Source organism: Capra hircus, chromosome 8, assembly GCF_001704415.2.
Source record: "Capra hircus breed San Clemente chromosome 8, ASM170441v1, whole genome shotgun sequence".
In the NCBI taxonomy this organism is placed as follows: Eukaryota; Metazoa; Chordata; class Mammalia; order Artiodactyla; family Bovidae; genus Capra; species Capra hircus.
The window spans coordinates 62,071,064-62,137,643 of record NC_030815.1 but is presented as its reverse complement, the minus strand read 5'-3'; the positions used below and the strand labels follow the sequence as shown (position 1 = coordinate 62,137,643).

General features: G+C 46.9%; 2 protein-coding genes across 2 annotated transcripts; one reads left to right on the top strand and one right to left on the bottom strand.

Moving 5' to 3' along the window:
- Positions 18,464-34,313, top strand: IGFBPL1 (insulin like growth factor binding protein like 1). The gene is made up of 5 exons (XM_018052833.1): positions 18,464-18,911; positions 28,373-28,482; positions 29,137-29,253; positions 31,178-31,336; positions 32,672-34,313. The coding sequence occupies exons 1-4, from the start codon at positions 18,464-18,466 to the stop codon at positions 31,325-31,327; spliced, it is 825 nt and encodes a 274-aa protein (XP_017908322.1). The 3' UTR covers positions 31,328-31,336; positions 32,672-34,313.
- ALDH1B1 (aldehyde dehydrogenase 1 family member B1) lies at positions 41,661-43,263 on the bottom strand. The gene is given in 3 exon segments (XM_005709669.3): positions 41,661-42,745; positions 42,748-42,804; positions 42,807-43,263. Coding segments are annotated over 3 exon segments (1,377 nt in total). The 5' UTR covers positions 43,042-43,263.

Below are 66,580 nucleotides of genomic sequence, written 5' to 3'. Positions count from 1 at the left end.
AGATACTGAAACTTTGTTCAGCAGTTGAGGCCTCTTTAGCTAGCTGTAAAAATTATTACAGGCAATAAAGTAGGACTCTGCCTACATTGCCTCAAGGCAATAAGCTAGGAAATTAGGGCCACTGCCTTCAAGATTCTCTCTAGAAACAATACCATTTGCTGGGAGGAGGGGCTAGAGACAAATTCAAAACAGAACCCTAGTCCTGTAGCAGAACCAGGGCTAGCTGTCCACCAGGAATTCCTACTCTCTTTCCATAAAGTGAAGCTGCTGCTGGCAAGGACCTGCCCAACCAAGGGGCACATTTCCCAGCCCACCGCAGCATCTAGGAACAAACATGGGACCAAGGCTACCAATGGAATGTGAGCAGAAGTGATGTGCATTACTTCCGGGCTAAGACAGTTAAGAAGCAAGTATGTTTTTCTACCCTCTCCTTCCCCACCTGCTGGTTTAGGATTCAAAGGCCTGAAAGGAATGGGAGGGAAGGAGCCTAGGTCCCTGGATCACCATGTAGAGGAAACTGTCCTCTATACCAGGGGTCCCCAATGCCTGAGTCACAGACCGGTACTGGGCCATGGCCTGTTAGGACCCGGGCCACACAGCAGGAGGTGAGCAACAGGCAGGCAAGCAAAGCGTCACCTGTATTTACAGGCGCTCCCCATCACCTGCATTACTGCCTGAGCCCCATCTCCTGTCAGATCAGCAGGGGTATCTGATTCTCATTGTAGTGCAACCCTACTGTGAACTGGACATGTGAGGGATCTAGGTTGTGCACTCCTTGTGAGACCTGAATACCTAGTGATCTGAGGAGGAGCTGAGGTGGTAACGTTAGCACTGGGGAGTGGCTGCAAATACAGGTTATCATTAGATAGGCTTGACTGCACAGAGACCATAATAAATCAATTGCTTGCAGACTCATATCAAAACCTATCAGACAGAGGCAAGTGACAAGTTGCAACTGGTGGCAGGCTTTAAGTCAGAATCTGACTTATTTTAGTCTGTGCATGGCCCACTCATTATTTTATTTACCACTCCCATCCATGCCTCTTTCCTGCACTGAACACTTGTCTCAGCCACAGTTTTGGTAAGCCTGCAAGCTGCTGCTGCTGCTGCTGCTGCTAAGTCGCTTCAGTCGTGTCCGACTCTGTGCGACCCCATAGACAGCAGCTCACCAGGCTCCCCCATCCCTGGGATTCTCCAGGCAAGAACACTGGAGTGGGTTGCCATTTCCTTCTCCAATGCATGAAAGTGAAAAGTGAAAGTGAAGTCGCTCAGTCGTGTCCAACTCTTCGTGACCCCATGGACTGTAACCTACCAGGCTCCTCTGTCCATGGGATTTTCCAGGCAAGAGTACTGGAGTGGGGTGCCATTGCCTTCTCCGAAGCCTGAAAGCTAACCCTAGCCAAAATGAGAAAAAAACAAATGTTGCTAGAGAGCTTGGGGAAAGACCCAATGATGAGACAGCAGAAGCCTCTAAGACTGCAAACAAAAAGAAAACTGCATTTAATAGAAAATATCAAGAGTCCAATCTAAATTATGGGTGTGTTGCAACAGGTGATTCACATTCTTCAACCCTGGTTTGTATAATATGTGGTGACTGGCTGCACAACAAAGCCCTGAAACCTTCAAAACCTCTTCTCCACATGGAGACCGAGCACCCTACATTAAAAGACAAGACTTTGGAGTTTTTTTAAAGAAAAAAAAAAAAAAACATGAACATGAAGAACAGAAACAATTATTGAAGGCCACCACTTCGTCCAATGTGTCTGCACTGAGAGCATCATTCTTAGTGGCTAACCGCGTTGGTAAAGCTAAGAAGCACTTTACTCTTGCTAAAGAGTTCATCGTGCCTGCTGCTAAGGACATTTGTCATGAACTTTTAGGAGAGGCTGCAGTTCAAATGGTGGCACACGTTCCTCTTTCATAACTGGCACCATAACTAGATGAATTGATGAAACAGCAGGGGATGTTGAGGCTCAATTGTTAGAAAGGATTAATGAGTCCCTGTGGCATGCCGTGCTGACACTGACGAGCCTACCAATGTTGACGTCAAGGCAACAGTGCTTGTTTTGAGGGTGTGCTTGAGGATAGATTATGTGCACTTCTGTTGCTGACCAACACCACAGCTGCAGAACTATGCAAGCCTTTGAATGATTCAGTTCAGTTCAGTCCAGTCGCTCAGTCATGTCCGACTCTTTGTGACCCCATGGACTGCAGCACGCCAGGCCTCCCTGTCCATCACCAACTGCCAGAGTTTACTCAAACTCATGTCCATTGAGTTGGTGATGCCATCCAACCACCTCATCCTCTGTCGTCCCCTTCTCCTCCCGCCTTCAATCTTTTCCAGGGTCAGGGTCTTTTCCAGTGAGTCAGTACTTCACATCAGGTGGCCAAGTATTCGAGTTTCAGCTTCAGCATGAGTCCTTCCAATGAATATTCAGGACCGATTTCCTTTAGGATTGACTGGTTGGATCACCTTGCAGTCCAAGGGACTCTCAAGAGTCTTCTCCAACACCACAGTTCAAAAGCATCAATTCTTCAGCACTGAGGTTTCTTTATAGTCCAACTCTCACATCCATGCATGACTACTGGAAAAACCATAGCCTTGACGAGACAGACCTTTGTCAGCAAAGTAATGTCTCGGCTTTTTAATATGCTGTCTAGGTTGGTCATAACTTTTCTTCCAAGAAACAAGCATCTTTTAATTTTATGGCAGCAGTCACCATCTGCAGTGATTTTGGAGCCCCCAAAACTAAAGTCTGTCACTGTTTTCACTATTTCTCTATTTGCCATGAGGTGATGGGACCAGACGCCATGATCTTAGTTTTCTTAATGTTGAGTTTTAAGCCAACTTTTTCACTCTCCTCTTTCACTTTCATCAAGAGGCTCTTTAGTTCTTCTTCACTTTCTGCCATAAGGGTGGTGTCATCTGCATATCTGAGGTTATCGATATTTCTTCCAGCAATCTTGATTTCAGCTGTGCTTCTTCCAGCCCAGCGTTTCTCATGATGTAGTCTGCATATAAGTTAAATAAGCAGGGTGACAATATATAGCTTTGACATACTCCTTTTCCTATTTGGAAACAGTCTGTTGTTCCATGTCCAGTTCTAACGGTTGCTTCCTGATCTGAATACAGATTTCTCAAGAGGCAGGTCAGGTGGGTTGGTATTCCCATCTCTTTCAGAATTTTCCACAGTTTGTGGTGATCCACACAGTCAAAGGCTTTGGCATAGTCAATAAAGTATAAGTAGATGTTTTTCTGGAACTCTCTTGCTTTTTTGATGATCCAACAGAAGTTGACAATTTGACCTCTGGTTCCTCTGCCTTTTCTAAAACCAGCTTGAACGTCTGAAAGCTCACGGTTCATATACTGTTGAAGCCTGGCTTGGAGAATTTTGAGCATTATTTGAATGATTACATATCAGGAAAACTGAATAGGTCATTTTGTGCTGTTACATGCACAGATGAAGTGGCTGCCATGACCGGATGACTTTCTGGTTTCACTTCTCAGGTCAAAGAATTCCCTTCTGAATATGAATCTATGCATTGTGTTAATCATAGAGAAATACTGGCTAGCTGAAAAAAGTCACCTGAATTTAACAGTGCTTTGCAGGATGTGATTAAAATTATCAACCACATTAAAGTACATGCCCTTAACTCAGATCTCTTCATGCAGCTCTATGAGGAGATAGACGCAAAGCATCCATTTGAACCCAAAGAATCTCATCTGATAAGAGAAGACTTATAAAGAGAGATGATTTGTCTTTCTAAAAGTAGGTTGCTGGCCAGAGTTTTTGAGTTGTGAGAGCAGTTATAGAGATTTCTTTTAGAAAAACAGTCACCATTGGCAGCATATTTCAGTGACGCAGAATGAGTCAATAAACCTGTTCAACCTGTTCGAGGAACTCAGTCCATCATTTCAGGAGAGAACAACAACTGTGTTCAGTTGGCAGATAAAGTAGCTACATTCAAAGCCAAACTGGAATTATGAGGGTGATGAGCGAACATCAGGATTGTTGACATGTTTCAAACATTAGCAGAGATTTTGAAAGAGACTGAGCCAGGGTCTTCTTTCTCCAGGCTGATGCGTGATCACCTATCTCAACTTTCAAAAGATTTTAAACATTACTTCTCCACCACAAAAGACCCCCAAACTGGGAGGGAATGGATCCATGACCCATTTGTGAATAAGGCAGCTGAATCGACCTTGTTCATGCTACAAGAGGATCAATGGCTTGAGACGGCAAATGACAGTGGCCTTAAAAGTATGTTTGAGACAACTTGAAATCTCCATATATTCTGGATTAAAGTCGAGGAGGAATGTCCTGAGATTGCTGCAAAAGCACTGGAGAGCCTGCTTCCGTTTTCAATACCTCGTCTTTGTGAAGCAGGCTTTTCTGCAGTGACAGCAATGAAAATGAGATTATGGAGTAGACTGGACATAAGCGTCACACTTCGGGTGTCACTGTCTCCCATCACCCCCAGATAGAATAATATGGTTGCCGGAAAACAAGCACAGGGCTCCCACCAATTCTGCATTATGATGAGTTATGTAAATATTTCATTATATATCACAAAGTTATAATAGAAATAAAGTGCCCACCCCAAAACCATTACCTTCCACAGTCCATGGAAAAACTGTCTCCCATGAAACCAGTCCCTGGTACAAAAAGGCTGGGGACTACTGCTCTACACCTGTCCATGAGCAAGAAATAAAGGTCTATTATAATAAATCAGTCGAGTGCTGGCCTATTTGTTACAGCAGCTAGTGTTGCCCTAGCTAACACAGCACAGAATGCGGAGGACTTGTAAACATCATGTGGTCCAAGTTCTTGATTTTAAGGATAAGAAGACGTGGGCTTAAGGAAGGGAAGTACACTAACAGGACTGGCCAAGCCTGAGAAAGTCTGCTATGCCCACAGAACTGTGCCAATGGTGTGAGCATTCATGCTGGTGCTGTGAGATTCTGTGCCCCAGAGCACTGCTCATTGACCTAAGGCTGAGCACCGGACCTAAGAACAGCCAGTCATCAATCACATCAATCTGTCATCTATGATGGACATCCTGTCCAGCAGGTCATCACTTTCAGGAGTCTGACCTTGAGACACAAAACAAGAGCCTAGCACTGGTCAGTGGGACCAAGAACCAAATGACACCCAGAGAGATGCAGGAAGCTAACAAGTGATCAGATTCTGATCACGGCAGATCATGACTCTTGCTCCTAAGAAGTATTAAGATCTCCTAGCATGGCCTATAGATTTTAAATGGCCACCCTGTTTCCATGATGACTTTCCAGAGCCAAATGGGAACTAGGCCCGAGGTGTCCTTGTGGTCCACTCACCACATCCATTGGCTCCCAGGCCAGTTAATGGGACCTTCACACTCTTATCACCCACAAATTGTGGCTCCTCCCCTTCTCTCACCTCACTCATTCTGCCTCCTGGCTCTTATCCATCCCTTTACTTTTGTCAGAGGGCTCATTCCTGTTTTCCCTTCTGCCAGCTTGGATATCCAGTTGAGTTGCCTTGAATTAAAGGGGTTTCCAGTTACTCCCCTGCAGGAGGTAGGACCCAACCAGGGAAGATGATGGAACTGAAGTACTCTTGGGCAAGGTTCCTTCCCTTCCTGCCAAGTGGTCTCTCTTTATCGTGTCTCTCTCCTTTCTGGCCTTTTCTTTAATCTTTCTTCTCTCTGGCTTAGTCCCCTTTGCTTCTTAGGGTTTCTCAGGGCTCTCTTGGGGCTTCAACTCACCACCATCCTGATTCTAGTTCCTGGTATCCCTTCATCCTCCATCCCTGGCTCCTTTTCTAGTTCCTGGTATCCTTTCATCCTCGATCCCTGGCTCCTTCCCCAGACCTGCTAAGAGAAAAGCTCCTCCCCCGTTCATCTTCCGTTCAGTGCGTCACAGCCAGTCTATGCTTTCCTGTCTTTGGCTCAGTCCTACACCCCTCGTATCAGTTTCCTAGGGCCCCCCACAGCAGAAATCGAAAACCCAGAACTCTTATTTTCTCACAGTTCCAGAAGGCGGAAATCCCAGATCAAAGTTTCAGCAGATGTGCTTTCTCCTGAGGCCTCTCCTTGGCTTGCAGAGAGCTGCCCTCTCCCTCTGTCCTTGCGTGGCCTTTCCTCTGTGTGCCTGCATCTAGCATCTCTATGTCTTTAGCTCCTTTTCTTAAGGAAACACCAGTCAGATTGCATCAGGCCCACCTCTTAAATGTCCCGTCTCCCAATAAAGTCACATTCTACAAAGCTGGATGCTAGGGCTTCAACATATGAATTTGGGGCAGGGGGACAATTCAGTCATAAACAGCCTGGTCTAATCCGTTCTGATGGAGCAGAAGGGGGTCCTGGAAGCACTGAATAGGCACCATAACTGACAATTCAGACCACCTGTGTTTACCCACTTGCTCCGTCTACTCATGCCTAGAATGACACCTCCGACCTCTGCTATCACCAGTGCTTGTTTATCAGGTCCCACCTTAAGCATGAGCTTCCCAGGTGGCTCAGTGGTAAAGAATCTGCCTTCAATGCAGGAGATGTGAGCTCGATCCCTGGGTCGGGAAGATCTTCTGGAGAAGGAAATGGCAACCCACTCCAGTATTCTTGCTTGGAGAATTCCATGGACAGAGGAGCCTGGTGGGCTACAGTAAATGGGGTCACTCAAGAGTTGGACATGACTGAGTGATTAAACCTCAAACATAATATCTGGCATAATATTCTGATGACTATGGCGTAATCTTGTTTCTCTTGGCTTGGTCGACGTCTCTTTTATGGCATGTATTTATGTCATCTTTATTTGTCCATTTAGCACATATTTATGGAGAAGCAGCCTGGGGCAATGGTTCAGAGTGTGGACTTTGAGGACAACTCAACAATTTACCAGCTGTAATTTTGGCCACGTTACATTGTAATCCCCTCTGATCCCCAGTATTATCTGAGATAAGCTGCCCCTACTCTATGACAGATGAGGTTGAAGTGAACTAACATGAGATGCTCAGGAGGGTGCCTGACATGCAACAAGTCCTCAGTGAACATGAGTGATTAGAGGGTGTGCCCAGACTGGGATGTGGAGCACATGGTCATGTCCAAGATCTCAGATCCTCAATTAGATCACAGTGGCTTGGAAGCTACGACTTGATCCAATTCAACATGACATCTGGGATATAGGGGAGGCCTCATAAATGCTTGTTTCCTGAAACTGGGTCATTTGTAGTGATATGGATGGACGTAGAGTCTGTCATCGAAGAAGGCAATGGCACCCCACTCCAGTACTGTTGCCTGGAAATTCCCATGGACAGGGGAGCCTGGTAGGCTGCAGTCCATGGGGTCGCTACTAGTCCGACATGACTGAGGGACATCACTTTCACTTCACTTTCATGCATTGGAAAAGGAAATGGCAACCCACTCCAGTGTTCTTGCCTAGAGAATCCCAGGGGCTGGGGAGCCTGGTGGGCTGCCATCTATGAGGTCACACAGAGTCGGACACGACTGAAGCGACTTAGCAGCAGCAGCAGCAGAGTCTGTCATACAGAGTGAAATAAGTCAGGAAGAAAAAAACAAGTATCATATGTTAATACTCATATGTGGAGCCTAGAAAAATGGTGCAGATGGGCCTATCTGCAGGACAGGAATAGAGACCCAGACATAAAGGACGTGGGGACACAGGGGAGAAGGGGGGGTGGAGGGACAAATTGGGAGAGTAGCGCTGACACACATACACTACTCCATACAGAACGGATAACTGGCGGGAGCTGCCGTGTAGCACAGGGAGCTCAGCTCAGTGCTGTGTGATGACCTAGGGGGTGGGGACGGCACTGGCGCCCCGCTCCAGTGCTCTTGCCTGGGAAATGCCATGGGCGGAGGAGGCTGGTGGGCTGCCGTCCATGAGGTCACTGAAGGTCGGACACGACTGAGCGACTTCACTTTCACTTTTCACTTTCATGCACTGGAGAAGGAAATGGCAACCCACTCCAGTGTTCTTGCCTGGAGAATCCCAGGGACGGGAGCCTTGTGAGCTGCCGTCTATGGGGTTGCACAGAGTCGGACACAACTGAAGCGACTTAGCAGCAGCAACAGCAGAGGGGTGGGGTGGGGGGATGGGAGGGAGGTGTGGGAGGGACATGTAGCTGATTCACTTTGCTTTACAGCAGAAACTAACACATCATAAAGCAATTGTGTGCATGTCAAGTCGCTTTTAATTGTGTCCAACTCTGTGTGATCCTATGAACTGTATCCCACCAGGCTCCTCTGTCCATGGGATTCTCCAGGCAAGAATACCGGAGTGGGTTGCCATGCCCTCCTCCAGGGGATCTTCCTGACCAAGGGATTGAACCAGTGTCTCTTATGTCTCCTGCATTGGCAGGCGGGTTCTTTACCACTAGCGTCACATGCTAACATACTTCTCTTTATCAAATTTATATGAGGATATATTTTCCAAAAATAATGGATCTTCCCGACCCAGGGATCAAACCTCTTATCTCTTCAGTCTCCTGCATTGGCAGCTGGGTTCTTTACCACTAGCGCCACCTGGGAAGCCCTGTAAAGCAATTACACTCCAATCAAATAAAAAAAAAGTTGAAAGAAATTCCTCTGTTAGAAAATCCAATAAATAAATAAATGCTTGTTCTCAAAATTTTAAATGATAAAAGAAAAATAAAAAGACAGAAATACAAGGATCAGTAAAACGTAACTCTCTTACTGGTCGCCTGGAAGCAAAAAAAAAAAAAAACCTATAAATGTGTTTCCTGTGAAACCAGGCCCTCCTTTTCCCAGAAGAAGCAGTCCTTAGTGCATCCATGCCATACCATTCAGAGAAAGGAATTGCAAAGCTCTTTATCAGGCACATGCAGATGCTATCTCTTCTGGGAGTGCCACCTGCTAGGTGCTTCCTGGCTCCATTGCCCAGGCTTCAAATGGATATTTTACATTCTTGGATTCGCATGGTGGTATCCTTCACAATTCTATAACTGCTCTCTCCACAGCATCATGGGAGAGTCATTACTGAATTGCCACCAACTGTCCTGGGGAGTTGGGAATGCAACCACAATAAAGCGGGAGGAAAGCTTCAGCATAATTTCATCCTCAGTAATAAGGACCCATTTCTAAGCAACCACCACGCTCCAGACATGACCCCTTTGAACCTAGAGATAACCCTCTGTGATATATATTTCACCCGCCCCTCCCACTATACTTTCTCATTTTAGTGTTGAATGTAAATGGAGAACTCGACAAATGTCTGTGGAACATTTCAACATTTGATTTATCTCCACCATTCTAACCTCTGCAAGACTTTGGACAATTGCTTCTTTAAAGAAGAAAAATTACTTATTTGGCTGCACTGGTTTCAGTTGTGACACGTGGGACCTCTGATGTTCAGTTGAGCCGTGTGGCATCTTTCAGTTACAGCATGTGGGATCTGGTTTCCCGAGTAGGGATAGAATCCAGGTCCCTGCACCGGGAGCATGGAGTCTTAGCCACTGGACCACCAGGGAAGTCCCTGAACATTGCTCACTCTATCCAACGGACACGAATTTCTTTTTGAAACTTTGGAGCATTTGAATACTTTTGATGAGTTCATCCAGGTTATTGACAAAACACATTGGGAGCCGCCCCACTACACCCCTCTTTCCAGGAGCTGTGTTTAATAGCGCTGCAGTTGGCAGAACGTGAGGAAAGAAATGACCAACTACACCAGAACCCAGGTGAGGAAGACACACTTTGCCTGAGGCCTGTGTCTGGGAGGGTCCAGAGCTCTGGACACAACAGAAGGAAACTCAGCAGGGCATCACAAAGGCCATGCTTGTTTCCAGAGTGTTGCAAGGTTATCACAGGACAGCATTTATTTATAAACATATGGCTTAATTACTTAATTTGAAAACAAAGAATCTAAAGATATCTGGAAGACCTAGCCCAATTTCTTCCTCAAGCAATATCAATGGCTTTCTGGAACGGGTATGATCCTTGACTAGGGACAGTATTTCTCAAAACTTCGGGAAAGAATGAAACTATCTTATACTCGGGTCCTATTCTTTGGAAGGAATGATGCTAAAGCTGAAGCTCCAGTACTTTGGCCACCTCATGCGAAGAGTTGACTCACTGGAAAAGACTCTGATGCTGGGAGGGATTGTGGGCAGGAGGAGAAGGGGACGACAGAGGATGAGATGGCTGGATGGCATGACTGACTCGATGGACGTGAGTCTGAGTGAACTCCGGGAGATGGTGATGGACAGGGAGGCCTGGCGTGCTGCGATTCATGGGGTCGCAAAGAGTCGGACATGACTGAGCGACTGAACTGAACTGATCCCTTCTCTGGCTCCCCCTGCTGGCAGAAGAAAGACAAACTCCTTGGCTGAGCTAAATCTACTGACCTTTGTGACGTAGCTCTAATTTATATTCTCAGACTAGACTCAACTCTGGAAAAGTCCGCAAGACAGGACTGATCTCTCCAGTGCCACCCAACGCCTCTCCTCTGCCCTTACCCATCTATCCAGGTTACAGAATTTACAAAGTAGCCTGTGTACTAGGAAGTATGTTGGTCCCTGATGGTAGATGCCCTAGAGATGCACTCTGCCCTCTTCCCAGGTCGGCCAAGATCCTGGCCTGAGGACAGTGTCCTCCCTGGGGAGGGTTTCAGTGCTTTGCTGTTGATCACAGGTGGAGTGCAGACAAAGGGAAGCGACTGCTGCAGCAGGAGGCAGGCTGGACAAGCTGCTGGGATGGGACTGCCCGGGCACAGAGAGGAGCAGCAGATTAGACCCCAGAGTGGGGAGCTCATTTTAATCGTAGGCCAACCATGCCCAAGCAAGGGGGACCTGGCCTGGAACACCCACCTGAAAGACTCTGTGACTTTGAGCAAGTCCTTTCCTACTCTGGGCTGCAGTCACCCTCTCTGTAAAGTGAGGATATTAGAGGTGGTCTCTAAAGGCCCTTGTTTCCTACCTGACCCAGCTCAGGTGTCCCCTCTGTGACACTTTCTCTGATCAACTCACTGACCCTACTGCTTCAGGAAGACTCGCATATTGGAGCACTTGGTGATCATCTGTATTTATTTCTGTTCTCCCCTCCAAACCAAAGGTGCCTTATCCCAGCATTCTGGCTCATTTGAATTATTCAGTTCAGTTCAGTCGCTCAGTCGTGTCCGACTCTTTGCGACCCCATGAATTACAGCACACCAGGCCTCCCTGTCCATCACCAACTCCCAGAGTTCACTCAGACTCATGGCCATCGAGTCAGTGATGCCATCCAGCCATCTCATCCTCTGTCATCCCCTTCTCCTCCTGCCCCCAATCCCTCCCAGCATCAGAGTCTTTTCCAATGAGTCAACTCTTCGCATGAGGTGGCCAAAGTACTGGAGTTTCAACTTTAGCATCATTCCTTTCAAAGAACATCCAGGACTGATCTCCTTTAGAATGGACTGGTTGGATCTCCTTACAGTTCAAGGGACTCTTCAAGAGTCTTCTCCAACACCACAGTTCAAAAGCATCAATTCTTCGGTGCTCAGCTTTCTTCACAGTCCAACTCTCACATCCATACATGACTACTGGAAAAACCATAGCCTTAACTAGAAGGCCCTTTTTTTGGCAAAGTAATGTCTCTGCTTTTGAATATGCTATCTAGTGTGGTCATAACTTTCCTTCCAAGGAGTAAGCGTCTTTTAATTTCATGGCTGCAGTCACCATCTGCAGTGATTTTGGAGCCCAAAAAAATGAAGTCTGACACTGTTTCCACTATTTCCCATGAAGTGATGGGACCAGATGCCATGATCTTAGTTTTCTGAGTGTTGAACTTTAAGCCAATGTTTTCACTCTCCTCTTTCACTTTCATCAAGAGGCTTTTTAGTTCCTCTTCACTTTCTGCCATAAGAGTGGTGTCATCTGCATATCTGAGGTTATTGATATTTCTCCCAGCAATCTTGATTTCAGCTTGTGCTTCTTCCAGTCCAGTGTTTCTCATGATGTACTCTGCATATAAGTTAAATAAGCAGGGTGACAATATACAGCCTTGATGTACTCCTTTTCCTGTTTGGAACCAGCCTGCTGTTCCATGTCCAGTTCTAACTGTTGCTTCCTGACCTGCATACAGGTTTTCTCAAGAGGCAGGTCAGGTGGCCTGGTATTCCCACCTCTTTCAGAATTTCCCACAGTTTATTGTGATCCACACAGTCAAAGGCTTTGACATAGTCAGTAAAGCAGATATAGATTTTTTCTGGAAGCCTCTTGCTTTTTCAATGATCCAGCGGATGTTGGCAATTTGATCTCAGGTTCCTCTGCCTTTTCTAAAACCAGCTTGAACATCTGGAAGTTCACGGTTCACATATTGCTGAAGCCTGGCTTGGAGAATTTTGAGCATTACTTTACTAGCATGTGAGATGAGTGCAATTGTGTGGTAGTTTGAGCATTCTTTGGCATTGCCTTTCTTTGGGATTGGAATGAAAACTCACCTTTTCCAGTCCTGTGGCCACTGCTGAATTTTCCAAATTTGCTGGCATATTGAGTGCAGCACTTTCACAGCATCATCTTTCAGGATTTGAAATAGCTCAAATGGAATTCCATCATCTCCACTAGCTTTGTTTGTAGTGATGCTTTCTAAGTCCCACTTGACTTCACATTCCAGGATGTCTGGCTCTAGGTGAGTGATCACACCATCATGATATCTGGGTCATGAAGATCTTTTTGTACAGTTCTTTTGTGTATTCTTGCCACCTCTTCTTAATATCTTCTGCTTCTGTTTGGGCCATACCATTTCTGTCCTTTATCGAGCCCATCTTTGCATGAAATGTTCCCTTGGTATCTCTAATTTTCTTGAAGAGATCTCTAGTCTTTCCCATTCTGTTTTTTTCCTTTATGTCTTTGCATTGATCACTGAGGAAGGCTTTCTTATCTCTTCTTGCTATTCTTTGGAACTCTGCATTCCTTTTCTCCTTTGCTTTTCGCTTCTCTTCTTTTCACAGCTATTTCTAAGGCCTCCTCAAATAGCCATTTTGCTTTTTTGCATTTCTTTTCCATGAGGATGGTCTTGATCCCTGTCTCCTATACAATGTCACGAACCTCCGTCCATACATCATCAGGCACTCTATCAGATCTAGTCCCTTAAATCTATTTCTCACTTCCACTGTATAATCATAAGGGATTTGATTTAGGTCATACTTGAATGGTCTAGTGGTTTTCCCTACTTTCTTCAATTTAAGTCTGAATTTGGCAATAAGGAGTTCATGATCTGAGCCACAGTCAGCTCCTGGCCTTGTTTTTGCTGACACTATAGAGCTTCTCCCTCTGTGGCTGCAAAGAATATAATCAGTCTGTTTTCGGTGTTGACCATCTGGTAATGTCCATGTGTAGAGTCTTCTCTTGTGTTGTTGGAAGAGGGTGTTTGCTATGACCAGTGCATTTTCTTGGCAAAATTCTATTAGCCTTTGCCCTGCTTCATTCTGTATTCCAAGGCCAAATTTGCCTGTTACTCCAGGTGTTTCTTGACTTCCTACTTTTGCATTCCAGTCTCCTATAATGAAAAGGACATCTTTTGTGGGTGTTAGTTCTAAAAGGTCTTGTAGGTCTTCATAGAACCATTCAACTTCAGCTTCTTCAGCATTCCTGGTTGGGGCATAGACTTGGATTACTGTGATATTGAATGGTTTGCCTTGGAAACGAACAGAGATCATTCTGTCGTTTTTGAGATTGCATCCAAGTACTGCATTTCGGATTCTTTTGTTGACCGTGATGGCTACTCCATTTCTTCTAAGGGATTCCGGCTCACAGTAGTAGATATAATGGTCATCTGAGTTAAATCCACCCATTCCAGTCCATTTTAGTTCGTGGATTCCTAGAATGTTGACGTTCACTCTTGCCATCTCCTGTTTGACCACTTCCAATTTGCCTTGATTCATGGACCTGACATTCCAGGTTCCTATGCAATATTGCTCTTTACAGCATCAGACCTTGCTTCTATCACCAGTCACATCCACAGCTGGGTATTGTTTTTGCTTTGGTTCCATCCCTTCATTCTTTCTGGAGTTATTTCTCCACTGATCTCCAGTAGCACATTTGAATTATTAGGTAATACTACATACTAAATATACATTTGAATTATTCAGTTCAGTTCAGTTCAGTCGCTCAGTCGTGTCCGACTCTTTGCGACCCCATGAATCGCAGCACGCCAGGCCTCCCTGTCCATCACCATCTCCCGGAGTTCACTCAAACTCATGTCCATTGAGTCGCTGATGCCATCCAGGCATCTCATCCTCTGTCGTCCCCTCTTCCTCCTGCCCCCAATCCCTCCCAGCATCAGAGACTTTTCCAATGAGTCAACTCTTCGCATGAGGTGGCCAAAGTACTGGAGTTTCAGCTTTAGCATCATTCCTTCCAAAGAAATCCCAGGGCTGATTTCCTTCAGAATGGACTGGTTGGATCTCCTTGCAGTCCAAGGGACTCTCAAGAGTCTTCTCCAACACCACAGTTCAAAAGCATCAATTCTTCGGCGCTCAGCCTTCTTCACAGGTAATACTAAACTAAAGACTGAACTAAAGACTGAGGAACATTTCTAGGTCTGTAATCCCTGAATTGTCCACAAGGTGGCAGTCTGCACAGGTGGCTGCTATACAGACCTTGCATGTTGTTTGAAGCCCTGGGAGATGTTGAAGGAAAAAGAGAGAGCAGGGAAGGAGGACTCTCCTAAAAGACTTTTCCTCTGGCTCCTCAGTAGGTATATGCTGTGCTCTCCCCTCCACCTTTAAAGTGTCCATCTCAGTCAGCCATGCAGGCCTGAGCTACAGCGGCCAAGCCTGGATTTCACGTTTCCAGGCTTCTCAGCTGGCTGGGCAAGGCTGGTGATCCGGCCCTCACTGCCCTCTCCAGCCTCCTCCGTCAGCAGCTGCACCCCTCCGCCACCCCACCCAGCTCTGCAAACTGCCTGAGCTCTCTTCTGCTCCTGATTCTGCCTGTTCTCTCTGATCTCATGCCTTCAGACACACTGTGCCTTCTCTTCGCTGTCCTCCCAGGCAGCACCTACTGGTTCTTCCAGACCCAGACGGCTGTTGGTGAGGATGTGGACAAAAAGAAACCCATATGCACTGTTGGTGAGAGTGTAACTTGGTGCAGCCACTGTAGAAAACAATATGGAGTTTCCTCAAAAAACTAAAAATAGAACTACAATATGACCTAGCAATTCCACTCCTGGGAATATATCAAAACCCCCAAAAACACTAATTCAAAAAGATACAGCCACCCCAATGTTCACAGCAGCACTGTTTAGAATTGCCAAGACATGGAAGCAACTTGTGTCCATCAACAGATAAATGGATAAGGAAGAAGCAGTATAAAGATGTGTGTGTATGTAATATATAGAAGTATATATATATATATATATATATAGCGCCTATATATATATATATATAGGCTTCCCAGGTGGCACTAGCGGTAAAGAACCCGTCTACCCATGCAGGAGACTTAAACACTCAGGTTCCATCCCTGGGTTGGGAAGATTCCCTGGAGGAGGGCATGGCAATTCACTCTAGTATTCTTGCCTGGAGAATCCCATGGATGGAGGAGTCTGGCGGGCTACAGTCCATAGGGTTGCAAATAGTTGGACATGACTGAAACGACTTGGCACATATGCACACACACACGTGTGTGTGTGTGTGTGTGTAACAGAATATTATGCAGCCATAAAAAGGACAAAATTTTGCCATTTGCAATAACATGGATGAACTTGGAGAGCATTATGCTAAGTGAAATAAGTCAGGCATAGAAAGACAAATACCATATGATATCACTTATATGTGGAATCTAAAAAGGACAACAAATTAGTGGATATAACGAAAAAGAAGCAGACAGACATAGGAAACAAACTAGTGGCTACAGTGGGGAGAAGGAAGGGCGCAGGGGCAAAACAGGTGGGGACAGAGACACAAACCATCAGGTATAAAGTAAGCTGCAGAGATATATTGTACAGCACAGGGAATATGGCCAACATTTTGTAACAATTGTAAATGGAGTATGACCTTTAAAAATTGTATATATATTTTAAAAAGACCCAGTTCACAAAGCACCTTTTCCAGAAAGCCTCCTTGATTCCTTTTCCCCCAAGTTTGTTTCTGTAGCAGCATTTATCACACTGAAATTGCTTCCTCTCTGCCTGCCTTCTTAAGCACTCGCTTGCTCATCTATCCCCCAGCCCCTCCATGTCCTGCATAGGCCTGGCGGGCAGGGCTAGGTCCTCTGAGAGCTTGCTGAATGAACAATGAAGCAATGAATCTATGAATTAGGGATATGCTGTAGCAAGATGAATAGAGAAACTCCTTCTTCCCAAAGGGGGATTCATTTAAGAGAAAAATCTTATTTTTCTGCTGACCCTGGTTCAGGAAGAGACCAAGTGCTCCTTAGCACAATAAAGGCATGTTATTACTTTGAAAGGAGCAGGGCCAAAGGCTTGTTAAAAGAAGCCAACACTTGCCTCATGTGAGACTAGGCTGTGTCGTCTTCTAAAAATGAATATATTTTAGTCTCCCTTTGGCAAGGTGACTTCTCTTTCAATTATTTATAAGGAAACTGAGGGAGCTGGCTTACTCTCCTGGCAGAAAAGGAAAGTTCCAGGGGCTTCCTACCTCTAACAACAGCACTTATTCTATGTTCACAGAACTGATGCTGGGGTTCTTCTGCCAGTTGCCAAGTGTGCCTGGTTGTTCAGGACCTGGAGAAGTAACCACAGGTGGGTTCACTGTGATTGGAACACGGGCCCTGATGGCCATAAGCCCCCACTTTGACTGCAAAACAGTGGACCACTCTAGTAAGTGATCACAGGTTCCTCTGGAAGGGCTTAGAGGAAGATTTATAGAATTTCTGCAGAATCCTTCAAGAGGGTATAGCCTCCCCTTCCAACCAGCAGTTCCACAGCTAGATGAAATCTGATTCTGGATAAGAGACCATGGCTTACAGTGATTCTAATTGGCTTTTGAACACAAGATCCACAGTTTTTCCTACTGTAGTAGAGTGAGTCACCTTTTAGTAGGATTCCTAGAGACAATGAGGGTTAGGGGGTGAAGGCATGAAAAGTCACTTATAAAGCCTGGTCAGCAAGTCCTTCCTTCCATCCAGTGTCTTCATGTGGCCACACAGCAAACTCCAGCAATCAAGACTCTCTTGGGTCTCTTGTTTGGCACCCCTCCCAGGACTGGGCCATGGACATGGTGCAGAGTCTGACTCTGAGTAAGCACAGGGCCACAGGAATAACAGTATAAATGAATGAAAGAACCTGTTCCACTGCATCTTTCCAACACGCACACCCCACTAAGCCACAGATACGTTGACACGTGCTCCAGGACATCAAAGCATTATTTGTAGTAACAAAAGTACTGAAAACAACTGGTTAAATAATTACAGTTTTCTGCATTTAAACACTCTGCAAAGTTAAAAAGTCCAAGGACAATCCAAAATGTATCACCATCTGATCACAACCAAAGTCACTGTTGACTGTGAGATGCACCATGCCTTTATGTAGCCTGTGTGCTCAATCATGTCCAATTCTTTGGGACTCCGTGAACTGTAACCCACCAGGCTCCTCTGTCCACAGAATTTTCCAGGCAAGAATACTGGAAGGGGTTGTCCTTTCCTCCTCCAGGCGATTTGCCGCACCCAGGGATTGAACCTCTGTCTCTTGCATCTCCTGCATTAGCAGGTGAATTCTTTACCACTGTGCCACCTGGGAAGCTCTTATGCAGCATCAAGTTGGGGGGGGGGCAGGGGGGCAGAGGGCAAGGGGAATGAGCCAATAAAACTCCACTCCATTGATTGTACAAGAGGTTGATTTCAGAGATGGTAAGAGGCGGGGGAACTATGGGAAATACTGTGGGTAGAAAAACCAAGCACAAAGTAATGTGCAGGGTATTCGTGTGTGTCTGTGTGTGTATTTAAAGGGAGGGGCTATGCAATCATACGTACTTTTATAAAGATCAAAATTCCTGGAAAGATACCCAAGAACCTGATTTACAGGTGTGCCCTCTTGACACTAGGTTGGGGCATTGGGACATCAGGTGGAAGGGAGGTCCTCTTTTCATAGTTACATTCATTTGTTAACTTTGACATTTTAAGCCATATATTCCTTTTTTTAAAATAAAATTTGGGAAACTACTAAATGCAAAGTAAAATAAAAGAGAGCATCCTTCTGGATTAAGGGGCACAGTACTTAGAGCCAGCCTTGGATCCGGAGATTGTATATCCAATCCTTGCTCTACTAGAGCGACCTTGGGCAAGTTCCCGCCCCTACGAAGAGCGGATCTCAGAACATCCCTCCATCTCAGAGCCCAGGCCAGGCCAGCAGCCCACCCCGCTGCGCTAGTCTCAGCTGGGCAGCCGACTGCTGGCGCCCGGCGGTGCAGGCCCGGCCAATCAGCGGTCGCGGGGCGGGCGGGGTGGCGGCGCAGCGCGCGCAGAGAGAAGCACGAAGCAGAGGCACCAGTGCCGTCCGGGAGCGGACCATGCCACGCTCACCCGGGCTCCTCCTGCTGCTGCTTGTGCTGCAGCCGCTGCCAGCCCTGGGCCTCGGGCTCCGCAGCGCAGGCGGACGAAAGCCGGAGTGCGGTCCGTGCCGACCCGAGCGCTGTCCCGAGCCCGCGGGCTGCCCGGTGCCTGGCATCGTGGCGCGCGACGAGTGCGGCTGCTGCGCGCGCTGCCTGGGCGCCGAGGGCGCGAGCTGCGGGGGCCGGGCCGGCGCGCGTTGCGGCCCAGGGCTCGTGTGTGCCAGCCGCGCCGCGGGGGCCGCGCCCGAGGGCACCGGGCTGTGCGTGTGCGCGCAGCGCGGCTCGGTCTGCGGCTCCGACGGCCGGTCGTACCCCAGCGTTTGCGCGCTGCGCCTGCGCGCCCGCCAGGCGCCCCGCGCGCTCCCTGGCCACCTGCACAAGGCGCGCGACGGCCCCTGCGAATTTGGTGAGTCTAGCTTCTGCCCCGCGGTGCTGGGGCGTGTGAAAAAGAGGGACCCTGACCCTCTGGGGCGTGGGGTGAAGGATCTCTTGCTGCACAGCGATGGACAGCTCTGCCCAGGCCTCAGTTTTCCCTATGGGGTCAGTTTTCTCACCTGGCCAGTTACTCAAGGAGACGGGGGTGAGGGGTGTGTCTGTGGGCGGGGGGCAGGAATCCACGTCCTGAACCCTCTCTTACCAAGCCCTTGGAGTCACCAGTCACCTAGCTGATCGTAATTTTGGTGAGCCTGCTGTCCCTTTTGGTACTTAAGTACTTACTGATACAGTTGTTTGCAGGTCTGGCATATTTGCCTCGGAAAGACTGAGAGTGTGGGAAGCAAGGTGTTCCCACTGGGTCCAGCTCCCTGGGGTCCCACCTTGGACTTGACGGGGGTGGGTTGTGTGAATGAAGAGGGAGAGCAGATGGAGATGCTGGAGGAGGAGAAGGAGCTGGAGCTGCAGATTGGGACTCTGGAGTCTGGGGATCAGGGGCAGGGAGGTTCAGTGAGTGTGGAGTCCAGCCCTGCAGGGAATCTTGAGGAAGCTCTCACCCAGGACAGGTAAAACCTTGGGAGACCTAAAGTCTGAGAGATTGTGGTGCCATCAGAGGCAGACCCCAGGTTTTATAAGACTGACGTTTACAGAATTTGGAGGGTCCCACTTTAAGTAAGTGGTTCCACTTTAAGTAAGGGCTTCCCTGGTGGCTCAGAGGGTAAAGAATCTGCCTGCAAAACGGGAGACCTGGGTTCGATCCCAGGATCCCTGGGATGGGAAGATCCCCTGGAGAAGGGAACGGCTACCCACTCCAGTACTCTTGCCTGGAGAATTCCATGTACCATATAGTCCCTGGGGCCACAGAGTCAGACAGGACTGAGCGACTTTCACTTTTACTTCACTCTAAGTAAAGTAATAGAAAATGATTAATTGCTTGGGACCTAAAAACACAAGCTTCATTAACATCACAATAAAGCCATTTATGGGTGCCATATTTGCTCACTTTCTACATGTAATGTTTCAAAACCAAACAGAAATAAACCAAAATATTCGTATAGGGATGCCCAGTCAAGCACCCTGCTGGGCCATTAGATTTTGGAGAAATGCCCCTTGTCTAGGCGGCCTGGAGGGGGAAGTGGAGAGTATAGGTGGGCTTGTGCCAGGGGAGTCCCAAGGAGGCCCGCCTTTGGGGTTCTGGCCTGGGCCTGGAGACCCAAGAGCAGATCTAAATGCTTCATTCAGTGCCAGGACTTCAGCTGCAACAAGGAAGCCTTGGGGGTGGGGGACGGCCTTTGGAAATTTCTAGTAAGTATTATCTTTCACCAAGAATCCCAGTTAGATGCCCTCAAGTCCAGGAGACGCAGTGGGTTGTTGGAGATGAGGCAAGAAGGTCCCTGTCTCTGGAAACTTGGAAATAATGTGCTGCCCACTGAGGGGTCTGTGGCAGCCCGGGGAGCACAGGCAAGTGACTGCTGGCTGTTCCGCACTGGGGCTCCCCATGCAGGGGAGAGCTGGCTGCTGCTTCCCTGGCCGCGGCTTTGGGCTGGGCCCTTCCAGGGGCCGTGTCAGCCCCTGTAGAGTCACTGTTGAGCTCCCTCCACTTCGAACCTTTGTTTCTGCCCTGTGGCATTTAAACAGCCCTGTCTCCTTCCTTCTCCTTTCTGTCATGTTTTTACAATCTACTTTCCTCAGCAGTTAATTCTGCTGAGGCAAGTCTCTTTGTTTCCAGATAGGTAACACTTCCACTCCACATGCAGGAGACATGAGAAATGCTGACCGGGTCTCCAGACTAACTGGTGCTGATGCTCTCAAATGATTCCTCCCTGGACTGGTACTCTGTTTCTAAGAGAGAGCTGCCTTGAAGGCATTTAGACCCAATCTACTATTACACGGAGGAGACCGAGATTCTCGGGGCAGGGGACTCTTCCAGGGTGACCAGGGTGACCAGTAAAACCTGACTGGCTTTCAGGTCCCCAGCACCCTGTTCAGCACTGTTTCAGGATAGGACTTGAGAGTATTAAGTCGGGCAGGTGGCGGTTGCCATGGTTACCAGAGTGTGGGCAGATGGAGGTCCCGTACCCCTAATTCATTGAAAATTACCAAATGACAAGTAAATGTGACAGCCCCTTCACTCTGATCTGTGGGCTCTGAGCCCACCACAGGCACAGGCCCCGGGAGTAAAGATGTTTATGGAGCCAAACACAAGTAATTCAGAAGCTGCTTTTAATGATCCCAGGAGTGACAGGCGTCAGGCCTCCGCACAATTTAGCTTTCTTCCCTACCAGCGGCTGTGTCATTGGCCACTCCGCAGACCCCAGCACTATCATCCCATTGCGTTCTGTCCTGAAGTGTTTGTGCGGCCCCTGCTCTTGGGCCCTGGTGAAGCAGGAAGGTGTGTACCAGGGATCTTTTCAGCTATAGAAAATGGGACCTCATTCTGTGCTGCCCTCGAGCCAGCCTTTATTCAGACAACACGAGGGGAGCACTTTTTAACAATGTCCCTGGGGACCTCGCTGCTTGACTGGAAACAGATCGAGTCAGAGGAGCAGCTGTTCTGCTCCAGTATTGGCAATGAAGTCACCCCTCCCCTGTCCTCTCCTGTGCCTTCAATAAGCCAGCACCTGACTTTAAGGGAATGAAGCCTCCGTAAATGTTAGGTTTCGCAGTGTGGGACGTGTTCGTACCCAAATACCTCTGGTGTGATTTCAGGCTTAAATTCTGACCTTTCCTCCTATGCTCTGAAATGCCCCCAAATTCGAATTATGAGAGTCATCCTGTGATCAACACACATGTATTGAAGACTCACTGGGCTCCCACATAAAAATAATTTTTGGCTATTGGAAATCGCTTTTGCAGTCCATCTTCTTTCTTGATTTTTTACAACTACCCTGGCCAGGTCTCACTCCCACTTAATAGAAGGACAAACTAAGGTCATTAGAAGAGAGTTTCCTGGAGTCACATGACTGGTCGAGGTGGGGCTCCAGTTCCTGACTCTTTTCAGATGGAGTCATGTATCTATAACCTGCTGGCAACTTCATGAGGAAGGTGCTGCAAACTGGCTACCTTTGAATCTTTAGTTTCTCAGTCTGAATCCACCTTCCTTTTCCCCTCCAAGGCTCGCTGCTAGTGCCTCTGTTTCAGCACCTGGTGATGGCTCCTCAGAGGAACAGGGATAGCTTCACACAAGGGGAAGCAGCTGAGTGGCGCTTGAAAGATGGGTAGAAAATCCCTGGGCTGAGAAGCGGGGGCAGAGAGGCACCGCATAAACCAAGGCAAGGAGGTGGGAGCTCCTGGGGCAAGTGTGAACAGTGGACCCATAGGCAGTTCCCAGTGGGCTGGTTGGCGGAGGAGATGAGACCCAGAGTCGTCTGGGGCAGGCTCGTCGCGGGGCTGGCGTGCCATGCTGCGGGGTGGACCTTCATTCTGTACTGAGGTATTCTGACCTCTGTTTCTCAACAGTAAGGTGGTGGTGTCGTTAGTGTTTTGTCATCATTACTTTAAAAAGCTGCTTTGTTCCATGTACCCTGATCGTTTGCTAGCACTGGGAGGAGGTTGGGGTCCTGCAGACAGCAGGTTGAGGTCGTGTTTTAAGTGCTGCATTAGATAGGAACGGGGTACCATGCCAACCAAGCCCCTGAAGCATCAGTGAGCTATTGAGATCCTAAATCTTAGAAAATTCGCCTTGGTTGAAATTCCAGTTCCACTTAGAAATCTCAGTCTGTGCAAGGCCTGTGTTACCAGGTAACCAGGAGATGCAGCGAATGCCACTTTGTGAGAGGGACAAAGAAGGGGGGCCTCGTACTCAAAAGCCTTTCATACCGAGGGAGGGGGCTTGAGGCGCACACTGCAGGGAGCCGGATTAAGCTGTTTCTGGTTCCACATGTAATGCGACTATTAGCATAAATTATCAAGGCTGTTCAGTGCGCTGATTATTAAACCCTTTGGTTGTGTGCTTTTCCATATGAGCAGATGGGTTCCTGGGAGATGACTTTTGATATTCTTTCTTTCCCAAGCACCATTAACTTTAGACAAATCTTGGAGGCATTAGGGAAGATCTTTTTTTCCAGCCATCAAGGACATACCCAGTCCATGGGGTGGGGGGACAGCTCCCCACACACTATAGTAATAATATCAATCCTTTTCATTTCTATAGATCCACAAGGTTAATAACACAGTCACATCCATTCTTTCCCTTCAGCCCAGAGGATGTGGGGCTGTGGTCATTATCCTCATTTGCAGATAAGGAGAAAATTGTTAGCAACTTGCCGGGTGGTTGGCGGCCAGACCCCCAGGCATTTTGGGTTTCCCTTGGTAGTGTTTGAGCTTCTCAGGTGGCTCAGTGGGTAAAGAATCCACCTACAATGCAGGAAAGATCCAAGTTCGGGCCCCAGTTTGGGAAGATCCCCCCGAGGAGGGCATGGCAACCTACTCCAGTATTCTTGCCTGGAGAATCCCCTGGACAGAGGAGCCTGGTGGGCTGCAGTTCACAGGGTCACAAAGACTCGGACACGACTCAAGCGGCTGAGCACACAGGCACACTCCTGTTTTTTGCCCACCCTCTGTGCCGCCTCTGAGGGTGTACACCTCGGTGACTGTTCTGCTCCCTGATGGGTGGGCTTGTGCCATCCCAGCATTTCCAGGGCTGTAGCTGACATGAGCAGAAGGAAGCAAGTGTTTAGCAAGGAAGAGCTAGGGAGACAAAACCATCAGATTCCCAGGCAGGGCTGACCAGGCACCATCCTCTCCTGAAAGCCACGTGACTCTTGCCAAGGGCCAGTGGAGAGGAGAGCCCTGGCTCTTCCAGGAGAGTGGCAGCTCAGGCGGCAGTGGGCTGGGGTCTCCAGAGAGAGGGCTGCAGGCCACGGCCTCTGGAGCCTCCGGGGAAAGGCCCACCGATAGCCTGCTCCCCAGAGGCCCATGGAGGGTCTCAGCATCTTCGCAGAGACTACCCTTGGGGTGGCACACCCTGTGGAGTCTGCAGGTCCCCCCGTGCAAGCTGGAATCCTTGTGATTGCCCTCACAGGAGCCCATGCGGAGGGCAGCCGTGGGAGAATGGACTCCTGTGCCCATTTTAAAGAAGAAGAGACTGGGGTGTGGGCGAGACAGGACTGAGCCTGAGTTCCCAGGGTAGTCACGAGTTGCAGGGCCTCAGTGCCACACTTCAGTGAGCTCTTGGGAGCAGTAAGACTGGGAGCATCCTGCCAGGATTATGGACACACCCCCCATTTAATGGTATTGTCACAAGAGCTGCTCCCTGGGGTGATGCTGGGAGGGTTTCATTTCTGTGCAGAAGAGTAAATGTGGCGGGCCTGAGATTGCTGTCCTTGGAAAGGCCCACTGAGAATTTGGATGTGCGGAGGCGTCCCACCATCTCCAGAATTGAGAAGAGTCACTCACTGCGTGTGAACTGTACAATCAGCATGGTTTATGCTGCACACCTGCCTTCCTCTTGGGAGTCTGGAGTTTTGGTATGTAGTAGGCAGAAGGTGCCTAGGGGACTGGCTCCCAATATAAACCCTAGGCACTGAGTGTCTAGCGAGCTTCCTTGGTAGGGGCCTGTCGTATGTGTTGTCACAGGTTGTGCTGCAGAATTAAGTGGCTCATCCTCTGCAACTCCGCTGGGAGAGGCTTCTGAAAGCGTGCTCCTGGTTTCCTGAGCCTTTGCACCATGAATCTCTTTTCCCTTTGCTGATTTGCTTTGTCTCCTTTGTTGTAATAAATCCCACTGTGAATAAACTGTGCCAAGTCCCGTGAGTCCTTGTAGCAAGTCATTGATCCTGGGACTTGTCTTGGGGGCCCCCAACACAATACCTTAGGAACTCATTCTTATTCTGGGATGGAGTCCATACGGCTAACATATGTTTCACCCTTAACATTCGTGTGGAATGAATGAAATCAGAGTGCCTAGGTTTGCATCCTTGCTCCCCCAGGTGCTTCACCTTTCTGAGCTTTGGATTTCTTATCTGTTAAGTGGAGCTAAAAGCACCTACTTCCCATGACTGGTGTGAAGTTGAGAGGGTGTCGGACATGGAAGTGTCATCTCAGGAGAAGGCAGGATGTTATGGGACTGAGCCCCCTGGGCTCATGGTCTTACCCTGCTGTGTAAGGCTGGGTAACCCTGGCTAGCTCCCTCAGATGGCAGCTGGGGAGATTGCTGGAAAGATCAAATGGCTTAACCCTGTAAGCAGAAGGGTGGCATTATCACTATCATGGTGGGATTCCCAGGTGGCTCAGTGGTAGAGAATCTGCCCGCCAATGCAGGAGACACAGGCTCGATCCCTGGGTTGTGAAGATCCCCCTGGAGCAGGAAATGGCAACCCACTTCAGTGTTCTTGCCAGGAAAATCCCATGGACAGAGGAGCCTGGTGGGCTACAGTCATGGGGTCACAAAGAGTTGGCCACGACTAAGCATACACACACACACACACACACACAAACACACACACACACACTATCATGATAATGATGGCTGATTTTAAAGAGCTATTATGGATAAAAATCTCTAAATTTAAAATCAGATATGTTTAAATTAAAACTAGATTAAGCTACAGGAGGAAATTTTTTGGAATAACTGAACACTGCTTTATCTTGAGTTATGGTAGTGGTTACACGGTGTATGCATTGTCAAAACTTAGAACTGTACACTGGAAAGAATGAATGTACTGTGTATACATTTAAAAATAAATTAAAGCTTGAATGTCACCTTATTGCCAAAAGCAGTGGGCTCTTTTGGAAAAGAAATGCTATTTTCTGGCGTGAAACTAGTGGCAAAAGGCAGTATTTCCAAGACGGTCTTTAACTGTAGTTATGGAAAAAGAGGGAAATGCAAGGAGAGAGAGAGAAAGATGAAATGTGATTTACTGGCTTATTCTTTTAGGCTTGAAAGGGACTGATGAAATCTCATTTAAAATTTATGGCTCTACATGAACGGAAGTAACACATGCTGATTGAGTGTCCCTTTGGAATCTGTTGAGGGCTTTAGAATAAGCTGCAGTTCTGAGTGTCCCCACAGCGAGCCATTTGAGGACTGGTTGGGCTCCGGGGGAGGCGGTGCTGGCAGGAGGATGTGAATAAATTAGACTGTCTCTGTTGTCCATTGCAGATGGGGCTCTGCCATAGAGCAGGGGTGCTGTGGTTCTTTGTGCTGGTTGGCAGGTGGCTGGGGCGTGTCGGGTGATGTTAGAAGGCTGGAACCTTGGTTTATTCGGGGGACTGGCTACACTCGGGGTTGTGGGTAGAGGTGTGGTGCTTAGAGGGCATTCAGTTGGTCACAGCAGAAGGAGTGAGCTGATCGGCCGGAGGGGGAAGAAAACAGCCTGGGGTGAGGAGAGCAGGGTTTCTATTCAACTTACTGGAGGCCACTTGAGGTAACCAGGGCTCTTAATAGGGCTCCTGGCAGCCCTGGGATCAATAGGTGGGAGTTACAGGACGCAGGTTTTAACTCCAGGTGAGGACAACCTTTCTTACTAGAAGAGTCAAGGATGGAAGGGCCTGGCTTTATAAGTAGTGAGCTCTCCATCACTGGGGGCATGCAAGTGGGGGGCTAGATGAGTCCGTCACAGACCGTCAGGCACATGCTTTGGGGAGTTGGGCCTCTCCAGTTTGAAATAAGAAGCTCTAAGACAATTTCTCAGAGACCTTTTGGCGTCAGTTTGACAGGGTCTGCTTCCTAGTCTGTCTAGAGGGTCCAGACCTGTCCCATTCCTGCGCCCTTTCATTCTTTCCCTCCGTGCTCTTCATCCAGCCTTCTGTCTCTCTCCCTTTGTTCTCCTTTTTCACTGCAGCCTCACCTTGGCTGGGAAAGGCCCTTTCCTTTTCCAAGGCTGGCCTGTGGAGGGCAGAGGGCATGTCCATCAGTCACCAGGCGAAGTGCCAAGATTCATGGACTCTGCAGTTTGATGCCCAGGGATGAATGTGTTTACTCTTTTATTGGTCATGTGTTTCTTTGCGGAGTCATCTGTTTGACAGGCCTACCCTGCCCCGCACTTGCACACTGTGCTACCTTAAACCCTCCCTTTCACACTCAACACGTACCAAAATCAGCTCAGGGGCTATTAGCCTCATCTCAGAAAGATCCCCTGGAGGAGGGCATGGGAACCCACTCCAGTGTTCTTCCCTGGAGAATCCCATGGACAGAGGAGCCTGGCGGGCCACAGTCCATGGTATTGCAGAGTCGGACACAAGTGAAGCAACTTAGCACACATGCATCCCCGTCTTAAAGACAGCAAAGCTGAGCAGAGAGCGTTCTCTTGGCCAGGCCTCCACATTGCGCCTCCCCAAGACACTGGCCTCAGCTGCGAGGGTGGACTGGGGACACCAGATGGAGCACCTGCACTGTGAGGCAGGCCGAGATTCAGCAGGTCAAAGTGGGCAGATCCCTGGCACTGCACTGGGGCACACCCCCAGGCCCTCAGGATGGGCAGCTGCGGTGCATCCCAAATAGAGGACAGGCAGGGCTGGGCGGGCAAGCATGCTGAGGGCCAGATGGAGGGCCTGAAGGCCAAGGCAGCTGGGCTTACTTCTTTTAGGCCCAGTGTAAGCAGAGTAGGGGCTGCCTTCAGGGAGAAGGACGAACGAGTGTGGAGTATCAGCTAAGAACGTCTAACTCAGGACTTCCCTGGCGGTCCAGTGACTTTCCCAGTGCAGGGCGCTGGGGGTTTGATCCCTGTTCAGGGAACTGATCCCAGGTGCCGCGGCTAAATATCCAGTGCCACAACTAGGACCCAAATAAATGATAAAATAAGCATTTAAAAAAGAATGTCTAACTCAAACGCCATGTGCTTTCCCGTCCCGCCTGGCAAGCCCATTCCCTCCGTCTTTCTGTAAAGTCCTGGCAGCCTAGCACCACATTGCCCAATTCCCTGATTTACTTTCCTCTGGCAGCAGCAGAGGCTCAGCATCCATGCCTGCAGTTTTGCCCTTGAGGATGGGGATGGGGAGGTTGGTGGAGCCTGTGATATGCAAATGAGCATCTTGAACCGCAGGGGGTCTCAGCAGGGGGTGAGGGCAGCTGTGCTTTGTGGCATTATTCTTTGAACGCCCTCGATGCGGAAGGAGAAAAGCCCATCTGTTAGAAGACACCAGCCCCTCCCAGAGCCTGCCACCCTGTCGTGTAGTTGAGCTGCAAGCAGATGGCAGCTGGGAGGGATCCTGGGAGGGGTCCTGGGAGCGAGTGTGATGAGACCACAGACAGAAGTCGACTTTCCTCTCTGGATCTCTGTTTTCCTGTTGGTAGAACAGAGGCAATGAAGGAGGAGCTGAAGCCATCCTTTCAGGTCTAAGGAGAGCTCCCTTCTAGGATGCCTTACCTCTGAGTGTGTCCTTTCCGTGTGGGGAGGCCTCACCTGCCCCAGCATGCTGTGTGCAGGCAGGGGATCTCAGAGGTGAAGGGCTTGGCCAGGGTCAAGATTGTCTTCCCTTGTCTTTTTCTCCCAGCTCCTGTGGTCATCACCCCACCCGAGAGTGTTCACAATGTCACTGGGGCACAGGTGTACCTGTCCTGTGAGGTGAGGGCTGTGCCCACCCCAGTTGTCACGTGGAGGAAGGTATTTATACCCAAGAACTTCTCTGCGTGTGTGTGTATGTGTGTGTGTGTGGCTGGGGGAAAGTATAAATGTTTTTAAGTGTGCGTGTGTGTGTGTTTATCTCTTATGTGAATTGGAGGATTACAAAAAATATGTTTCATTCTTCTGCCTCCAGATTTATGATTTAAAACTTTTACCCCAGAGAAGGGGTGTGGCTGTTTGCTCCCTTTGCCACTCAGCTGTCCAGGAAGTTCTGCTGTTTATCTAGCCTAGGTCAGCTGAGATGAAGTTAGAGCCTCATCTACTGGATCTGGGTTTTAGAAAGACTTTGTTGGTGGTAGGTGACCCGATCCTATCCTAAAACTAGATCTTCCTGCAGCTCAGTTTTTGAGAGATGGAGATGAGTACAGCCTGTGTTGTTTCCTTATCTTAACAGCCCTGAGAAGGACCATGAAATTCTGGTGGTGGTGATGTCTGTATCTCTGCTGTCCAGCAGGGGGTGCTGTCTGTACATATAGTCAGGCTTAAGAAGAAACTGATGTTTAATAGGAATGAGATACTAGGGTCTCAGCCTTCAAGTCAGCGGGAAGGTGAAGACAGTGAGGATGTCTGTGGGGTGGTCCTTATTCAGAAATGATTTTTCTAAATCACTCCTGGTTTTTCTGTCTTCTGTAGGTCACACGGTCTCCTGAGGGCACCCAGGTAATGGAGGACCTGCCTGGGGACCACATCAACATAGCTGTCCAGGTGCGAGGGGGCCCTTCTGACCATGAGGCCACGGCCTGGGTTTTGGTGAGTATCTCATTTGTTGATACTCATGGGCTTCCCTGGTAGCTCAGCTAGTAAAGAATCCACTTGTAGTGCAGGAGACCCCGGTTCAATTCCTGGGTCAGGAAGATCTGCTGGAGAATGGATAGGTTACCAACTACAGTGTTCTTGGGCTTCCCTGGTGGCTCAGCTGGTAAAGAATCTGCCTGTAATGTGGGAGACCTGGGTTCAATCCCTGGGTTGGGAAGATCCCCTGGAGAAGGGAAAGGCTACCCACTCCAGTATTCTGGCTTGGAGAATTCCATGGGCTGTAGAGTCCTTGGGGTCGCAAAGAGTTGGACACGACTGAGTGACTTTCACTTCACTGGCTGTTATTGACTGGCCCTTATAAAGCACCTTTTATATTTCTGAGACATGTTACACCTTTCAAATGTTCTTATCCATTTCTCCCTGGGCTCTACAGTAACTGTGAGGAAAGCAGGGCAAGTAGTATAATGCCTGAGAGCAGAAGTGATCTCACTGGTAGGCAGAATATGGCCTCAGAAAGATGTCCATGTCCTAATCCCTGGAACTGGTGGATGTGTTATATGGCAAGAGGGGAATAAGGTTGCAGATGGAATTAAGGTTATTAATCAACTGACTTTAATAAAGTTATCCTGAGCTATCTGGGTGGCCCTGATACAATCACAGGAGTCTTTTAAATGTAGAAAAGAGACGCAGGGGAGAGAGCCAGAGATGGCAGTGTCAGAAGACATGAACTACTATTGCTGGCTTTGAGGATGCAGGAAGGAGCCACAGGCTAAAGGCTACAGGCAGCCTCTAGAATGCTTCTCTGAGGGCATCTGGAAAGAAGGCAACCCTGCTGGTACTCTGACTTTAGCCCACTGAGACCCATTTGGACGTCTGACTTCAAGAGGTGTACATAGTAAGTTTGTGTTGTCTTAAGCTGTTGAGCATGTGGTCATTTGTAACAGAGCCATAGAAAACTAATACACTTGACTAAGACCACAGGGCTGGTAAGGGGAGTAGCAAGGGTAGGGGGCGGGGGGGTGGACAGCACGTTCCCATCCTCCTCCAGGGCTCTCCCATGCCACATGCAGCAGTGTGGCTGAGAAGAGGGAATGCCCTGTGATTGAAAGGGCGATGGAGTAAGGAGGTAAGGGCCCACGTGGGGCTAGTCACTCTAGCTCCCTGAGGTTCAGTGTCCACAGCCTAAAAAGGGGGCTTTGGACTGGACCATGTCTGGTGACCCTAACAGCCTGTGACTTACCAGTGAGTCTCCTGTAATGTGAGGATAATGATGCTCCGCTTCAGCCATGATGGGATCAAAATGAGACAGGGTGCATAAACCCTCTCAGGTCTGAAGTGACTCACAGTTGAGAGACGCTGTTCTGATGAGAGAAAGTAAGCAAGGAGGGCGCTGCTGTGCATCTGCTCTGCAGGGGTGTGAGATGGGCTCTCCAGAGTGCCCTTCTGATTCCGTCCCCACCTCTGCCAGGTTTGGCAACTTCTCCACCCAGCTCAGAGGCTCAGGATGCAACTGGGTCCGTGGCTTTTTCAAATCTAACATACTCCCCTGCTTTGTTACAAGGAGAGGCAGGGGAAAGGTGTTATTTTGTCCATGGGGTCACAAAGAGTCAGACCTGACTGAGTGACTGAGCACAGACACATTTTCCTTAGAATCTATACCTGTCACCTTCAATAAGAGGACCAGGTTGCTCTCAGTAAAAGGCAGGATGCAGGAAACATTAAAATGAGAGCCAGGATACAGAGGGTACTGAGAAGGAAGTTTAACTCTGTCTCAGCAGCCAAGACAAGAAGACAAATAAGAGGGTGAACTCGGTCTTATTCCAAAAAGCTGTAAGTGTTCAAGATCATTATGAACTAAGTAAGTGATTTTGCTGTGTCATCATGTATGACTGTATAAACTTGCCCGTTTAACTTCTAGATCAACCCTCTGAGGAAGGAAGACGAGGGGGTGTACCAGTGCCATTCAGCCAACGCAGTCGGGGAGGTCCAGTCACATGGCACGGTGACCGTGGTAGATCGGAGTCAGTACCGAGCACCCCGCTTCCCCGCTCCAGATGACCGCCTGTGATGGGGGCACGTGCGTGTTTCAAGTCATCTGAGTTTGTACACCTCTGTCACAGAGGTTGAGATGAGTTATAAGATGCATAATAAATAAGAAGAAAAATACTGAATTGAGGGAAACAGAGGAATGCAAACCAAGAGCAGATCACAGTTGGCAGGTAGACTCTGGTGTGTTCTACACACGTCACGCTGGGCTTCCCACTAGCATGCCAAGTCAAGAGCTGTGAACGTTACGGGTGTCCAGGTGGAAGAGACCACTAATTTTTATTTTTTTCTGTTTCTGAGGCTGAATGGAATATTTCCTCCAAGTCTGTGCTGTGAGGGTGCTGAGAGGGCAGACATGGTCACTGTGATGGTGCCCGGGTGAAAACACACACAAAGAAGACAGTCTGAGCTTCATGGCTCTGTTCCCTTATGCGTAGCTCTGCAAGTAGTTAGAGCTTCTAGAAACAGGAGGAAAATGTAAGGTGTAAAATCGTCCAACAGAAATTCAGTTAGGAGATGGCTCTTACAGTTGCCCTCCTGATACTTTTAGTTTTTATATGTATGTATTGTTACTTATATGGCTCAGCAGTAAGGAATCTGCCTACCGATGCAGGAGATGCAGGTTTGATCCCTGGGCCAGAAAGATCCCCTGGAGAAGGAAATGGCAACCCACTCCAATATTCTTGCCTGGGAAATCCCATGGACAGCGGAGCCTGGTGGGTTACAGTCCATGGGGGTCGCAGAGTTGGATAAGACTTAGTGACTAAACAACAACAACAAATAGAAACATTTATGTATCAAAAAGCCAGGTATCAGGATTTTTTTTCCTTTATGTATACTTATGTATATACACGTGTATATATATATATATATATACATGTTTCATATTTTAAATATATGTAGAAGTATATAATTATATTTTAAAAACAGAAATAATACCAGGCTATGAATATAGTCTATTATAGTTGAGTTTTCAAAAGAAGTCACAAAGAGTCATGGAATTTTAAGCCATTGCCACTGCCCAGCTCTTGAGTTTTCTCTGCAGCCTTCAGAATCGGCCGGCTCTTGCTCGCATAACTCCGGGGACACAGAGCTCTGTACCACCAAAAAACCATCTGTGGATTTTTCCGTAATTGAAAGTTCTTCCTCATATTACGCTGGAATCTGCCTCTCTGAAATGCCCACCCATAGGTCTTATATGTAATTCTGGTATCCCCATAGGCACCTCTGCTCCCACCAGCACCCCTCCTGGTTGGGGAGAGATTAAAGTTAGGGTCATTACCGCCACCTTCTGTCTAACATGTAGTTGAGTATGACAGAGCAGGCTTCTTTTCTCTAATTTTTTTTTTCCCCTCTTTTCTTCTAGGGTCTTAGAAACTTGATCACAGGATGATGGAAAAGTCAAGTCATGGATCATTTCACTTTGTGAAGAATTAGAAAAACTGTGTTTGTGGATGACCCCTTTTGTATGTTTTTAAATATTAGATGCAAACTAGATTCGTATGCAGATGTAGTTTTTAGCAGGGCAAACAAACCTTGGGAAAACAGACTGCATGTAGCCTTTTTATACTTTTGAAATGAATAGCTCTGTGAGAATTCTTTTTTAGCTTCTCCCTCCAAGGGAAGGTCACATTTAAGTCCATGTAATTCTACAGGGCTGGACCAAAGTGTGTGTCCGCTGTGACTCTGCCTCATTTGTCTATGGTTGATTACTGGAGCTCTGTGATAGACAGTGTGTGTTTTAGGAGGAGGGGGAAGGTCTTGCTGTCCTCTGCCTGACCTCTAATTTGCTGTGTGATCTGGATAGTTCCCTCCCTCTCTGGGCCTTGATCTCTTCAGCTGTGAATGTGCTATTTAGACTGTATGTAACCTATGTCCTTTCAAACACTGCCATCCTGGAGTAAGATGGTCCTACAGAAAAAATATGAGAAGTGTAGTCTCAGCATTCTTTTAAAAATAATATTCCCTCAAAAACAAATGCATTGCTTCACATGAGGGTATGGAGAGCTGGCTATAGCTTATCTATTCCTGCTATTTTCCCATTTTAAAGAGATTTAGTCCTACATGGAACACTTAACCAGGTTCAGAGGCTGGGTATTTGGGGACTAAGATATCCACTTATTAACAAGCCCAGTATTCTCTAACCAAGCAGGCAGTGGAGACCTGGCTTTTGGACATCAGATTGTAAAAAAGAGTCAACTGCTCTCTCTGGGCTGTAGATTAGAGTGTAGTAAAGTGTATTTTACTTAGAGATGTTCTGAGTTCACCCAGAAACAAAACTTGCTTGCTTTTTTCTTAAGAAAGAAAGACGGAGAGTATTTAAAATCTGGCTAAAGAAATAGATCCCCTGGGTGACGAGTAAAATTCTTTAAAATCAAAATTGGGATTTCACATGTGGATAGTTGTTAAATTTCACGAAACACTTCTCTGTCTATGGTCACTTCCCATCTCTGGGATGGCAGGTGGGATGCGCATTAATATCCCTCCCCCTTTACAGATGAAGAAACCAAGCTCTGAGAGCACAGTGCTTGCCTGAGGTCTGAAGCCTCTGAGGACTGGAGCTGAGGGCGCCTGGTCCCCTGGCACCCTTTCCACTCCATGGTGCTACTTCTCAGAACAATTTGTATCCTTGGGAAGGAAGATGCTGCCAGTTCCATGGGTTTCAGGGATTCTCCTCAAGGTCTGTCTCAACTTTTAAACCAACACTCTCATGACGCTCACTTTGAGCATCGCATTTTAGAGTCTTTTTGGAATTGCATTTTCTTCCTTTAAGCCTGGCTATTCCACATCTGAAATGTTGGGGTGGCATCACCCTAACGAACACAGCAGGGGACTGTCCCAAGACTCGCAGAAACATGAGGTTCATTTGGGAATGCGTCCGTATCTTGCTGGGTGACCCTGAGCAAGTCTCCTTCACTTACTAAAGAAGGGAATGAAACTAGATCAGTGGTTTTCAAACTTTAAAACAGTGGAACCCCTTCTTTGAATAAAGTCAGAACTGAAACTGATCACAAATGGGAAGCTGTGCTTGTCTGTTGGAGGCTGGGCTTTCTAGGGGACCGGCTCACATCCCCTTCCTACACAGCACACCAGCCCACCCCCGTGACAGTGAGTTCTGTGTCCAAGTCTGTGGTTACTTCCTCTGTGATCTGAGTGATTGGGAGATGGCTTGGGAGGACACTTAGTGAAACTATGTCAGAGGAAAAGGGAACTGTGGCTGGGGAGAACAGCATCATGCATTTGCTGATAAGCGCATTCAGCAAAATCAGTTGAATCACCTCTAATTTGCCCAGTGAGAGCTGGATGTGGACCCAGAGAGCAGGATGGATGGAGCCCTTGGGTGACAGGGCTGAGCCTCAAGGCTGCAGGAGGCTGGGTTCAGCATTGTAATGAGGTACAAAAGTAATCATGTTACACTGTGTGAAGTTTCCGCCAAAACCAAAAACGTAGATTAATATGATTGTTCCACTATGAGAGGAGAAGGCTCTGAGGCTAAACAGATATGTGCTGTGAGTTACCATTCAGAAACAGGACTCCCTCAGAGCCTGAGGTTTCTACCCTATTTTGATACATGTGATGATGTCACATAACCCCTGCACTCCAAAAATAACTGTTTTTAGGGACAATCTTTGTGGTCTCTGTACTTGAAACTGCTGTAGGTGGGTCCAGGCCCCACTGATACTTCTCCATCATTCCTTATGTATCATGCCCCTTTTTTTTTTTTTTCCTGCTTGCTCACATCAGCTGCTTTCATCAGAATCTTCCTTACCTCTCACATCTGGGCTGTGGTTACAGTCCTGCCTGGTCATCTTGCTTGCAATTCTTAGCAAGCCCTAACTAATCATCTACTGCCAGACCAAACTTTCTCACTGCCTCTGAACTGGTGTCTCCCACTGTATAAGGCTCAGATGGTAAAGAATCTGCCTGCAATGTGAGAGACCCAGGTTCAGTCCCTGGATTGGGAAGATCCCCTGGAGAAGGGAATGGCAACACACTCCACTATGGAGAATTCTATGGACAGAAGAGCCTAGCGGGCTACAGTTCATGGGATTGCAAAGAGTCGGACACAGCTGAGCTACTAACAATTTCACTTTTCACTGTTTAACTCATTCAGTTAGATTTGCCTTCTGTTACCTCCCACATGCACCCAGAATAGCATTCTCCAGAGAACAGAAGAGTGCAAACACTGGCAATATGAAGGTGTGTGCGACCTGGGCCTTGCATTCAGGTGAGACTGAAGTGGGGATGAGTGGGACAAGGTTGCCATCCTGCCACACAGCACAAGGTGTCTGCTTTGTGATCAAAGTAGGAGGAGATCAAGAACACTTCCTGGAAGAGGTACCATCTGAGTAGGGGATGGAAGTGAGTGTGGGAGACTCCAGGCTAGGCAAGGAGCACACAGAAGGAAGAGGGCTGGGGAAGCGAGTGTAGTTTGTGCATGGGGACCAGTGGCCGGTGGTGGAGCTCTAGAGGCAGGTGGGTTTTTGGCCACACCCCTAAGTGTCATCAGAGGAGGTTGGAATTATGCTATAAGAAGTGGGCCTGAGGAAGAAGTCAAAAAGCTAGTGTTCAATCCCAAAGGTATTCACTTTCCATCTTAAACAAAAAAGGGTGGTTTTCTAAGTCAAAATAATTTTTTTTCTTCAAGTTTTAGGGTGAAATGAATCCTGTTTGAAAAAAATTGCCTTCCCCTCTCCCCTAGAAATGCATGACGCAAAAAAAATTAATAAGAGTGAGCAAATCAGTTGACAGTGAACAGTCTCCCTCTAATGAATTTCCTCATCCCCAGCCTTCACCAGAGCCTCTTGAACATTAAATCAGAGAATCATTATTATATGATATTTTAATTAATTAAGGGAAACGAAAGTGCCGTGGTGTCTGCAGCTGAATAATGAATTTAGACCTGAATACACTTGCCCACTCTCACCTCAAGTCAACACCTCTCTCCTGGGGCGTGAATGTTTCTACAGTCAGGGCTGCCTCTGAGTTCAGCCTTGACTGTGCCTGTGTCTCCTTTCATTGTGGCTGCTTCTTCCTTATCCTGATTTCCCCCATGATATTAGGGAATGGTTGGATGTCAGGGGAAAGAGTAAAAATCATTAGTATCAATACTAGAGAGTGGGGTGGGGGTGGGGAACAGAAGCCTCTCTCATCTCCATTGCTTAATGCACCCACCACACACATCTGCAGAGGACCAACTGGGACCCAGGCCCTGCTTGGTGCTGAGGGATCTACTGTTGCTCACACCCCCAGAGTCGCAGCCCTGGCTCAGAGAGCAGGCAGGACCTGTCTCTTGCTTCTGAAGGTGCCCCACTCATTCCTCAGGAAGAACGGGCATTAGCTTTGAAGCTGAAAGACACAGAACCAAGGTCAAACCCTCCCGTGGTCTGTGGGTCTGGGGCACTTCCCTCTACTCTAGGAGCCTTCATCTCCTCATCAGTTCAGGGAGGTCAGCCTCACTGCCCTGTGCTGCTGCCCTGAAAGTCCCAAGTGGGAACAGATGGGCACTGTCCACTCTAGGGGCTACTAAGGGCCGTGTGCCTTGTGGCAAGGATGCAGGGAGAGAGGTCAGACATGCTGGGGGTCTATGGTAGACATAATGGGACAGAAAATCAAATCCATTTCATTATATACACACTAACAAACAGCTACCGCAAGGCAAGACTAAAGGTATGATGGGTGCTATGAGTTCAAAGAGGCCAGAGATGGCTTGATTGAGATGGTCAGAGAAAGCATCCTGGAGGAGGAGGGTACCTCCAGAATGGTCCCCCGGCAAGTGGGTCCCCAGCAGGGCTCCGAGACAATGAGCTGACTTTGGGAGAGGGAGGAAGGAGAAATAGCATAAGCAAAGTTGGAAGGTAGGCGTGAATAGCCCCAAGGAGGATTAAACTCTAAAAGCATCTTTGTAAGAAACTCTCTAACTACTGTGCACGCCTGCAAGGAGGTGCTGTGTGTGGTGTGCCAGAGTGAGCTGTCCTCTGTCTGAAACCTGAGGACAACATGAAGTGTTCCCATAAGTAGCCTTCAAATTAATTAACAAAGTAGCCACCAGAGGTCAGTCTCACACCCATAATACAACCAACCCAAACAAGTTCGTAAATGGCCTGGAATCTGGGTGATGGAGCGGCAGCCCCGATGGCTCCAGCCAAGAAGTTGGGTGTTTGGGATTGTTTGGCATGGCTGCGGGCGCTACAGAATTTGGCATTTCATTAGCTGTACTCTGTGTGTGGCTCCCTCTCCCCTATTTCCTGGACCCAATGCTAACGTCTGTGTTACTCAGAAGGGGGGTTGCCCACACCAACAAGCAAGTCTGACACCAGCAGGGAGTGGAATTCAACTCAGTTCTGACACTGTCTACCCAGAGATGGGGACAGGGCCACTGGATGTCTCCCCACCCGACACACCCCGAACTTCAGATGCCAGTCGCAAGTCCAGGTTGTCACCTGTACTTCTGACTGACAAGCGTGGATTGCAGACTCCCATGAACCCCTCTTTCCTTGGGTTCAGTTAATTTGCTAGAGCATGGACTGCAGGAATCATTTTACTTACTAGAGCTCTAGTTTATTCATAAGAGAATGTAACTCAGGAAGTCAGCCAGACAAGATGCACATGGACAAGGCATGGAGCTCCCACATCCTCTCCCAAGCTCCCCTCTCTCCCTGGAGTCTCCACATGTTCACCAAAACTTCCTGAAGCCAGTCCTTTGCGGTTTTATGGAGGCTTTGGGACAGACATAATTGATTAAATCATTGGCCATTGGCAATTGATTCAACCTCCAGCCCTTCTCCCCTCCTGAGAAGTCACAGGGGTGGGACTGAAAGCTCCAGACCTCTGATTCCAAGGTTGGTTCTCCTGGCAATTAGCCCTCATGCTTATGGCCCAAGAGACACTTCATTAACATAACAAAAGATGCCAATAATCCCACTCCTGGGCATATACTCTGAAGTGAAGTGAAGTCACTCAGTTGTGTCCGACTCTTTGTGACCCCATGGACTGTAGCCTGCCAGGCTCCTCTGGTCCATGGGATTTTCCAGGCAAGAATACTCTGCTGCTGCTGTTAAGTCGCTCAGTCATGTCTGACTCTGTGCGACCCCATAGACAGCAGCCCACCAGGCTCCCCCATCCCTGGGATTCTCCAGGCAAGAACATTGGAGTGGGTTGCCATTTCCTTCTCCAATGCATGAAAGTGAAAAGTGAAAGTGAAGTCGCTCAGCCATGTCTGACTCTTAGCGACCCCATGGACCACAGCCTACCAGGCTCCTCCATCCATGGGATTTCCCAGGCAACAGTACTGGAGTGAGGTGCCATTGCCTTCTCCAGAATACCCTGAGAAAACCATAATTCAAAAAGACACAAGCACCTCAAAGTTCATAGCAGCACTGTTCACAATAGCCAGCACATGGAAGCAACCTAAATGTCCATCGACAGATGAGTGGATCTTGATGTGGTACACATATACAATGGAATATTATCCAATCATAAAAAGGTAGGAAACTGGGTCATTTGTAGAGATATGGGTGGACCTAGAGTCTGTCATAGAGAGTGAAATAAGTTAGAAAGAATAAAACAAATATCGTATATTAACACATATATGTGGAATCTAGAAAAACGGTACAGATGAACCTATTTGCAGGGCAGGAATAGAGATGCAGTCATAGAGAATGAACCCGTGGACACGGGTGGGGGAAGGAGGGATGAACTGGGAAATGGGAATTGACGTATGTGCACTGCCAGTTGTAAAACAGAGAGCTGGGGGAATCTGCTGTATAGTGTAGGAAGCTCAGCGAGGGGACGATGGCGGGTGGGGGGTCCAAGAGGAAGGGCATGCGTGTATACATACAGCTGATGCACTTCGTTGTACAGCAGAAACTAACCCAACACTGTAAAGCAACTATACCCCAATAATTTTTTTTTTAAATTATGAAGTAAAGACAACTTTATCACTCTGGTCACATAGGTAAATTCCAAAGGTTTTAGGAGCTGTGCCAGAAATGAATGAAGACTGAATACGTACTTATAATTGATAGTATCACAACTCCCTTCTGGCTCATAGCATAGGCACATGGGAAAATGATTCCAAATGAGTTGCATACAAAATTTCTCAGCTTCCCTTTCCTTATCTGATAAAAGGGGTAACCCTACTGCCTACTTGATAGGATTATTGTAAGACTTCAAAAACACCGTAAGGCATAGTGATCGACAAGGCACTTGTTTTACATTTTTTGAGTGGGTGGAGGTCCTGGAACTGCAGTGTTTATGACCAAGTGAAGTCATGCAGGCAGTGTCTACATTTGGCAGTGATGCCTGGTTCAACCTCCCTGCTCACACCTGTCTGCATTCAGAGCAATGGTGATGAGTGCTGAGAGTCTGCACAGGCTGCGCTGATTGGGAATCTGACCTATGTGACTCCTCACTCTCAGAATTTCAGGGTGAAGTGAGGGGCTACAGTCCATAGGGTAGCAAAGAGTCAGACACAACTGAAGTGACTTAGCACACACACACGAGGGAACTAGAAGATTATCCTTTCCCAGTCCCACTCTGCACTGGGATGCCTTCTATCAAACTCTTCTTTGGTTTAGAAGTATTGAGAAGCAAGTGAGGGATGGATCTTTTAACTTATTGAGATGTTGCACATTAGTGATTAGAGGCCCCACCAACCCAGCCACCCAAGCACTCGTGTCCCTACTTCACAAGAAACTTTCACTATTGTGCAAAGTGTCAACAGCCTCCAAGAGAAATAGGTAAAAGGTGCACTTCAGGGGGCAGTAAGAGTCACTCCAGCCTTAGTCAAATGGAAAAAGGGGACCCTAGGAAGCAGAGATGAGGGGACAAATCGGACACTGAATCCATAGGAAGCAATTTCAGGCCAACTCCAAGGTAAGACACTGAACAAAATCACCTTGATGCCTAGGTGAGACATGGGGTATTAAAGAGATGATGAGGGTGCGTTCACAAGGCTGAGAGGACCTAAAAGTATGGTGCGCCATGGGCAGCAAGGTCTAGAAAGATGAAAGACAAGGAGGGGATCGGCATTGTTTCTGTATCATGCTGTAGCTGACTTTGACTCACTCCCATCAGTTGGGGAATGGAAGAGACTAACAACAACAAACATACTGAAATCTCAGGTCTGAAATTCCTCAAACCCCAGCGTGTCAGGATGGCCTTGATGTTGAGTTTGGCTTGAGGGCTGGTATGTTTGGGTGAGAGCTGGAGGTACAATGCCAGTGGAAGCTTTAAAATGAGACCTCGAATAGATTCGCTCTAGGCAGAAGCCAGCACTTTTATCTCAAGGTCTTAAAGTTGCACTTTGTCACCCAGGTAAGAAAAAACAAAATCAAAACTAGAAATATTATGCAGGGGATTATTGACTATTGGGGTCCCTTCCATCCCTAAGACTCTGTAAAATGTTCATCAGCAAGAGACTATTGATACAAAATTGATTCGCAAGCAGAATGTGAGAGCTTGTTTTAATTTTTAACTAATGAATTCACTCTTTTAAAGTATATAATTCAGTGCATTTTAGTATATTCACAAAGTTGTACAACCATCACCACTAATTCCAGAAATTTCAAACTTCCCCAAAAGAAATCCTATACCCATTAACAGTTATCTCCATTCCCTCCCCACCCCGACTCCTGGCCCCTGGCAACCACTAATATACTTTCTGGCTTATGGACTTGCTTATTCTGGATATTTCCTATAAATGGAATCATACAACACGTGGTCTTATACATCTGATTTCTTTCACTTAGAATAATGGTTTCAAGGCTCATCGATATTGTAGCATGTGTCAGTACTTCCTTCCTTTTTAAGGCTGAACAGTTTAAGAGACATTCCATGGAAACATTTTGTTTATCCACTCATTAGTTGATAGACATTAGGGCTGTCTGAGATTATTTTAAAGGAATGGTTACATATGCATTTTCTGTCCACCCTCTTTCAAATTAAGGAAAATCAGTAGCAAAATGAAGTGATGCAAGCAAGTAAACCAGCCAGCAACTGGTACTTAGAAGAACAGCTTCCTTGATTTTTAGGGTATGTCACTGGAGAATGGGACCAAGATTATGGGGTTGAGTTTAAAACTCCCGATGACTTCCAATCCCCTGGAAGAGTCTACCCACTAAGACATCAGTTAATTCACCAGGAAGTCCTTGGACCAGCAGGAAGAACTAAGAGCCATGGTCTGGATCAGGGATTTTTTATCTGTCTTTCAAAGACTCCTAAGGTTTCATAGAAGTAACACAGGCCCACCAAGGGTGCTGAGGTACAGGTGGATAGGACTTGGAGTCCAGCCCCCATCCCAGCTTTTACTACAGCAGCTTTCATTTTAATTGCTTTCTTTGTTGCGGTTGCCCCTAAAAGTTCATCTGGCACAAATAAAGGGAAATGGCTAAACAAATGTTTGGCAACCACAGGTAGGTGACTGGTGGCATCCTTGGCCTAGAGCTGGGTCTCCCTGGTAGCTGTTCTTCTGAGTTCTTCTGTGGAACCTTCATGGTGACTGTCTTCACCTCTGTGTAGGCCTTAAGCCCATCTTCCCCCAGCTCCCTCCCATTGCCAGATTCCTTAAAACCTCCGAATGGCATGTGGCAGGTGACAATGTTGTAGGTGTTTACCCACACTGTTCCAGTTTGGAGTGCCTGCGTGAAATACATGGCTTTGTCCAGATCCTGGGTGAACACAGCAGCAGCCAAGCCATACCTGGTGTTGTTGGCCCTCTCAATCACCTCCTTGATCTTCTTGAACTTAAACAGTGGCTGCACGGGCCCAAAGATCTCCTTCCTAGCGATCCTCATGTCATCTTGCATACCACCAAAGACGGTGGGCTTGATGAAGAAACCTTGTTCTCCAAAACACTCCCCACCGCAGAGGAGTTTTGCTCCCTCCTTCTGGCCAAGCTAGATATAGCCCAGGATTCGTTCAAACTGTTCCCTGTCCACCTGGGGCCCCTTTTGGGTGTCCAGCTCAAATGGGTTCCTGACTCTCCTCTGCCTAGCTTTCTCCATGGTTCTCTCCAGAAACTCATCATAGATGGATTCTTCAATGAAGGTCCAGGAACCCGCACAGCAGCACTGGCCCATGTTGAAGAATAGGGCCTCGTGGCACTGCTCCACAGCATGGTCCATGTCGGCATCAGCCAAAACGATGCTTGGGCTCTTCCCACCCAGCTCCAGGGTGACTCTCTTGAAGCTGAAATTGCCGGCCACCTTCTGGATCAGGTGGCCCATCTCGGTGAAGCCAGTGAAGGCAACTTTGATGATAGCCTTGTGATGGGCAATGGCTGCTCCTGCTGTTGGGCCATAGCCTGTGATGATGTTCACCACCCCGGGGGTAAAGCCCACCTCCTTGATGAGGGAGGCCAAGTACAGGGCAGAAAGGGGTGTCTGCTCTGCCACCTTCATGACCGCAGTGTTGCCTGTGGCAAGTGCCGGGGCGAGCTCCAGGTCTGCATGACCAAGGGGAAGTTCCATGGGATTATCTGGCCACATGCTCCAACAGCTCGTGCCGGGTGAAGCAGAAATGCTCACCATCCATGGGGACGGTCTTGCTGTGCCACTTGTCCACCCAGCCAGCAAAGTACCAGTACCCCTTGATGACCTCATCCAGCTCCAAGACATAAGACTCTTGGAAAGGCTTCTCATTGTCCAGCGTCTCCAGAGAGGCTAAGTAGACGCAATCCCTTTCCACTAGGTCAGCCAGGTGGTTCAGCAGCTGGCCTCGCTCCGAGGCATCCATCTGGCGCCATGGAGACCCCAGTTATAAGGCTGCACGGGCTGCCTTCACTGACAGATCCACGTCAGCCCGGTCCCCTTCAGCCACGTGGCTGATGACCTCTCCCGTGGCAGGACTGACTGTAGGGAAAGTCTCCTTGCTGACTGCATCATGCCACTCGTTGCTGATGAGCAGCTGGTTGTAGTGGATGTCTGGGTTTGGGATGGGGCTGGGAGGGCTGCTGGAGGTGGCGGAGTGGTGTAGGGCAAACAGCCAGGGCACCAGGAAGCGCAGCATGCTGAGTACTCTATAGAGGAACAGGAGCCAGGGTGAACAGGCAGAATGAATCAGGGGCCCCCAAAGGCCCACCAGCTAAGATATTCCAAGAATCTAGTGTAACGGGGTGCCCCCTCTGAAAACATGGATCCAAAGGGCTACAAAAGCTCTGAAGAACACTTTGGTCCAAGTCTGCTGTGTCCCATCTAGCCTCCGGCTCACTCCTTCACCTCTTCTGGGTCTCGGCTCAAATGTTACCCTCTCAATAAGGCCTTCCCTGTGCTCTGCTGTGCTTAGTCACTCAGCTGTGTCTGACTTCTTGGGACCCATGGACTGTAGTCTGCCAGGCTCCTCTGTCCATGGGGATTCTCCAGGCAAGACTACTAGAGTGTGTTGCCATGCCCTCCTCCAGGGGATCTTCCCAACCCAGGAATCGAACCCAGGTCTCCCCCATTGCAGGAGGATTCTTTACCATTTGAGCCAGTAGGGAAGCCCAAGAATACTGGAGTGGTAGCCTATCCCTTCTCCAGGGGATCTTCCTGGCCCAGGAATCGAGCCAGGATCTCTTGCATTGCAGGCAGATTCTTTACCAGCTGAGCTATATAGGGAAGTCCAAGGCCTTCCCTAACCGCCCTTTATAAAATTGCCACCTTCTTCAGCCCCAGGATGGTCTCTCCCCCATATTGTGCTCTATTTCCCCCCATCTAACATACCAAATAGTATATGTATATGCTTACATGTTTATTGCCTGCCTCTCCCCAATAAAATGTCAGCTCGATAAGAGCAGGTATTTTTTTCCTGTTTCATTCATTGCTATGTTGTTGATGCCTCGAATTTTGCTGGCTACAGAGCAGCTGCTCAGTAGGTAGTTATTAAATGATACACCAAGGAAACTAAACATCAAAATATCCACTGAGGCTGTTTAATTGACCTAGTGAAGTGAAAGTGAAGTCGCTCAGTCGTGTCCAACTTTTTGCAACCCCCTGGACAGTAGCCTACCAGGCTCCGCCGTCCATGGGATTTTCCAGGCAAGAATACTGGAGTGGGCTGCCATTTCCTTCTCCAGGGGATCCTCCCAACCCAGGGATTAAACCCGGGTCTCCTGCATTGCAGACAGACACTCTACCGTCTGAGCCACCAGAGAAGCCCCTTAATTGACCTAAGGGTAGAGTAAAAACCAGAGGGACTCAGAGCCAGAGCCGTTCTCTGAGAGAGGGGCTTGCTTCACTTCACCTCTGTGCCTGTTTCTTCACATGTGAAACGCCTCATGGGGCTACACTGAATGGCGTTGTGCATATAAAAAGCCTGGCGCAACCACCCAGGTCATCAGAGCTTGGCACCTCAGAAACCAGCCCAGCTCAGCCCTTCAGGCACTGCTTCAGCTTTCCCAGAAGTGCAGTGAGTCCGACAGCTGGAAAGAAGGCTCTGTTTACTTTGGCCTACAACCCTGAAAACAGTGTAGGCTTTATTAAAATGACACCTACAACATTTAAGGGCTTCCCAGGAGGCTCTAGAGGTAAAGAACCCTTCTGCCAATACAGGAGACATAAGAGACTAGGGTTCAATTCCTGGGTCCGGAAGATTCCCTGGAGGAGAATATGGCAACGAACCCCAGTAATGTTGCTGGGAGAATCCCATGGATAGAGGAGCCTGGCGGGCTATAGTCCATAGCGTCGCAAAGAGTTGGACACGACGGAAGCAACCTAACACACATACACATACACAACATTTAAACAGTATATAACATTTATTCAATGAAATTTAAATAGTATATAAATTTCCTAGATTCATTGAAGCAGTTAACCCTTGCCATCTCTTGTTTGACCACTTCCAATTTGCCTTCATTCATAGACCTGACATTCCAGGTTCCTATGCAATATTGCTCTTTACAGCATCGGATCTTGCTTCCATCACCAGTCACATCCGCAACTGGGTATTGTTTTTGCTTTGGCTCCATCCCTTCATTCTTTCTGGAGTTATTTCTCCACTGATCTCCAGTAGCATATTGGGCACCTAATGACCCGGGGAGTTCCTCTTTTGGTATCCTATCATTTTGCTTTTTCATACTGTTCATGGGGTTCTCAAGGCAAGAATACTGAAGTGGCTTACCATTCCCTTCTCCAGCAGACCACATTCTGTTGACATTCTAGGAATCAGTGAACTAAAATGGACTGGAATAGGTGAATTTAACTCAGATGACCATTACATCTACTACTGCGGGCAGGAATCCCTCAGAAGAAATGGAGTAGCCATCATGGTCAACAAAAGAGTCCAAAATGCAGTACTTGGATGCAATCTCAAAAATGACAGAATGATCTCTGTTCGTCTCCAAGGCAAACCATTCAATATCACAGTAATCCAAGTCTATGCCCCAACCAGTAACGCTGAAGAAACTGAAGTTGAACGGTTTTATGAAGACCTACAAGATCTTTTAGAACTAACACCCCAAAAAGATGTCCTTTTCATTATAGAGGACTGGAATGCAAAAGTAGGAAGTCAAGAAACACCTGGAGTAACAGGCAAATTTGGCCTTGGAATGTGAAATGAAACAGGGCAAAGACTAATAGAGTTTTGCCAAGAAAATGCACTGGTCGTAGCAAACACCTTCTTCCAACAACACAAGAGAAGACTCTACACATGGACATCACCAGATGGTCAACACCAAAATCAGATTGATTATATTCTTTGCAGCCAAAGATGGAGAAGCTCTATACAGTCAACAAAAAGAAGACCGGGAGCTGACTGTGGCTCAGATCATGAACTCCTTATTGCCAAATTCAGACTTAAATTGAAGAAAGTAGGGAAAACCGCTAGACCATTAAGGTATGACCTAAATCAAATCCCTTATGATTATACAGTGGAAGTGAGAAATAGATTTAAGGGCCTAGATCTGATAGATAGAGTGCCTGATGAACTATGGAACAAGGTTCGTGACCTTGTACAGGAGACAGGGATCAAGACCATCCTCATGGAAAGGAAATGCAAAAAAGCAAAATGGCTGTCTGGGGAGGCCTTACAAATAGCTGTGAAAAGAAGAGAGGCAAAAAGCAAAGGAGAAAAGGAAAGATATAAGCACCTGAATGCAGAGTTCCAAAGAATAACAAGAAGAGATAAGAAAGCTTTCCTCAGCGATCAGTGCAAAGAAATAGAGGAAAACAACAGAATGGGAAAGACTAGGGATTTCTTCAAGAAAATTAGAGATACCAAGGGAATATTTCATGCAAAGATGGGCTCGATAAAGGACAGAAATGGTATGGACCTAACAGAAGCAGAAGATATTAAGAAGAGGTGGCAAGAATACATGGAAGAACTGTACAAAAAAGATCTTCACGACCCAGATAATCATGATGATGTGATCACTAATCTAGAGCCAGACATCTTGGAATGTGAAGTCAAGTGGGTGTTAGAAAGCATCACTATGAACAAAGCTAGTGGAGGTGATGGAATTCCAGTGGAGCTGTTTCAAACCCTGAAAGATGATGCTGTGAAAGTGCTGCACTCAATATGCCAGCAAGTTTGGAAAACTCAGCAGTGGCCACAGAACTGAAAAAGGTCAGTTTTCATTCCAATCCCAAAGAAAGGCAATGCAAAAGAATGCTCAAACTACCGCACAATTGCACTCATCTCACATGCTAGTAAAGTAATGCTCAAAATTCTCCAAGCCAGACTTCAGCAATATGTGAACCGTGAACTCCCTGATGTTCAAGCTGGTTTTAGAAAAGGCAGAGGAACCAGAGATCAAATTGCCAACATCTGCTGGATCATGGAAAAAGCAAGAGAGTTCCAGAAAAACATCTATTTCTCCTTTATTGACTATGTCAAAGCCTTTGACTGTGTGGATCACAAGAAACTGTGGAAAATTCTGAAAGAGATGGGAATACCAGACCACCTAACCAGTCTCTTGAGAAATCTGTATGCAGGTCAGGAAGCAACAGTTAGAACTGGACATGGAACAACAGACTGGTTCCAAATAGGAAAAGGAGTCTGTCAAGGCTGTATATTGTCACCCTGCTTATTTAACTTATATGCAGAGTACATCATGAGAAACGCTAGACTGGAAGAAGCACAAGCTGAAATCAAGATTGCCGGGAGAAATATCAATAACCTCAGATATGCAGATGACACTACCCTTATGGCAGAAAGTGAAGAGGAGCTAAAAAGCCTCTTGATGAAAGTGAAAGAGGAGAGCGAAAAAGTTGGCTTAAAGGTCAACATTCAGAAAACGAAGATCATGGCATCCAGTCCCATCACTTCATGGGAAATAGATGGGGAAACAGTAGAAACAGTGTCAGACTTTATTTTTTTGGGCTCCAAAATCACTGCAGATGGTGACCACAGCCATGAAATTAAAAGATGCTTACTCCTTGGAAGGAAAGTTATGAGCAACCTAGATAGTATATTCAAAAGCAGAGACATTACTTTGCCAACTAAGGTCCGTCTAGTCAAGGCTATGGTTTTCCTGTGGTCATGTATGGATGTGAGAGTTGGACTGTGAAGAAGGGTGAGCGCTGAAGAATTGATGCTTTTGAACTGTGGTGTTGGAGAAGACTCTTGAGAGGCCCTTGGACTGCAAGGAGATCCACTCAGTCCATTCTGAAGGAGATCAGCTCTGGGATTTCTTTGGAAGGAATGATGCTAAAGCTGAAGCTCCAGTACTTTGGCGACTTCATCAGAAGAGTTGACTCATTGGAAAAGACTCTGATGCTGTGAGGGATTGGGGGCAGGAGGAGAAGGGGATGACCAAGGATGAGATGGCTGGATGGCATCACTGACTCGATGGACGTGAGTTGAGTGAACTCTGGGAGAGGTGATGGACAGGGAGGCATGGCGTGCTGCAATTCATGGAGTCGCAAAGAGTTGGACATGACTGAGCGACTGAACTGAACTGAACTGATTGAAGCAGTTACTCTCCAGCTGGGACATCAATCCCTCCACTTTTACTGGCTCACTTAAGCCTCACCTCACCAGCCCCCAGAATGAATTGCACCTGCCTTACCCCAGCACCCCCCACTCTCTGCCACTGGGGAGGGAGATGAGGAAAGAACTCATCCAGGAAAACAAGCTCCAACCAGATCCCTGTGAAAGTCGCTCAGTCTGGTCTGACTCTTTGTGACCCCATGGACTATACAGTCCATGGAATTCTCCAGGTCAGAATATTGGAGTGGGTAGCCGTTCCCTTCTCAGGGGATCTTCCCAACCCGGGGATTGAACCCAGTCTCCCGCATTGCTGGCGGATTCTTTACCAGCTGAGCCAGATCCCTGGCCCCACACAAACCAGTGCTGCCCAGGAAGCCATCCCTTGGAAAGACACTGAGCCAGCAGACCATCAGGGGTGGATGAAGGTCCACTCAGGACTCTGCCCCATGCTGGGACAGAAGCATTCTTGGGTGCAACAGGCCCGTGTCTATAGAGGGAGGAGTCCCAGGGGAGGTCAAGATAAGGGGAATGGGAGGTTACCAGTCCTTGGGGTGGGGGCAGAGGGGCTAAGCAGGAGGAAGGGGTTTTCACAGACTAAGGCTGGTGAGGCTGCTTTCCTGTCCAGCCAAGGCGGCTACTTCTCTAGAGGCCCATTTGGGGTGTGCACTGCTGCCGCCTCCTCCCGACGGCAAGAGGACAGCTCACAGCACACCAGGCTTTACAGTTTGCTGGCCCGTCTTCTCAGCAGTCAACTCCCCAAGTGGCCAACAGCCCTGAAGGGATTTGAGCATATGATAACCTCTGTTCTGGAAGATCGTTGGGGATCAGAGGTTCTGGGATTCACTGGAGACACAGGGCAAGTAAGAACAGGAGTCTCGGCCTGGATCCTGCAGCCCTAGTTTTGTGTTTCCTCCTTACTATGGACAATTTCTCACCATTGCCTGCATTCGTGACCACTGCCAAGGACCGGACCTTTTGGGTCATCCAGGACCAGGTGGCTCCCACTTTACCCCTTATGCGGGGAGGGTGTGTGTGTCCTGGCCACTCGATAAAGTCAGGGGCTCTCTGCTGGAGTAGGCCAGGTGGACAGGGCGTGATGGGGTCCAGCTACCCGGAAGGTTTCGAGGGTGTGAGTCTCCAGGCCAGATCAAGCACCAACCAGGAACCCGGGTGGGGGAGGAGCGGTGGGAAACGTGAAGAGGTTCCCTCAGTGCATGCTGTGGGTAGAAAGGCCGGCCCGCACATGGGGAAGCCGAGACCCTAAGAGGACGATTCCACTCTGCAGGGATGGGAGCTGCGGCCTGCCCCGGGGGCCTGGGGGCGGGGCGAGGGGGGCGGGGAGAGCGCCAGTTACCTGCGCAGACTGGGGCTCGCGTTGGCGCGTAGGTTCGGACTCTCTCAGGTGTCTAGCCCGGCCTCCACCCGGATGCTCGCCGCAAGCCCCGCCTCCGCGCCGTTGCTCAGCAGCCAATGAGGTTCTGCCTACCCCTGGGGAGCCGCTGACCTCGCGCCCCGCGGCCAATGCTCCTCCCTTTGGGCGCCAGCGGGCCGGGCCTTCTGGGACTGAGAATGGGATGTCGGGTATCGCTGTACGTTCCGTGAGTCCCAGCGTCACCCCTCCACGCCTACCCCCACCTCCGGTTGTATCCCACACCACGCAAGCTCTCTCCTCTCGAGTCAAGACGCTGAGTGGGCCGGACTTCCCAGGTCTCAGGAAAGTGGGAGACTGGACTCTGATTGTATTTTTCCTTTCTCCCTCACACACGAGGCGCCTTGTTAGGTTGCCATCATTTGAACCGCTCCAATGGCACCCCACTCCAGTACTCTACCCTGGAAAATCCCACGGATGGAGGAGCCTGGAAGGCTGCAGTCCATGGGGTTGTTGAGGGTCGGACACGACTGAGCGACTTCACTTTTACTTTTCACTTTCATGCATTGGAGAAGGAAATGGCAACCCACTCCAGTGTTCTTGCCTGGAGAATCCCAGGGATGGGGGAGCCTGGTGGGCTGCCGTCCTTGGGGTCACATAGAGTCGGACACGACTGAAGTGACTTAGCAGCAGCAGCTTAACCTCTTCGGTCTCTCCCAGCTCTCTCATTTTTTTCCCTTGACTCGTTTGTCTTCCACTCTCATTTCTCTTTCTCCCAGTTGATTTTATATTTGTATTTGTATTTTTGTATTTTTTTTATATTTGTATTTTTAAAAGCTTCGTTTCTCTTACGGACATAAAGAAGATATGCACAGGGGGGTGGTCCTAAGATGGCGGAGGAATAGGACAGGGAGACCACTTTCTCCCCCGCAAATTCATCAAAAGAACATTTCAACGCTGAGTAAATTCCACAAAACAACTTCTGAATCCAGGTAGAGGACAATCAGGTACCCAGAAAAGCAGCTCATTGTCTTCAAAAACAGGTAGGAAAAAATATAAAAGACAAAAAAAAGAGACAAAAGAGGTAGGGAGGGAGCTCTGTCCTGGGAAGGGAGTCTTAAAAAGAGAGAAGTTTCCAAACACCTGGAAACACTCTCACTGCTGAGTCTGTGGCAAGCCTTGGAAGCGCAGAGAGTAACATAACAGGGAGGAAAAATAAATAAATAATTAAACCCCACAGATTACAAGCCCAACGGTAACTCCCCCAGTGGAGAAGCAGTGCAGACGCTGGCCTCCGCCACTAGCAAGCGGGGGCTGGGCAGGGAGGCGCGGGCTGCATTGCCTTTCAAGGATCAGGCCCGAATGCCCTGAGTCTAACCAGAGCGAACTAACTTGGGCTAGCAAACCAGACTGTGGGATAGCTACCACGCGAAAAGCTCTAACGTAAGATACTGCCAGGACCGCGCACAGAACAAAGGACGGAACAGAATTAGCCAGCTGCAGACCATCCCCCTCTGGTGACAGGCAGCCAGAGCTGGAAGGGCCGAAAGGGGGCAATAGCAGCCCCAGAGAGACATTAACTACCAAATTGCAAACAGGCTTCTTTGCTAACTAAGACTTCTTGGGGTTCTGGACAGTCATCATCCGCATGAGAAGGGGCACCAGTTGTACACCCAGAAAACTGAGCAGCAGCGATGGGAGAGGCGATAAGTCACAGCGACCACGCTCGCCAAACACCTGAGCTACTCGGACCTGGGAAGGGCACAAAATGCAGGCCCAACCGAGTCTGCGCCTCTGAGGACTACCTGAGTGCCTGAGCCTGAGCGGCTTAGACCTGGGAGGTGCATGCAGCCCAGGGCTGGCCTCAGACGGTTCCCGGTGGAGCAACCTAGAGCCTGAACTGTGCACCGCGAGTGGGGGCAGGCCCAGTGTGGCTGAGACACTGCGAGCACACGCCAGTGTTATTTGTTTGCAGTGTTCCTCCTTCTCCACAGCACGACTGAACAAGTGAGCCTAAAAAAAGTGCCCACCACCGCCCCCCTTGTGTCAGGGCGGAAATCAGACACTGAAGAGACCAGCAAACAGAAGAAGATAAAACCGTGGGAACTGCCTTGGAAGTGACAGGTGCAATAGATTAAAACCCTGTTGTTAGTACCAACTACATAGGAAGGGGCCTATAGATCTTGAGAAATATAAGCCGGACCAAGGAACTATCCGAAAATGAACTGACCCCCCACACTGCCCACAGCAACACCAGAGAAAGTCCTAGATATATCTTTACTATTTTTACAATCACTCTTTTTTGTTTTGTTTTGTTTTGTTTTCTTCTTTTTTTAAACATTTTTAAATTTTAAGTCCTCTATTTCTCCTTTAATTTTCATTTTTATAACCTACTATTACTTTTCAAAAAAAGACCCTATTTTTAAAGCAAACTTTATATATATATTTTAATAATTCTTGTGACTTTGTTTTTTTTCTTCTTCTTCTCTTTAATATTGTATTTTTGAAAATCCAACCTCTACTCTAGATTTTTAATCTTTGCTTTTTGGTATTTGTTATCAATTTTGTACCTTCAAAAACCCAATCTTCAGTACCTATTTTTACTTGAGAGAGAGATTACTGGCTTGACTGCTCTCTCCTCCTTTGGAGTGTCCACAAGGAGGACCTTTTCTCCACAAGGTCACCTCTGTCTCCTCCCTACCCCTTCTCTTCTCTACCCAACTCTGTGAATCTCTGTGTGTTCCAGATGGTGGAGAACACTTAGGGAACTGATTACTGGCTGGATCTGTCTCTGTCCTTTTCATTCCCCTCTTTTATCCTCCTGGCCACCTCTGTCTCCTTCCTCCCTCTCCTCTTCTCTGTATAACTCTGTGAACATCTTTGAGCGGTCCAGACTGTGGAGCACACATAAGGAAGTGATTACTGGCTAGCTCGTTCTCTCCTCTTTTGATTCCACCTCATTTCATTCAGGTCACCTCTAACTCCCCTGCCCCCCTTCTCTTCTCCATGTAACTCTGTGAACCTCTCTGGGTGTCCCTCAAGTGGAGCAACTTTTCATCTTTAACCTAGATGTTTTATCATCGGTGCTGTATAGATGGAGAAGACTAGAGACTACTGTAAAAATAAAACTGAAAATCAGAAGCAGGAGGCTTAAGTCCAAATCCTGAGAACATCAGAGAACTCCTGACTCCAGGGAACATTAATTGATAGGAGCTCATCAAATGCCTCCATACCTACACTGAAACCAAGCACCACCCAAGGGCCAACAAGTTCCAGAGCAAGACATACCAAGCAAATTTTCCAGCAACACAGGAACACAGCCCTGAGCTTCAATATACAGGCAGCTCAAAGTTACTCCAAAACCACTGACATCTCATAACTCATTACTGGACACTTCATTGCACTCCAGAGAGAAGAAATCCAGCTCCACCCACCAGAACACTGACACAAGCTTCCCTAACCAAGAAAACTTGACAAGCCACTGATACAACCCCACCCACAGTGAGGAAACTCCATAATAAAGAGAACTCCACAAACTGCCAGAATACAGAAAGGCCACCCCAAATGCAGCAATATAAACAAGATGAAGAGACAGAGGAATACCCAGCAGGTAAAGGAACAGGATAAATGCCCACCAAACCAAACAAAAGAGGAAGAGATAGGGAATCTACCTGATAAAGAATTCAGAATAATGATAGTGAAAAAGATCCAAAATCTTGAAATCAAAATGGAATCACAGATAAATATAGCCTGGAGACAAGGATTGAGAAGATGCAAGAAAGTTTTAACAAGGACCTAGAAGAAATAAAAAAGAGTCAATATATAATGAATAATGCAATAAATGAGATCAGAAACACTCTGGAGGCAACAAATAGTAGAATAATGGAGGCAGAAGATAGGATTAGTGAAACAGAAGATAGAATGGTAGAAATAAATGAATCAGAGAGGAAAAAAGAAAAATGAATTTAAAGAAATGAGGACAATCTCAGAGACCTCCAGGACAATATGAAACACTCCAACATTCGAATTATAGGAGTCCCAGAAGAAGACAAAAAGAAAGACCATGAGAAAATACTTGAGGAGATAATAGTTGAAAACTTCCCTAAAACGGGGATGGAAATAATCACCCAAGTCCAAGAAACCCAGAGAGTCCCAAACAGGATAAACCCAAGGCAAAATACCCCAAGACACATACTAATCAAATTAACAAAGATCAAACACAAAGAACAAATATTAAAAGCAGGAGGGAAAAACAACAAATAACACACAAGGGGATTCCCATAAGGATAACAGCTGATCTTTCAATAGAAACTCTTCAGGCCAGGAGGGAATGGCAAGACATATTTAAAGTGATGATAGAAAATAACCTACAGCCCAGATTACTGTACCCAGCAAGGATCTCATTCAAATATGAAGGAGAAATCAAAAGCTTTACAGACAAGCAAAAGCTGAGAGAATTCAGCACCACCAAACCAGCTCTCCAACAAACGCTAAAGGATATTCTCTAGACAGGAAACACAAAAAGGGTGTATAAACTCGAACCCAAAACAATAAAGTAAAAGGCAACAGGATCATATTTAACAATAATTACCTTAAACATAAATGGGTTGAATGCCCCAACCAAAACACAAAGACTAGCTGAATGGATACAAAAACAAGACCCCTATGTATGTTGTCTACAGGAGACCTACCTCAAAACAAGGGACACATACAGACTGAAAATAAAGGGCTGGAAAAAGATATTCCACGCAAATAGAGACCAAAAGAAAGCAGGAGTAGCAATACTCATATTAGATAAAATAGACTTTAAAACAAAGGCTGTGAAAAGAGACAAAGAAGGACACTACATAATAATCAAAGGATCAATACAAGAAGAAGATATAACCATTATAAATATATATGCACCCAACATAGGAGCACCGCAATATGTAAGACAAATGTTAACAAGCATGAAAGGGGAAATTAACAATAACACAATAATAGTGGGAGACTTTAATACCCCACTCACACCTATGGATAGATCAACTAAACAGAAAATTAACAAAGAAACACAAACCTTAAATGATACAATAGACCAGTTAGATCTAATTGATATCTATAGGACATTTCACCCTAAAATAATGAATTTCACCTTTTTCTCAAGTGCTCACGGAATCTTCTCCAGGATAGATCACATCCTGGGCCATAAATCTAGCCTTGATAAATTCAAAAAAATTGAAATCATCCCAAGCATCTTTTCTGACCATAATGCAGTAAGATTAGATCTCAATTACAGGAGAAAAACTATTAAAAATGCCAACATATGGAGGCTGAACAACACACTTCTGAATAACCAACAAATCACAGAAGAAATCAAAAAAGAAATCAAAATATGCATAGAAACGAATGAAAATTAAAACACAACAACCCGAAACCTGTGGGACACTATAAAAGCAGTGCTAAGGGGAAAGTTCATAGTAATACAGGCATACCTCAAGAAACAAGAAAAAAAGTCAAGTAAATAACCTAACTCTACACCTAAAGCAACTAGAAAAGGAAGAAATGGAGAACCCCAGGGTTAGTAGAAGGAAAGAAATCTTAAAAATTAGGGCAGAAATAAATGCAAAAGAAACAAAAGAGACCATAGCAAAAATCAACAAAGCCAAAAGCTGGTTCTTTGAAAGGATAAATAAAATTGACAAACCATTAGCCAGACTCATCAAGAAACAAAGGGAGAAAAATCAAATCAATAAAATTAGAAATGAAAATGGAAATCACAACAGACAACACAGAAATACAAAGGATCATAAGAGACTACTATCAGCAATTATATGCTAATAACATGGACAACGTGGAAGAAATGGACAAATTCTTAGAAAAGTACAGCTTTCCAAAACTGAAACAGGAAGAAATAGAAAATCTTAACAGACCCATCACAAGCAAAGAAATTGAAACTGTAATCAGAAATCTTCCAGCAAACAAAAGCCCAGGTCCAGATGGCTTCACAGCTGAATTCTACCAAAAATTTCGAGAAGAGCTAACACCTATCCTCCTCAAACTCTTCCAGAAAATTGCCGAGGAAGGTAAACTTCCAAACTCATTCTATGAGGCCACCATCACCCTAATACCAAAACCTGACAAAGATGCCACAAAAAAAGAAAACTACAGGCCAATATCATTGATAAACATAGATGCAAAAATCCTTAACAAAATTCTAGTAATCAGAATCCAACAACACATTAAAAAAAACATACACCATGACCAAGTGGGCTTTATCCCAGGGATGCAAAGATTCAATATCCACAAATCAATCAATGTAATTCACCACATTAACAAATTGAAAAATAAAAGCCATCTGATTATCTCAATTGATGCAGAAAAAGCCTTTGACAAAATTCAACATCCATTTATGATAAAAACCCTCTAGAAAGCAGGAATAGAAGGAACATACCTCAACATAATGAAAGCTATATATGACAAACCCACAGAAAACATTATCCTCAATGGTGAAAAATTGAAAGTATTTCCCCTAAAGTCAGGAACAAGACAAGAGTGCCCACTTTCACCACTACTATTCAACATAGTTCTGGAAGTTTTGGCCACAGCAATCAGAGCAGAAAGAGAAATAAAAGGAATCCAAATTGGAAAAGAAGAAGTAAAACTCACTGTTTGCAGATGACATGATCCTCTACATAGAAAACCCTAAAGACTCCACCAGAAAATTACTAGAACTAATCAACGAATATAGTAAATTTGCAAGATATAAAATCAACACTCAGAAATCCCTTGCATGCCTATACACTAATAATGAGAAAGTAGAAAAAGAAATTAAGGAAACAATTCCATTCACCATTGCAATGAAAAGAATAAAATACTTAGGGATATATCTACCTAAAGAAACTAAAGACCTATATATAGAAAACTATAAAACACTGGTGAAAGAAATCAAAGAGGACACAACTAGATGGAGAACTATACCATGTTCATGGATTGGAAGAATTAATATAGTGAAAACGAGTATCCTACCCAAAGCAATCTACAGATTCAATGCAATCCCTATCAAGCTAGCAACGGTATTTTTCATAGAGCTAGAACAAATAATTTCACAATTTGTATGGAAATACAAAAAACCTCGAATAGCCAAAGCAATCTTGAGAAAGAAGAATGGAACACGTGTACCCCAATGTTCATTGCAGCACTGTTTATAATATCCAGGACATGGAAGCAACCTAGATGTCCATCAGCAGATGAATGGATAAGAAAGCTGTGGTACATATACACAATGGAGTATTACTCAGCCATTAAAAAGAATACATTTGAATCAGTTCTAATGAGGTGGATGAAACTGGACCCTATTATACAGAGTGAAGTAAGCCAGAAAAACACCAATACCTTATACTAACACATATATATGGATTTTAGAAATATGGTAATGATAACCCTGTATGCAAGACAGCAAAAGAGACACAGATGTATAGAACAGATTTTGGACTCTGTGGGAGAGGGAGAGGGTGGGATGATTTGGGAAAATGGCATTGAAACATGAATAATATCATGTGAGAAATGAATCGCCAGTCTTGGTTCAGTGCAGGATACAGGATGCTTGGGGCTGGTGCACTGGGATGACCCAGAGAGATGGTATAGAGAGGGAGGTGGGAGGGGGGTTCAGGATTGGGAACTCACGTACACCCATGGCGGATTCATGTTGAGGTATGGCAAAACCAATACAGTATTGTAAAGTAAAATAAAGTAAAAAATAAAAAAAAGAAAAGAAAATACCTGAATGAAAATAAATAAATAAATATGTCCTGCCCCCCCCCAAAAAAAGATATGCACAATGTAGAAAGCTTGGAAAATGCAGAAAGATACACAAGAAGAAAACATACTACCTTCAGTCCTTCACTCAAAATTTGCCATTCACTTTGCTGATAGTTTTCCCTCTGCATTTTTCAAAAATTCTTTTAAAAGCAGTGTCCAATATGAATTATATGATGACCTCTATTTAGCTACCTTTTAAAAAAAATTGTTTAAAAAAATGAACTTATCCTCACGTCACTAATTAAGGCAAGGATACTGGAGTGGGTTGCCATTTCTTCTCCAGGGTATCTTCCTGACCCAGGGATCAAACCTGCAACTTCTGTGTGTCCTGCATTGCAGACAGATTCTTTAACACTAAGCCACCAAGGGAAAATTAATTTAAAACAACATTATCCTCTCTAGTGTGGTGTAGATTTCCGCAGCAGGGTGGATTGTTGATGAACATTTAAATTTTGTCTCCATCTTGTTGCTGTAAAGGATGTCATGCATGTTAAGTCACTTCAGTTGTATCCAACTCTTTGCGACCCTATGGACTGTAGACCAGCAGGCTCCTTTGTACATGGGGTTCTCCAGGCAAAGATACTGTAGTAGATTGCCATGCCCTCCTCCAGGGGATTTTCTGGACCAGGGGATCAAACCTGAGTTTCCTGTGGCTCCTGAATTGCAGGTGAATTCTTTACTGCTGAGTCATGGGGAAGCCCCATAAAGGATGCTAAATCCTGAACTTGCATCTGTCAATCACTTCATCTCCACTACACCCTCCTGCTTGTTGGATAGGATGGAAAGCTACGAGGTTGTTTATTAACAAGGCTGGTAGGCCATATCCATCTCATTCTGGCAGTCAGTCTGGAAGGTCAAGTACTCCCTTATTCTCCCTCCCTCCGGCCAGTTCAGCAATTTTTGCCAGCACCCAATATCTGTATTAAATCTCAACCTCTCCACGTATTTAGAGTCTTCACACTTTCTTGTTTGAACCTAATTCACATAATTCTTTCCTTAAGCTACATCTCTGTGAACTCTCTTTTTACCATGTCATCCTTAGGATGTTCTCAGTCCTTGCTGCAAAATTTGGTTCTTCACTAAAAGCATTATATCTTGTGTCTTGCCACATCTGTGTTCATATTTTCCCAACAACCATGTGGCCCCTTGCAAAAACCCTTCTGCCTCCCCTTATAGGCTTGGCCAGCCTAGCACCCCTTGGGTACTTGACATGGCACTCGCTCCATGGTGTATTGACTTTAGGATTATTTGGTCAATTAGAGGCAGGGAGTCCATGACAAAGCAAGTATCAGTCTTCATGTGGTCAGACTGCTTGGAAAGCTGTGGTAGATGTGAGAGTCTAGTAGCAAAGAAGAAGTGGCCCCCTGGGGAGAGGTTGAAGGCTGTGTCCTGCGAGAAGCAGCTGAAGGAACTGGGAGTGTCCACCCCTTAAAGCTCAAGGAACAGGACTGCACCCTCCAAATCTCCAAAGGGCAAAAGCAGACATAGTCTGAGGGGTCCTAGAAAATGGAGCCAGACCTGTGAGGGTAAGTTACCTGGGACAGAGGAAGAGCCTCAACACAAAGCAGAGCTGGCCAAGGTTGGGTGGGAAGGGCTGCCTTGAAAGGTAGTGAGCCCCTCATCACTGGAGAAGAAAAAAAGGGTAATAAAACCACTTGGCAAGATGGTTTATTCTGTAGAGAACACCAAATAAGGACTGAACTAGACAGGTGGTTCCCAAACTTAGCTGTGCATCAGAATTTCCTGGGGACTGTAATAAAAAAAATAACAACAAAAAACTTTATAATCTCCCTGGGTTTACCTTTAAGAGATTCTAGATTATTAGATATTGGCTGCAACCCAAGATTTTTTTAAGTTTCCCATATGCTTCTGACGCACAACTATATTTAGGAAGCATCAGCCTAAGTGGTCTTTGGGATTCTATGACTCCATCACGGATGGTTTTCATAAAGAGACTTATTGAGGGAATGTTTTATCTGCATCTAGATTCCATTCAGCAGATCCACACCTGACATTTCATAAGCTGTGGCTGGCATCGGAAGTCACCAAAATAGTCAGTCCTGCTGAAAGGCATTTGTAAAAACATGCAAAAATTAAAAAAAAAAAAAAAAGTTCCACAATGCTTGACATTTATGATTTGGAGAGAAGGATGAATGTACAATAACTCAGGGTAAAATGCACAGATAACTTTTGCAGAAGGAATATTTTAGATTCAGCTTTTTAATTAACAAAAAAAATCCAGGCCTCTTAGATGAATATTGAGCCTGGAGCTCCTGTAAGTGTTCGGACTAAAAGAATTGAAGGGAAATGTTGAGATAACACAAGCCACAGTCAAGTCATTGTCAGCAAGGAATGTCATTCAGGGGTGTGTTTACACTGCCCTGATGTGGGAAGAGAAGCTGTTTCTTTCCTTCAAGGTTTTGAAGCCTTGGATCCCTAGGAAGTTACTGGAGAAGATTCCAGGCTTAGAGATAATGAACAGATTTCAAACAAAAAGACATGTAAGCTGCCCTGAACATTGAATCTACACTGAACATAGCAGGTTCCTCTGTTCTCAACATTTGAACTGCAGATGGAAGACCCGGTCAAGACCCCGAGAGAGTTGCGGGGAATGGAAGTTTAAAAATAAAGGTGCATGTAAAAGCAAACCAAAATATACCCCGCTTTTTCTCCTAAGTGATCCTCCACACTCTACTAAATTTACACTCTGTGTACATGAACTAAATCTGAATGTTGCCAAACCAAGCCAGGCCTAAGTCTTTACCACAAACTTAGTTTCCCTCTCACCTGCCTGGCTTCCTTGCTCACTCCCTCCCGCACAAGCATGCAACCAACATTGGGATGGAAGACATGGCAGCACTGGGCATCTGCAGTTAAGAATCCTGAGGTAGGGAGGATTGGGAGGTGGGGAGGTGATCCTGGATTATATGGGAGCTCCAGTGTAATCACAAGGGTCCTCATCAAAGAGAGACAGGAATGTCCACATCAGAGAAGATGTGATGATGGAAGCAGAGGTTGGGGTGATGCAGCCACAAGGCAAAGAATTCAAGCAGCTGGGAAGGACAAGGGAAGGGTTTCCCCTTAGTGTCTCCAGAAGGGTTTGCCAACACCTTGATTTTGCACAGTGATACTTATTTCAGACTTCTGAGTCCCCAGAAGAGTAAGATAAAGTGTGTGTTGCTTTTAAGACACTAAATTTGTAATAATTTGTTACAGCTAACAAATGGAAAACTAATACGTTGATTTACTCATTGATAGTCCTTGTAAGCATTTGGGTTTATGGCCACTGGCCTAGCTGGAGCAGGTCAGGTGGCCGACAGTATTCTGTTGTGTAGACACACCATAATTATGGTGGACATCATTTCTTTTGCCTGCCCAGCATTCCTTTTAAAAACAGCACCCCCCTCTCTCCCTCTCCTTCTCCTTTTTAGAGAACTAAAAAGCCTCTTGATGAAAGTGAAAGAGGAGAGTGAAAAAGTTGGCTTAAAGCTCAGTGGTCAGAAAACTAAGATCATGGCATCCAGTCTCTTCACTTCATGGCAAATAGATAGGGAAACAATGGAAACAGTGAGAGACTATTTTCTTGGGCTCGAAAATCATTGCAGATGGTGACTACAGCCGTAAAATTAAAAGATGCTTGCTTCTTGGAAGAAAAGTTACGACCAACCTAGACAGTATATTAAAAAGCAGAGACATTACTTTGCCGACTAAGGTCCGTCTAGTCAAGGCTATGGTTTTTGCAGTAGTCATGTATGGATGTGAGATTTGGACTATAAGGAAAGCTGAGCACTGAAGAATTGATGCTTTTGAATTGTGTTGGAGCAGACTCTTGAGAGTCCCTTGGGCTGCAATGAGATCCAACCAGTCCATCCTAAAGGAAATCAGTTCTGAATATTCATTGGAAGGACTGATGTTGAGGCTGAAGCTCTAATACTTTGGCCATGTGATGTGAAGTACTGATGCTGGGAACGGTTGAAGGCAGGAGAAGAAGGGTTCGACAGAGGATGAGGTGGTTGGGTGGCATCACCGACTCAATGGACATGAGTATGAGTAAACTCCAGGAGTTGGTGATGGACAGGAAGGCCTGGCGTGCTGCAGTCCATGGGGTTACAAAGAGTCACACGTGACTGAGTGACTGAAGTGAACTGAACTGAGCTCTCCTGCCTTCACCAACAATATTTTTGAGTCAGAACTACCCATTGTAGCATTCTGTAAAATAAGAGAGATCTCGTTACACCTTGTTAACTATAAATCCCTTCTTTTCTGTGTGTCTAACAAGCCACCCAGTGATGCCAATGCTGCTAGTGCCAAGCCCGTGCACTGCATAGCGAGAGTGGAGAATGAGGTCTGAAAGACTAGTAAAGCCCCACTGAATGAAGAGGCAAGTTCGAGTTGCAGGTGATAGGGATAGGCATGTGCTCAGTCCTGGAGGTGAGAGGGGTCAGAGTGTATTCAAAGAACTGGGAGAAGACAAGTGGGACAGAAGCAAGAAGCACAAAGGGATGGATGGTTCTGGAAGAGGCTGGAGGCATGGACAGGGACCAGACTACATAGAATTTTGGAGGCCTGGGTAAGAACCCTGACTCCTGGGCCAGACTCATTGGATAAATCGAACACGTTCCCACGTGGAGGAGCTGAGAAGATGGCAGAGAGACTGACCCAGACAAAATGAACACAGTAAATTGTCATATACCTCTAACAGGTATTAGCATCTGGCTCTGTGGAAGCACAAGGGGGCTTCCCAGGTAGCACAGTGGTAAAGAATTTGCCTGCCAAGCAGGAGACACAAGTTTGATTCCTAAGTCAGGAAGATCCCCTGGAGAAGGAAATGGCAACTCACTCCAGTATTGTTGCCTGGGAAATCCCATGGACAGAGCAGCCTGGCAGGCTACAGTCCATGGGACTGCAAAGAGTCGGACATGAATTCGTGACTAAACCACCACCACCACCACTGGGTGTGAAGTGATATCTCACTGAAGTCTGTGGAAGCACAAGGAGAGAGCCCAGATTCCCTCCTCCTGGGACTTCTAGGGAGAAGATGACCTTTCAGCTGAGCCATGTATTAGAATCAGTTCAGACACACATGATTAAACAGAGGTTTTCAACTGTGGCTGTGTCACCGGGAAAGCTTTCTGAAACACTTCTGCCTGAGAAAAACTCCAGACCGATAGAATTGGAATTCCCTCAGTATTGTACTGCGTTGTCTGGTTTTTGCTGTTGTTTCATTTTGTTTTGAACTTCTCTATTGATTCTAATATGTAGCCACACTCATGAGCTACTAACTTAAGAGAAAATTCAAAATAAAAGTGGCTTAAAGGAAGAGAAGTATATCTTTCCCTCACTTGAAAAAGTCTGGAAACAGACTGTCTAGAGTAGGGCAGGGGGCCCCAGCTCTGTCTTCTTTTCAACAGTAGAGGATCCTACTAGACTTTTGCGGAAAAGGAGGCCAGTTAACATGATCCCAATCCCATTTGCGATTTGAAAAGATCATACTGGTTGAAGCATGTGTCTCCTCTAGTTTCCTGGGAAAATTTATGTTACCAAGTTATGTTACCAAGAACAGCAGGTGTTGATAATTATTAAGCTGGCTGCTGATGGGCACAGGGGATTCATTATACTCTTTCTCTCTGCGTGTGTATTTAAACTTGCTGATAATAAAAAGTTTAAAAAAAATTAAGAAAAGGTTATGTTACCACATCAATAGGATGTGTTCTCCTGGTTCAAAGCCTCTGTAATGGATCTGTCCCTTCGTGACCCTTATGAATGGTCCCAAGGGGTCCATGTCTTTCTAAATCCACAGTTAATTATTGGACAGCAATCAAAGAACCAGACAGGAGTTGAGCAAAGGGCATGGGGGCTGGACTGAGAGCCTGGCTCCTGGTCCCCACACCAGCCTCTCTATGTGACCTTGGGCAACTTCCTCTCTCTTGGCCTTGACCTTCTCCCCTATAAAAGGAGGGGCTATGAGATGGACAAAAGAGCTATTAGGTGATCAGGGCCCCAGAAAGTTCTAGTAAAGCTGCTAATTGTTAGCAGGGTCCTTGGACCACAAAGTTTGGACTCCAAATACATGCTTTCTTATGAAACCCGGTCAGCTGACTTTCCCATCCAGTTGTCTTTGCTGGATCTGGGCCATGATGAGGCAATGGTTGAAGCACAAAGGGTTGGCAGGGACCAAATGTACCTTCACACACTTGCTTGTTGGGTGAACCTGGTGTGCTGCCCCACTGTTAATGACACACAGTGTGGCTTGCCAACAGACTTACCAGGGCCTCTTGGATCCAGCAGCATCCAACTCCTAGGCGACCAGAGGAGGACAGCAGGGATGAAGAGCTGCTCAGGAGGCCCTTGACTTTCACCTCTGTCTCCAGTCAGTTCTCTCTGCTTCAAAGACTATTTCCTCAGCACAGCCCTCACCAGGCCCAGAAGTTCCCACACTGACAAGCATCCAGCATCCATTATCCCTCACTCACTCAGCTTCTCTTATTGACAACTCTGTCACAGAGGCCCTGGCCATGCAGAGATGAACCAGCCACCATCCCCATCCTCAGGTCACTCACGGGCTGGGGAGGCAGAAACTGGCATGCTTCTCTCACGTGGCAGAACACAAAGAAACAAAAGATGGAGCAAAACAAATCTGGGAAAGTCTGGGGAGGCTTCCTGGAAGAGGTGATACTTGGGCTGAGTCTTGAAACTTGAAAAGGGCTGGGGGAGAGATGCCATTTCTGGAAGACACAGTTGCATATGCTAAAGGCCAGAGTAAGTGGCAGCTTGGCGGCTCAGGGAGCTATGAGTAGCTCCTGCTGGCTGGTACCTGTAGTGTGATGGGCAGGGAGGGGAGCAGTGAGAAAGCCAAGGCTGGAGCACTTAGAGGGAACAGATCACAAAGGGCCTGAAGTGTCATGCTAAAGGTCTCAGTGTCATTCTGAGGAGGCACAGAAGGACTCTAAGGCAGGAGGGTTAGAGAGAGAGCCTTTTAATTTCATCAGATCTCATGGCAGTGAGTGAAGATTAGGTTTAGCTCTGAGTGACAGAAACTCTAATAACAGTGGCAAGAGTTGATTTCTCTAAATAAGTAAAAGAATCCCAGAGGTAAGCAGTCTAGGAAGGTGATAAATGATCCTCAAGGATACTTGCCCCTTCTGATTCATCATTTGGTCATCCTTAGCAGTGAGCATTATCTTCATGGTTCAAGAAGGCAGCTACCGCATCCGTACTTCAGGTGGCAGAAAGGAGGGAAGAAGGGAAAACGAAAAGGCAAAGAATGCATGCCAGCTGCTTTTAAAGAAGGGTCTCCGTGGAGAAATGAACTGACAACATGGCATCAGTCAGGCACTCCTGCCCCACTCTCTCACGGCCTCTTAACTAAACAACGATATTGCTGGCCTTGGTAGCACTGTGCCTGTGTGCCCACTTGGCCATGAGTCACTTTTGTCCTGTCTTAGTATATCAGTAGTCTTTGAAGACTCCCAGCTGCTGCTGCCCAGAGAGAATAAACATATCTACAGTCCCCACTGCTTCTCAAGTCTTCTTCCAGCTTTCTTGGTCGTGCCTTAACTACCCTGGGTTCAGTGAAGCATGTGGTCAGCAAGATAGTCTCCAAAGCTGCCCTGAAACATGTATACTTTCATCCCATTGGCAAGAACTTAGTTACATGGTACAGCTAGCTGCAGTGGAGGCTGCACTTCATTTTGGGTGGTCATTTTGAGGGCTTCCATTTCTGTGACTGCAGAAAGACGAACATGGTGGATAACTAGGAGTCTACAGACCCTTCTGCTGTGAAGACAAGTGTTAGCCATTTCACTGACAAGTGAGGACACTGAGGCTGAGAGAGAGAAAATGACTGACTAGAAGTGGGACATCCGGAATTGCAAAGCTTGACTGGGAATGCCACACTCTTAAGTACCAGGCAAGTGACTGTAGGTGACTAGCCCAGGCTGAGTCTCTCCTTTCCAAATCTGGTTCCAAAGATCCTGCCAGGCATCTGCCTCTGTGTGTCATCCGGCAGGAGCAGCCCCTACCAGAGAGGATTCCCAGGACGGCTAATCCTGCCCCTGGCCTCACAGCATCAGGGACAGATCAGGGAACAAGGGAACTGTTAGAGCTTCAGGTCCAACCTCACCATTGTACAGAGGGGGAGACTGCGGCTCAGAGGGGCAAAAGGATTTCTCCACGTCCTACAGGGAATCCATGGGGAGGAGGGGGTTGGACGAGCATCTGTAATAAGGACCCACAGGTGGCACACACAGTCTTACCTATTGTTCACCTGGTGTGCCAGGTGTGATATTTAAACAACCTTTCAGATAGGCTGCATCCTAATTAAGGCATCAGCTGCAGGTTGGTGAAATTGCCTCAGGGTTGGAATAAGAAAGGTGTTTCCCACTGCACGTCTGTTCATATGGATTACGTATGGGTCATGGAATAGTCCTTCCCCAGAACAGAGTGATGTGTCTCCACAATGAGGACAATGGAACTACAGAGGAGAGAGGGCATGAGGGTAGTGGGCAGAGCCCCAGGCTGGAGGGCCAGAGGCCTGGATCCCAGGCTGCCTGCCTCACTGTGCTCGTTGGATCTAACTGTCCATGGAGTGAGAGGATTAGGCTAGATCACTGACCCAAATGAAATCTTATGCAGAAGGCCAATGTCAAGCCAAGTAAAAAGAAGCAGCTTGGCAGACCCCATCCCTGGTGACCCCGAGACAGTTCCAGGAGCCTGTGGCTCCATGGTCCTTCCAAGCTATGCCCCTGGGCCGAGCGGGTCTAGGAATATTCATGAGGAAGGGACAGCATAAAGTGACGGGGGGCAGGAGCCAGGGAGTGTGGCCTCCACCTGTCCTGGTGAGAGTCCTCCTTGGGGTTGCAGGACAGTTGGTCTGTCCTTATAGGGCTGAACTTTTGGACAAGATGACCTGCTAGAAAGGAGAGTCAGAAGACAGACCAGGGGTCCCTGGCTGGGAGGGGGCCTCATTCCCAGCTGCACAGTGAGTACTCCCACAAGCTGGGCTCTACTCTGGAGTATAAAGGTTGGGGAGGCTCCTCAGAGAGCCAGTGTCAAGACTGGGAAGTACTTGAACCCACGCAGGGGCCTAGGCACACTTTTCAAAACACTGACTGACATGATACCCAGCACTGACACCGTACATGAGCCTGGCTCTAATTCTTCTGTGGCTTGTTCTTATGTCCCCCTCGCTTGGCCAGGCATTGC

What these genes read in the sequence shown, in the direction of transcription:
- IGFBPL1 (XM_018052833.1), top strand. Translation starts at nt 18,464, where the DNA reads ATGCCACGCTCACCCGGGCTCCTCCTGCTGCTGCTTGTGCTGCAGCCG. An exon ending in CAGTTGTCACGTGGAGGAAG is followed by an intron (nt 28,483 to 29,136) that starts GTATTTATACCC and finishes TGTCTTCTGTAG; the next exon opens with GTCACACGGTCTCCTGAGGG. An exon ending in AGGCCACGGCCTGGGTTTTG is followed by an intron (nt 29,254 to 31,177) that starts GTGAGTATCTCA and finishes TTTAACTTCTAG; the next exon opens with ATCAACCCTCTGAGGAAGGA.